At 43.4% G+C, this 72,089-nt stretch overlaps 1 protein-coding gene across 1 annotated transcript; it reads right to left on the reverse strand.

Moving 5' to 3' along the window:
* Window positions 1-3,072: 3,072 nt before the first annotated feature.
* On the reverse strand, window positions 3,073-58,771 carry Mreg (melanoregulin). Its single transcript, XM_047547836.1, has 5 exons — window positions 58,346-58,771; window positions 41,680-41,839; window positions 6,767-6,857; window positions 5,385-5,548; window positions 3,073-4,827 (listed from the first exon to the last, which is right to left on the reverse strand). Exons 1-5 carry the CDS (start codon window positions 58,438-58,440, stop codon window positions 4,693-4,695), a joined length of 645 nt encoding a protein of 214 aa, XP_047403792.1. The 5' UTR covers window positions 58,441-58,771; the 3' UTR covers window positions 3,073-4,692.
* Window positions 58,772-72,089: the final 13,318 nt, after the last annotated feature.

Here is a 72,089-nt window from a genome sequence, read left to right on the forward strand (position 1 = left end):
TGCACCCTCTGTGCCACTCAGAGTCACTTGATTTTTTGTAGCTTTTCTTGTGCCAGGCTAGCTCATACGCAGGGTAAAGGCACAGAGTCAAGACCCAGACTCCGGGAGTTGGTTGGAAGCAAGCTTGTGGTGAGCAGCTTGCAAATTCGTTCATTGCGGAAACAGCTATACATTTTACAGGTTTCTTGCCCAATCACAATGTGCCACGGGGGATCAGACCACCAGGTTCCTATATGGGTTCCCTTGGTAACACTGAGTCAATTTCGGGGAGTTGTATCCTTTCCTAGGTGGCCAGAGCAGAACGCTCCTCCCCGCAGGTTTTCCTGTCGGGTCTGAATGTGTGAAGGTTTCCCTTACACACTTGAGATGTTCACTGCTGCCAGCCAAGAACTAGGATTTCTCCCAACAGTTTTTGTTAACCAAATCTAAGGAAGACTCCACCAGGATTCTGGTGTGTTTACTCTTCCAAAAAAAAAAAAAAAATGGCATGAAGCAAGCTAGTAGGACAACCTACAGTCAAGGTTTGTCTCATCTCTCTCTTCTAGATTCCTGGCAGTACTCTTCAAAACTGTCACGGTCACTGAAAGCAAGGAGAGCCTAAGAAACTTATAGCCAAGAGACGTCTAAGGGAACGAAACAACTAAATGCAATACAGTGTCCTAGATGGGATCCTGAAACAAACACAAAAAATGTTAGATAAAAACTAAGTATGCCTGAATAATACGGACTTTACTTGGCCGCCATCTCCCTGGGATGGAATATTGCTTTTCGTTTACTGTCTCTACCAGGGAGTGGTGTTATGATTTAGATGTGGTGTCCACCGTGTCACATGTGATACAATGCAAGAAGGTTCAGAGAAAAAATGATTGGGTTATGAGAGTCTTAACCCAATCAGTGGTTTAATCCCCTGACAGGGATTAACTGAGTGGTAACTGAAGAGGTAGGGTGTGGCTGGAGGAGGTGGGAAGTGAGGCATGGCTTTGGGTATATGTTTGTATCTGGTGAGTGGACTCTCTCTGCTTCCTGGTCACAATGTGAGCTATTCCCTTTGCCACACTCTTCGGCCATGATGTTCAGCCTCACCTCAAGCTCCAAGGAATGGAGCCTGCTATCTATGGATGGAGACCTCTGAAACCATGAGCCCCTGAATATACCTTTTCTCCTCTACAATTGTGCTGGTCAGGTCTTTTAGTCCCAGCAGTGGAAAAAGTTGACTAAAACAAGTGGACAAGGTTCCACTGGCTTTCCCAGTGAGACAGTTTTTAACCCACAAGACAGGAATGGAGCTTCTGCCAACATCCAAGTATGTTCAGTGCAATTATTTACCTGGAAGTGGGGAGATGACCACTGGGTAGATCTGTGAATCCGGTGGACCTACTGTGAGTAAGACCTGGGAGAAAAGTTCATATATTACCTGAATCCCATTGCCTCCACTCTGAAAGGCAGACTACAGTAATACCCTGAGCAGCAACCTCAAGTTGGACCTTGTGCCTCATGGACCTCTGTGTGCCACCTTCCCTAGGGTACAGCTAGCTGAGTAATTAACCATACTGTCATACACCCTTGCAATGGACTCACAAGTCCTTTTACTGAGTAGTTTCTGGATTTGAAAAATAGCCAAAATCTGAAAACTCGGCAAGAGATCATGTTTTATTGAGGTCCTTGTGTCCTACCTCCTGGTCATCCATCTTTGAGGCCTTTCAGTGGCAAGGCCTAAAAAATATTTTTATTGTTCAGCCATCTAATTTGCCATGTTCTATTAACCATCTCTAAAGCTCTCTGTGGGCCACTCATGAGTATTGTGTCCACGGTGCTCTGACAAGACCCCCATTCTGTCATGCCAGTAGGCCCCCTGCTGTCAGCATCTGGCCCACAGAGCTGCTGTGGAGCTTCTTAGTAACACCGGTGCCCCTCACCAATAGCTTCTTTGGAAAATGTGCCTTCTGGGGCTGGGGTTGTAGCTCAGTGGTGGAGTCCTTGCCTCACCTTGGTGGGGCGGGGGTTCCATCCTCAGTACCACATAAAAATAAATAAATAAAATAAAGGTGTTGTGTCCATCTACAACTAAAAACATTTTTAAAAAGAAAGAGTCAGATTGTGGAACCAACCTAGATGCCCTTCAGTTGATGAATGGATAAAGAAACTGTGGCATATATATACAATGGAATATTACTCCGCAATGAAGAATGATAAAATTATGGCATTTGCAGGCAAATGGATGAAATTGGAGAATATCATGCTAAGTGAGATAAGCCAATCTCAAAAAACTAAAGGACAATGATCTCGCTGATAAGCGGATGAGGACATATAATGGGGGGTGGGAGGGGTTAAGCGTTAGGGTTAGGGTTAGGTTTAGGGTTAGGGATAAGGAGGGTGGTAAGAATGGAGGAAAGAAGGACTGTATAGAGGGAAAAGAGGGGTGGGAGGGGTGGGGGAGAAGGGAGAAAAAATAATGAATCAAACATCATTGCCCTATATAAATTTATGATTACACAAATGGTATGCCTTGACTCCATGTACAAACAGAGAAACAACATGTATCCCATTTGTATACAATAATAAAAAAAAGAAAGAAAGAAAACGTGCCTTCCTTTATTGCGCTGCGCAATTACATTCATGAAATACGCTACCAGGTATTTGATCTGCTGGTTACAGAGATTTTCCCCTGGCATACACTAAAATAAATAGCAATGAATATAAACACTTCCATCCATCTACACTTGAAATCATCCTGCATATACAGATGAACCTCTGACAAACACTAAAGTACTCAACAAGGAGATGATTAAACAGTAGGAAAGCCCTCTAGGCCCTGCACATCTGTGGCCCCTGGTCCTGCTGAGCACACTGTGACTTCTGAAGTGGCCACCTCAGGCACCCCTGAGCCCTTCAACCACATGGCCCTTTCCACTCATTACAGCACAGATCCACCTCTTGACTGGGATTAGAATGACAGGCGGTTCTTAAACCCATCTGCCTCTCAGCTTCTCTGCCCTTTAATTGAAAGAGATTATGGAAAGAATATCTGTTCTTTTTATTTTTCAGAAAAATAACACACATCCAACTTGGAAGTAAACACAGAAGCTTTTTAATTCCTTGAAAAAATTTTCCTGGATAATTTCATGTATTTTAGTAATATAGAGACAATCTTATTCTTATTGGTTTATTACCAAAAATAAAAACTATGATAACAATTTATAACTCCATAGATGCAAATAATCTCATCTATTTTGACATGAAAAAAGGAAGAAAGACAAAACACAAATTCTGATGCAGAGATTAAAACAATACAACATTCTAAGGTCTTTTATTTTATTGCTTCTTTTGCTATCTTCCAGGAGCCTACAGAAGTGAGGAAAATATCTGCAGGCTAATTTTAAACAACATGAGACAGAGTTTAAGTACTAAATTTTTTTTTAAATAAAACATTTAGCTTACTTATTAAACTAGGGAGAATTTTCCTGAAACACATCAGCTAAATTGTCCTATTAACGCATTAATAAATGGAGAACATGAATCCTCTAGGAAATACTTTAAACATAGTGAACACTACCCAAAATGTTAATCAGGATATGAAAAATTTCAAGTCACAATTTCCTGGACTAATACAAGTTAGTTTTTAACCTGAAGTCAGAAGTGCAAAATCTGTAAAAAATAAAAATATTGCCATTGTTCTCAGCAATCTACTGATAAATCCTGTATGTCCCTAAAGGTTTTTCAAAAAATGAACCACAGTCTCTTGGCAAGCTCCTTGCTTAAGTGGCAAGTAACTTTTGAAGCTGTGGACAGAAGCAAGTTCTATTGATAGCACTGCTCCAATCTGAAAATCATCTGCGAAGAAAGCCCAGCAGAGGCCTTGTTCAGGGCATTGCTACCTGCCCACCTGCAGGTCTACCTGGGTGCTCCCTGGGCAGGTGACACTCTTGGCTGACAAGTTGGAAACAGTAAAAACAAAAGAAGGAAGTGAAGGTCACATGCTTCAGTTTACAGGGGCTATCCTGGTTAAATGCCAGGGACAATATGCAATAATGAAGTCACCAGATAACAAAGTTGAGGGTTTTAAGATGCATGTACCTCACGTGAAGACAGAACTCTTTCTTCATCTGTAGCAGCAGGAAGTTCTCTTCAAGGCCATTCTAGTTGAAACCCACCTCTGAGCAGCTGTCCTTGGACTTTCTACCCTCTGATTCATCTATACTTCTGAATAATCAAAACTGATATCCAGAATGATGCCTCGGACACCCTCCAAGGTTCTGCAAGCTTTTCCAAATTGAAGAGAGGTCACATAACGCCTACTATTTGGTGGGCAGGGGGTTAGCCTATGTTTTATTATTGACTATTGAGGGCTCAATGATAGCTCTATTAATCATATTGCTTTATTAACTGGAATATCTCACTCCCTGAATAGGGACTGATGATAAGAGCTTATTGTACAACCAAAACCAAGACTGGGACAAAGGGCTCTTAGAATCTGATTACCAAAATGAACTCTCCCACTGACCAACTCTTCAACTTCCTTTCTAGATGCAAGGTCACCAGGGTGCTTCAATAAAACTGGAACATTTCTTAGAAGTTCTCACAAAAACCTGACATCATTGTAGGGCTCTCTACTTGATGGCAATCTTACACGTGCAAATATCCGACTTTGGTTAGCTGTTGAGTCTCAGCAGAAGGATTCCCATTGAGTCTCCTTTAGGGACTTGGAAATGGAAGGTAGTGTGGTTCTTTCTGGCCATCAGCCAGGCAAGGGACCCCAGGCATTTTGGGGTAAGTTCGACTAGCAATTTTAAAGAACTCTTCTGCAGCATCAAGAGCAATAAGACGGTCCTGCAAAATAAATAAATAAATGAGAGAAAAAAAAAAATGGTTGCCAAGCTGGAAATCAAGCCATGTAAATAGGAAAATCAATCTAACAAAAACAAAACCTGCCCTAGAAATAATAATGAGCACGTAAAACATTTATTCAATTTTTCTCAACAACTTAGAAACACACCTTAACACTTTATTTACATTACCTAAGAAATAATCCACCAAAGTTCTTCCACGTGACTTTTCAATCTTAAATTATTCAATCTCACATCTCTTTGACCTACAAATCATTCAAAAATCTGACTGCACAGCAAGATCAACTGAGAAACAGACTCTTGAACCACACTCAAGCCTCAAGAGCTTTAGGTGTGATCCAGAGAAAACTGAATTTTTAAAGCTGTTCAGGTGACTCTGGTGCCACTGGCCACTGGAAGCCAGTGCATAGGAGGGCAGCATGAGCTCCCACCCCTTCCTGCAGTGGTGGCTGGTGGCGTCAGAATGAAGAGTACATGGAATTCTAGAAAAGGCAAAAATCAAAGCAAGATCAGGGCAGATGCAAAAAGACATCCACTTACCACAACAAACAGGTATCTCTCTGAAAGCTCCCAGCTTCTTGGAAAAATACTGGTCTCTTCAGCCAGTTTCAGCAACATCTCTCGAGCTTTCCTTGTGTTTTTAGAATCACTCATGGTGCTGAGTTTAGTCACTGACAACAAAGAGTCCGCTTCCTTTTGAAAACCTGAGGTAGGAAAATTGACCCTTCAGGTAAAGAAGTCACTAGGAAATGCCTGCCTTGCAATAAGGTCCCTGCACTACAGCAGATAAAAAGGGACCCGAATGCAGACTGTACACAAACATCAGGCAACTGAGCCAGAGGCACTACTCCGTGTGGGCTCCCCAGCTCTGTGTGACTGGCAGAGTCTTTAATTAAAATGCTTTTGCTGTTTCTCCCTATTGGCTTTTCTGTGCTAACTTCTCCCTCAGAGTTAAACTCATCCATCACCCACCGACTGCTTTCTGCCCTCTGTGTAGTTTGAACCCTCGTCCCTGTCCTTTCTACTCCTTGCCTCCGCCCCTGTTCTCTCCTTCTGGTCCCCCTTGCCCTGCCTCACCTCCATACCCCTACTTCTCCGAGCCCAGATTTTCTTCCTCAGGGCAATATGGAGGGCTGGTGAAAATCACTTACCCAAAGGTAGAAAAGGCCCAAAGACTTAAACCTTCAGAGAACAGCTTAATTGCAAAAAGAAGACTATTAATTCAAGACTATTAATGCCTCAACCCAAGGCATTCCCCTAAAGAAACAAGGGCTGTCAGCATAGCATCCCACTTTTGAAAAGTGAAGACATCATGCACCCTCAAAGCAGAAGGTTCGAGGACTTCAAAACTGATGAATTTATTTTGTTAACATTAAAACAGGTTGATTGTATGATGTAGGAGCCATGTTTATTATATCACAACCTGACAGAATACACAAAAACTATTACCTGATATTTACTCTAAAGCCCCAGGGGTTTTTTCCAACCTTGAAACTTTTCTTCCTTCCACTTGTTCTGAAATTCTGTACCAAGTCTTGCTGCCTCTCTTACAAACAGATGTGTCCCAACCTGCCTCATCTGTAAAGCCATTACTAACTGGCCAATCATCTCCACCTAAGTCAATGTACAGTGGGAAAACAGTGGAAAGTACTGTCCATGTGACTCCACTGTCCTGTGCTACCCTGTATGGGGACAGATGGAGTAACACATGGCAGACTATGTCCTCAAGACATGGGCTGCTGAAAACAGAAACATCAGAGGATTAGGCTTGAGGATATGAGAGCAGGATTGGGAAAATAATTAGTATATGGTAGTTTTCATTAGTCAATTACTGGCATTCCTTTTGTAAAATGATGGAAAAACTGAAGAGTAATGATCACAACTGGTTATTTTTACCATTTCACAATTTCTTTCAGACTTACCCAAATCTTCTAAAATGCGTTTCCATCTGTTTCTCACTTCCCTTCGAATCTGCCGCAGGGTATAGATATCATAGTTGAGTTTTTGCCACTCCTGTAAGAAAATTAAAATTCGGTGTTATTTATACCCTCTGGCCTAAACCTCTACCTCATTCCTGAATGTCATGTTGCTGTAACAAATGATCTCCCTCTTGACTAATCTTCAAAGCATGCCTACAAGAAGAGAAAAGGATGGATGAGACAGAGCCAGCAGGAATACCATCAGCTACCATTTCTGCAGAATCTGCTCAGAACAAGGTGATGGGGCACTTCACATAAATATATTACTCTTCACTTTATCTATTCTCTCAGTTTCAGTGATCTCGCCTGCAAAATGGGGTTAACAATGGCAAATATTCCATCTAAGATTGTTGTAACAATTAAAGATATACAAGGCACATTATCTGCATTTGGTAAATGACTAATACAATCCCTGTATTTAAGTCAATTGATAGATGAAGAAATAGAAGCTCAAAGAGTTTAACTAATTCGATGTCATCCTGCTTACAGGTATTAGGATTGGTATTTGAACCCAAGTCTCACTGCAAAGTTCACGAGAAAGCTGACTCTCCCAGAAGCCCCCTTTGTTACCAGAAATGCCTGAACCTGGTAATCCCAAGCATCTTGATTCCTAGTCAATGCTTTCTACATTAAAGCTCAGCACCACTCTTATTTATTTTCCCTTGATAGTATGAATCTTTCAAGAACTCAGTGAGTCATTAACAGGCTATTGTTCTGAAAAGTTCTTTATCAGTCTTGTGTGTTAAGCCTTCACACTGGTCCCAATACAGAGGTTAAATCTTTTAGGAGCATTAGAATCTTCACTGAGCTAAGTATACCTTTAAAATGTCATGGAAATGGAGATTTATTTAAAAAGAACAGTCCTTTTATAGAGTATACCTTTTCCTCTTTCCAATTCCCCACAGACTGGAAAAACATGAGTAATCTCCTCTTCATTAGATGGACCTTTTACATACTTCACTGACCACTCAGCAGAGCGTATTGGAAAAGACCCAGACTTTTGGATGGCAGTTCACTATTTATTTACACTAGGTGGCTTCACTAACTCATCATTAAAGGTCTCTATTGTTTTTCTTGGTTCCTTGGGCCGATGCCTCGGGCCTTGGTCTAAGTGTAGACAAATCTCTATTTTTCAGAGCTGACCACAGGGAAATTCTTAGCAGACTGCCTCTCCGTTGCCTCATCTGCTATACAGCAATCCTGCTACCTGTGCCCTAAGGCTTACTGTGAGGCTTAACTCGTTAATATCAGCCCTTCAAATAAAGAGCAGGGCAAATTCTTCTCCAAATCAGGAGAGATGCAATTTAAAAACAGAAAAAAATCCCCCAAGATCCAGAATGATTTCTACGTAAGAGGAGAATGTCATACGATCCATTATACTTAGCTCATTCCTTGGGATGTTCATAAGAAAAATGTCTCTGCTCTCAGCATCAAGTGGAGTTTTACTTTTCCTAAAAACTGCTTCAACCTTCTGGACATTAAATTTTATAACTGATCCATTTCTACTTTTAGTCAGAAATTTAAAGTCCTTTCATTAAAAAAGATGTAGGATTTAAGAAGCATTTTTTTTTTTAATGACTACTATTTGGGGGCTGCTTTGTATGTCTTTATTATTACCTTTTCCGCTTTTGTTCTCATGTTCCAGTTTGTGCTATGTTCCTATACTTTCATGTAAGTTGCCTTGAATCCTTTTTGATAAAAAGACTATAAAGAAAGCATCATGCTTATCCTCAATAAAACTGACCCTATTTTCTGGACTTAGTGAAAAGTGATCAGAACCTTAGTTACACTTGATTAGAGACCCTCAATCAATCCACAGAGCAGTTTCATGTCCACACACCTTAACACAAGTAACCAGCCACTAGGTGGCTTCACTAACTCGTCATTAAAGGTCTCTATTAGTTTTCCTTGGTTCCTTGGGCCGATGCCTCGGGCCTTGTTCTAAGTGTAGACAAATCTATTTTTCAGAGATCCATTTATCCTTGGATCATCCAGATGCTTCCTTCTGGTTGTTCATCTACCAATTATTTTGCTATTCCTAAATACCCACGCTGAATGCTATACAAATTCATTCAGTGTTAGTGTCTGTTACTCTGACAGATGCAACATATACCTAATTAACAGTACAAGATTTTAAAATCTACTAAGAATGGACCTGTACCTGGTGCATCACTGTATCCCACTCCCCCTCCTGTGGCTCACAGGTGACTTGCACATGATCGGTACTTGTTAAGATCAGTGGAATGAAACTAGGCATTTCATATATGCATACCATTATAGTCTTCTTTTGACAGAATAAATATGAATAAACATATACAGTATCTAGAAGTTCTGAGCAACATATAAAGCCCTAAAATCAGTGGAAGCTTTGGAAGTGTTTTACCTAAGAATTGGCATTTGATAAAATAAATCATAAGAAAAGAATGTGACTTCCTCTTAAACATATGACCCCAACAAATCTAAGAATAGCAAATGAGGAATGGGGATGTACAAAATCTTGCCCAACTATGTTTCTCCATATGTTTTAAAAAAAACAAAACAACAATAAATATAACCTAATTCACCTACTTCCTGGTAGTAGAGAACAAGTCTTTTTTTGTTGAACCAAGGGGGCACTCAATTATTAAGCCACATCCCCAGCCTTTTTTATATTTTATTTAGAGACAGGGTCTCACTAAGTTGCTTGGGGTCTGGCTAAGTTGCTGAGGCTGGCTTTGAACTTGTGATCCTCCTGTCTCAGTCTCCTGAGTTGCTAGGATTACAGGTGGGCACCACCGTGCCTGGCAGAGCAAGTCTTTGGATGTACAATTTTTATATTGTAATGGTTCATCTTTAAAGCTTGGGATAATTTGAAAATAACAATTAAAGATCAGTTAACCATTCTTCATAAGTGAATTCAATTTAATTCCACCAGACAATGAAAGTTAACGTCTTACTTTCTAAAATAATTTGTTTTGCCATAATTTCTGAAATAATATATTACAGTCAATGTGGTCCTGTGGCCCTTGATTTTAACGACTAAATTAACAAAGGTGTAGCAAAAGAAATGATACAGAGTTAACTGCACAAAAGACCTGGGAACCAAGTCAAATTGAAAAACATGTCATTAAAGATTAATAACTGAAGACCTTTATAGCTGAATTCTTGGGGTTTTTCTCCTCTCTTGTTTCGGCCAAATCAGATTAGAGCTGCTAGATAACAAGGTTGAGGCAACAACATGAAAGGCAGCGCAACCTCGATCTCATGCCACCATCAACAGCTAGTTCTCCTCTAGCTCGGATCCCCAGGAGCCCTGACCTTGAGCCCTGCTGGAAGTTCCTCAAATCGATTTCTTGAGCACAAAATTAAAATGCTTGATCTCTCTATTTCCCCCACCCCCAGGCCCTGGTAATTCCCATTCTACTCTCTGCTTCTATGACTTGACCTTTCCGATTCCATATATAAGTGAGACCATGCTGTGTTTGTCTGTCTGTGTCTGGCTAATTTCACCTAGTCCAGCAACTTCTAAGTCCATCCATATGACAGGATTTTCTTCTTTTTAAGATGGAGTAACATTTCAGTTGTGTGCATGTATTCATCCGTTGATGAATACTGACTGCTTGTGTATCCTGGCTATTGTGTGTTACATTGCAATGATATTGTGCTGATACACAGCCTGGAGACAACAGTTAATAACACTGTTTTGTTTACTTGAAATTTGAAACAATAGCAGATTTTACATGCTCTCACCCCCCCACACACACACAATAACAATTATGGTTAGTGATGGATATGCTAATTAATGTGACTGTGGTAATCATTATACAAGGTATAAAGACAGCAAATCATCACACTGCACTTCCTGAATACATACAATTTTCACTTGTCAACTAAGTATTTTAAGAAACAACATTTGATTCTTAAATATACTATCTTACTGTGAGGTTGTAGATAACTGGGACAATTAACAAATGATTTTTATTTCCTGTTAAAAAGGTGATCTAATGATAACTATGTGAAGTAATAAAAATGTTAATTAGCTTGATTGGGCCATTCCACAATGTACACATATTTCAAAACATCATGTTGTGTGTAATAAACATCCAATTTTTATTTATCAATTAAAGATAACTTTAAAAATATGATTTATACATTTTTAAAATGTGCTTTAATAATAAGTTATATATTTTAAATCATCTTAAACTCTTAGGACCAACTTCAAAAGAGAACAATTTATTTTTAGGTATAAAAATAATGTAAGCACATAGAAATAAATATTCAGAGAAAAGACTGACATAAAATAAAAGTGCAAGTTTCCTTTCGCATTCTCTTTTTCTAATCTTATTCCTTAGAGGTAGTTATGTTTGAACATTTTGTCTTTTTTTGGTGGTGGTCTATTCTACAGTTTCAAATAATAGGCTTACACTTCCAATTTCTTTTTTCTTTTTCTTTTTTTTTTTTGGAACTAGGGATTGAACTCAGGGTACTCTACCACTGAGCCACATCCCCAGCCCTTTTTTGTATTTTATTTAGGGACAGGGTCTCACTGAGTTGCTTAGTGCCCTGCCATTGCTGGGGCTGGGCTGGCTTTGAACTCTCAATCCTCCTGCCTCAGCCTCCCAAGCCGCTGGAATTTTAGGCACATGCTACCATGCCTGGTTACACTTCCAATTTCTTGTATATTATCCTTTAAACTTCTTTGGTGAGACTGTCCCATATGACCAAAGAGTAATTTGCTCTTCCTTTGCTTCAGTTCATTCTCCCTCTCTCTCTTTCTCTCTCTTTCTGTGTGTGTGTGTGTGTGTGTGTGTGTGTGTGTGTGTGGTTTCCGTCTCTGTCTCTGTCTCTCTCAACAGCAGTTTAGACCAATCAGGATTCACCCCACAAAAGCTGGGTCCCAGTAGGAAGGAAGAAGGAGGGTATATATACTGGGGATGCTGATGTGTCTGTCAGAGTAGAAATATGATGTTTGCTTCCCCAACATCTATTTTCTCCTTCATTCCGATTTTTCTCTGGAGAGCAATTGTGTCTGCACCTCTAAGTAAACTCTGATGGATTGATGTCAATAAATTCAGCTTTAGCTATATGTGAGTGTTGGCTTAAACACTAATCAGTGCTTAGGAAAGCTTGCAGTGAGATAAGGAGGTCACCAAAAGAATGTGGTAATGAAGGAAATGGAGAGAGAGCTGTCATTTCTCTTACCTCCAATCTTTTTCATTTTTTTATTCTTTTTTTTTTTTTTTTTTTTTTTTTTTTGGTACTGGGGATTGGCACAGGGGTGCTTAACCCCTGAGCATACCCCAGCCCTTTTTATTCTTTACTTTGAGACAGGATCTCATTAAGTTGCTGCTGCTGACCTCATACTTGTGATCCTCCTGCCTCAGCCTCCCCAGGCACTGAAATTACAGGCATGCACCACCATGTCCGACCTTAACTCCAATCTTTACATGAGGATCTAAACAGAGTGACCCTGGTGGTAAAGTAACAGATGTACTCATAAGACATCTGAGCAAATCCACCTGTGCAATGGGCATGCACCTATCCAATATATTCCCTGTTTATAGGCACGGTGTGGCCCTTCATTGTATATTGGTCCCTGCTGTCACTGAGGAGTGAATGGCTAATAAAATATCCGAAACCTCTCTGTTGAGTCCTCCAAGTTCTTCCTTTCTACTCGGGGTGTTTGCAGCCCTGGGGTTGAACAACTAACATAATTGGCAGGATCCCAAAGAGAAAGGTGCTGAGTTGACTCCGGAGTTGGGAAAGTCCATGGAATCTGCAGAGGGAATCCTGGGCTGGTCTCAATGTGGCTGGAGGTGGCTTCCCTATTGGAGGGATGAGCGGGGGTTGGGGGGGGATGCAAGTATTGGAAGCAGCACCCGAAGAAGTAATTGTGGGAAAGCAAAAGGAAACAAAGAATGCCAGGTCGTGGTGGCAAGACTCCTGCTGTGTGCACTAAAGTCGGTCACAGACAGGAGCTAGCTACTCAGCTTAGGAAGAGTTAAAACTAGAAGAGGCGCCTTGGAGCAGGGTGACTGTAAGGATCTGCTGTTGAAGCACTGAGAACTTGCAGATGCGTGCCTGCAGGTCACAGCATGCTGTTATGCTACACTCAGGAGACATTATGGGCCCAGAACCTGAATCAGGGCAGATGTGGGAGCCACTTGGGGAATCCACTGGTTCCAGGACTCAGAAGCTGAGGTGGAACATGAAGATATTACAGAGGCGAACCCAAAGTTCAAGACCCAGAAGCAGTGGCCTGTGGGGGCTGATTCAGATGTTTCTGGCTCCAGACAGATGTCTACATATCACCACGAGAACCTACACCCCTGCTGAACTGGGATCCAAGCTCAAGCAGAAAACAAAAGAAAGTGTGCCTGCGTCGCTGCTCCACTTGTGGGACACTGGAGCAGACTGGATAACGGTAAACCGTGTAGAATTGTCTGAAGTGGCTTCAGTAACTGCTCACCCTACTTTACCTCAGCAGCTTCAGGCCAGTACCACTGATGCAAGTGTGGGGTCATTACTAGCTTGTCTGCTTCTCACCACTAGACAATATCTGGCCAGAGTCAGGAGACATTCCTATGCCCAGAAGCCCCCCGGACTCTATGGAAGAACTACAGAGCTATTTGCGGGAACTGGGAATGAAACATGTTATCATGTGCAGCCTTGCCAGGACAGGACAGCATGGCTTACTAGTAGAATGAGGGATGTAGTGTTGCACACAGCCCCTCCGTCCACTTGCAGAGCCCTGGTGTCAATATTATCCCCGTTAGTAGGGCAGCCCCTCCAGCAAGCAGCAGATGGGGGGAGACAGATTGCAGCAGAAAACAGGAGTCTGTAAAACCCCGCCAAAGCCAGAAGAACCTCTCTGAGTGTCCCGTAAACAGATGCACACGGACCATAAACAGATGCACACGGACTTAATGGCTGTAGGAGGAGGTGAAAAGAAAACAGAGAAATAACCTAATGCCTCCCTGGTACTGTTACGGAAGCAATTGCCAAGGGACAAGAGGTTTCAGCCATTGGTACTCGTTAGGAAAGAAAATGGGAGGTGATCAGAAAGGTGGAATGGACTCCTACTCCAAAAAGGGACCAAGAAGGGCTGGGGAGATAGCTCAGTTAGTAGAGTGCTTGCCTTGCAAGCATAAGGCCCTGGGTTCAATCCCCAGCACTGCAAAAAGGGACCAAGATAAGCCTCTCCTACTAGGAGATATAAGGAAAGCAGAGCCTCAGCTTCCCCAGGGAACTTTGAGTCCTGGTGAGGGATGACTAGGGAAAAGGTCAAAGTTCAGGGGTTGGAGCCATGTCTCTGGATGGGAGGTCAAGTAAGGAATTGGCAATATACTGGTCTTCAAAAAGTGTTCAGAGAACCAGCACTGGCGGACACAGGAGCCGAGCACACACTAGGACATGTACAATACTGACAAATTCTCAGGCAGATGAATGGCTTCTGATGGATACAGAGGAAAAACAGTGAAAAATCCAACTGCAACATTGACATTGCAGCTTGGACACCTGCCAGCTCTTCCCTGACCCAGTGTTCATAGCTCCTGTTCCTAAATACATAATCAATGTTGACATCTTGTGGGGTAAATGTCTACAAATTACCATAAGGGAGCTCTGGATGCCAGGAGATTGAACATGTCACCTGCGAAGCCAATATTAAGAGGACATGCTAAGCACCCCCTGTTGACTTCCCTGTGCCCAGAAGAATTGTTGCCGCCAAACAGTATCAGCTCCTGGAGGGCTGTCAAGAGATAATGGAGATGATATGCAGATTGGCTAAAGTAAACCTAATTTGTTCAATCCAGAGTCCTTTTCTCCTGTGGCCCATGAGAAAGCAGGATGGAACGTGGTAGACTGACAGTGGATTACAGGGAATTAAAGAAGTGACCCTTCCACTTTATACAGCCCCTCCCAGTATTGCCACAAGGCCAGAGGAACTCAGCACTCCACTGGGAACGTGTCACTGTGTCCTCGGGCTTTATTGTAGATGGAGTCCTGGAGAGTCAAATCCCCCTTGCCTTCACGTGAGATGTTCATGTTACCTCCAGGTTTCTCCATCACCCCATCGTGTGTCACAGGATGGTAACAAACCTGGTGGACCTCTGCTTGTACACTTGTTTACAGAATGATCAGATCCAGTTCTCTCTCAATCTCACCAAGGCTCCCCAGCTCTTCCGACTCGTTTGCAAGGGAGAGGGTGGGTTGTAAACCCTGACAAAGTGCAGGGCCCTGGCTTATGGGTGAAATTCCTGGGTGCTGTTTGGTCAGACAGGACAAAGGTTTTAGACCTCAGGTGAGACAAAGTTCAGCTGTTTCCACTTCCCAACACAGCAAAGCAAATACATCAATTTATGGGCTAAGGGGTTACTGAAGGGCTTTCATCCCTCATCTGGCTCAGTTATTATGACCCCTATGTAATCTGTATAGGAGGGGTTCAACCTGGGACTGGACTGACCTTTTAATCAGCACAAATGAACAATAAAACAGGCACAAGCCCTTTAAATATTAGATGTATTGAAAACTGCTGAGCTTACCATCCATGTCACTCCAGATGGCTTTGGATGGGGCTTATGGCAGTGAATTAAGAGACATAAGACTGCCACTGAATTTGGGCCACAATTATGGAAGGGGGCGGAGGAATGTTCTAGCCTGTTGGCAAGACAACTGGGTGCCACGTACGCTGTTCTTCTCACTTTGAAGCCCATCCCCAAGGAAGCACCAGTCAAGGCCACACAACTAGTGAAGATAAGATGGCTGGAGAAGACCCAGCAGAGCAAACTGCCACTTGGCTACAGCCCAGATTAAAGTGTGCAGGACAAAAGACTCCGTGGGCAGCTGTGGCACACGGGACTGCCCATAAAGAGGTCTGGTGTGCTGCCTGCTCTCAGCGCTACCCACAACAACCTGATGCCACTGAGAGGCGTATCGAGTGAGGTGACGTCCCTCTTCAGCGATGGTGGCTGGACTACATGAGCCCTCCCCCATTATCAGAAGGGGCCAACTATGCATTGGCTTGTGTGGACACGGGTACAGGCTGATGCAAGCCTCCCCCAGCAGAAGAGCCAATCAGGGACCAATCCGAGTGCCATGGATGGCACACGGCAGGTGACTGAGAGTGACCAAGGAACCCATTTCACAAGCAGTGTCATACAGCAGTGGACTCAAGACCACTGCAGTGGACACATTATGGATTTTCCACCTGCCATTTGATCCAACAGGAGCTGGACTACTTGAAAGACTGAACGGCCTGCTGGAACAGGCCTCCCGGACGCAGGGGTGGGCTGCTCATCAGCCTGCCGCACTGAGGACACTAAATGAGAAACCCAGACGTCAGCCTCCTGCAGCACCCTGCAGCTGCTAACACCGAAGGCCACCAGCGTTGAGGTTACAGATAAAAGACACTTCTACTGAACATTTTTTTAAACCAGCCTGGGACACAAGTAACAATTTATGCTGCCGGCTCCTCAAGACGTCACATCAGAGATGAAGAGCATTAGTAGGTCATGGACTGTACAAGTAAGACCCTGGTGGTCTGCCTTACTGACCCCTTGGGGAGGGAGAATGCCTCAGTTTACAAGTAAGCCTACTGTGTTAGGAACCTGACCCTCACAAGTACACGTGATATGACCCTCAGGTGTTGTCATCCAAAAACACTGTGTATCAGTTTATGGCAGCGATACATTCCCAAGGTGACTTATTCTTCTGTACCCCTGAAGTACACAGGAATGGCATGATACACTTGCCCAGGGAGGCCGACTGCACAGGCGACTATGACAAGAAAGCATAGCCTGTATACCGCCTCATGGAGCCAATTAGCCTTATTGGTGCCTATTAAACACTTGTCTCATTTGCCACAGGTTAGCGACAAGTAGCCTATTTCTGGACTGGGAAATGGAAGTTGCACATCATACCAAACTGTTGGATCTGCTCAGAATTCCCCGTGACTGCAGCACAAAAACTTCCTGGGTAGTCCGCCCTGCAGATGAGATGGACTGGACTTGGATAAAACAACTGGGCTAAAACACAGAAGCTCTTAGGCTTTAACCCAAGTGTCTAAACAAATTAATGCTATCTTAATTACCTTAACAGGCTCGCTGATAAGATTCTTGCTCTTTGTACTGCTGTCGTAAGACATGGACGCAGTGTGATTCCCAGAGTCCTGTCCTGAGGGCTTCGAGAGACATGGGTGGTTTGAGATTGAGAGGGACAGAAAGGTGTTGGGTTAAATACTAACTGACTAGGAAATACTAGGAAAGCTTGCAGTGAGATAAGAAAGTCTCTAAAGAACATGAGAAGAAAGAAATGGAGGGGAAGTTGGCCACTTCCCTCATCTCCAAACTTTAGGTGAAGATCTAAACAGCGTGACCCTGGTTGTAAGGTAAAAGATGTACTCAAAAGACATCTGAGGACATCCACCTGTACAGTGGGCGAGCAGCCTACCTCATATATTCCCCTCAACCCCGAAGAGTAAGTGAATAATGCAATGTCCCAAATCTCTCCACTGAGTTCTCCTTTGCATTGGGTCGTTTGCAGCCCTGGGTTTGAACAATGAGAATCATCCAGGGAGCATCTTAAAATACCATGCACAGGTTACACCTCCAAGACCAATGACATCAGAATTTCTTGAAGTTAAAGCAGGTTTGAAATTCGATGACAAGCCAATAGGCATATCCTATTGGTTCAGGGAGGGGCACATCACCACCCAACTCAAGCCCAGGAGATGCAGGGAAATCCACAAAGCCTCTGGAGCAATCGGGAACAGTGTTCCCTCTGCCCCTGGATGCCACGGGCACAAAATCTGGAACTGCTCCAACACTTCAACTACCCTGAGAAGGAAGGAACTAACACTTAGAGGAAGACAGAGTGAAAGACAGGATAGAGCTGACGGATGTCCTGAAGTCTGAATCAAATCTCCCCTGAAGTCAGTCCTACTTCTGGATTCTGGAACTCTCTCTAATATGAGCCAATTCCCTTTAGAGTTGGACAACTGAAACTCTTTTTCTGGTCATTGCATCTGAAAAGAATCATGTTACAAAGCCCACTCACTGAGTGTACAAACAAAAAAAGAAAACATAGATACTACGAAAAAGATTGATCCCATATTTTGCCAGCTCTCGCCCTTGGCAAAAAAGAACTTACAGCATGCAGACCTACTTGGCTGGGGACTGATAGGGCTTACAGAGGACGCAGTAGCAAGGGTTCTGCTTCCTGCATCCCAATCCTTCTGTCCTGCAGCGCCTCCTCCACCAACGACACAGATACAATAGCAGCCCTGGTCTGTGTCCAGGAATGTCTTTCAGTCCTCCCCTAAACTTTGTCCAGCGAAGGAGAGCCCCTCCCTTCTTGCAAACGGTTGTTATAACAGGGGAGAGAGCTGGCTGGTTTCTAACTGTCGTTTCTTCTCAAGATCCGGGGGACAGGGGCCCAACCACTCCTGGCTTAACCACTCAGCACCCTTCTGAAGACATGCTGACACTTTATGAATAGACCACCTATTTCCAGAGCCCATCTGCCTTAAAAGAAAAGGATGATTATGAAATACTGCTTCCTCAAATTTTACCTTATGCATTTATTTTACCTAATGCATTTATTCTTTCTTTATGCTAAATAATACTATCATCCAATTCACAATTCAAAAAGTACTAAAGGCTCTGTCCCCCAGTCACCAGCACCCTCTCTTCAGGTAATTATCAATTTCTCCATCATTTTTTTTTCCTCATAAATGGTAGGATATGCTAGGCTTGGTGGTGCACTCCTATACTCCCAGAAGCTCAGGAGGCCGAGGCAGAAGGACTGGGAGTTCAAACCAGCCTCAGCAACTTAGCGAGGCCCTAAGCAACTTGGTGAGACTCTGTCTCTAAATAAAATATAAAAAAAGGTTGGGGATGTGGCTCAGTGGTTAAGCACCCCTGGGTTCACTCTCTGGTGCCAAAATATATAAATAAATAAATAAATAAATGGGGTACTATACTCTGCACTTTTCACTTAACAAAATATTACAGTTATTATTCTGCATCAGAATACAAGATTTTGGTTTCTCTTTTAACTAGACCATCAGGCATAGAAAGAAAACAGAATTATAGTAAACACACTTGTTTTATAGACAATAGATCCCTCTCAGATTTCAATATTTTTCAAAATGTGCCTTGAATCTAAAATTGTTCTTGAAGAATTAATGCTTCCTACTCATTCTTGTCAACATCACCATCAACGAGAATTAAATTTCCACAGGTACCATGCACTATACACAAACGACCCTTTTGGAATTTCCACTGCAACTCAAACACCACCAACATGAAAGGAACTCACCACATAAATGTGACTGTAACGCCAAACTACGAAATTAAGCACATCTAAATCAAGGAGGTATGTGTCATATAGGACCCAAATACTGTCACTGGCAAGTGGCAGCTTCATGGTAAAATGAATTATTTGAACAAGATGACTATTATCTGTTTCTTTGTGGTTTTCGCCAGTTCCCGTCATCTTATGCTACTGTCTACTTCTAATGAGGCAGGACTGACTCTTCAAAAGATGGAGAAATCATATTGACTGCTTCTCCAATTTAGGTTCCTTTCATCTTTTAGGTAGTGGGAGACATCAGAGGAGCAGGAGAAAGACATGTAATATGTGGTCAGTATCTGGATTTCAACAAGCATTTAATAAATTCTCTCACGTTCACCTTTCACAGAGAAATATGAAACGGATAATGGAGACTAGCGTCATCTTGCAGACGCTGAGGAGTACTCTAAAGTGTTGAGGTCGGTCTAAAGAAGTGCTTCTAGTATGCACCGTGGGGTTCAGTTTCAGAGCCAGGTCATCATTTTGCAATGAAGTGGTAAGGTCAAAGATCACAAAAGTAGAAAGGACTCCTAATGCATGGAATAAAGAATCACAACTTAAAAGCAAACAAGGAGGGCTTTTCAAAATTTATTAGGAATCAACAAAAATACACCCTATTCCTCAGTGGAAAAAACTCAGCACAGAAAGTGCCAGAGGCAGGGACAAGCCTACACAGCATTTTGTGTGAAAGAAAGCCAAGGGTCTGAATAAACCAGAAGCTCCAATCCACCCAAAGGTGGTGTTCAGTCTGTATTTATTAGGCACCTTTTCTGTGCCAAGAGCAGCCCTGGGCTTACCAAAAAATGAGTAGCACATAGAGACTTCCCTAAGGAAGAAAATGTAGCCAAAAATGAATGGAACATTCTAGTGTATTTATAGAAGCATTGCTCTGAAAGTAAGTAGCAATCCATGTCCTCAACAGAGAACTCCGGGGGAGCCACCTGGAGAGGGAGGCTGCCCAACGGTCCTGTGGCCAGGAGGAAACAACCAAGAGGGCCAACTGCTGGGAAACTGTGTCTCAGTGGCTTCCCTGACAGACCTGGGACCTAGAGAGCTTTGGGGACATGGTAAACGTCCTTCAGACTTAAACAGTTTCTATGTGGAAGAAGGATTCCTTTTCTTCTTTCTGAATAGCTTCAAAATGCAGAACGCCACGCCACGGTTTCACTCCCTCACATGACAGGCGTGAGCCCCTCAGCAGGCACATCGGAACAATCGCCCCAATGCCAAGTCCAAGAGAAAAAGGATTTGTGAGGAACCAGTTCACTTCTCTTAACATGCCAGCAGGCTTCCCCGACGCCAGCAGCCACAGCGCCCTTCCCGTATCCCTTGGCTTCCTCTTCCAGTCCATTTTCCACCCGCAACCCACACACACTGCTAAACAGCTGCAAGGGAAACCTGGGCCTGCCGTTCTCACTGCCTCCACTTCCCCTCATCCTAGCACTCCGCTGCCTGCCTTCTTCAGGACCTGCTCCCCACCCTGCCCACCTGCTGGTGACCGAATCTGATGTCTCATGGTCCTTTACAAAGGACCATGCCTTCCCTAAAGCACGGGAAGGTCGTTCTCTTCGTAGCATGCCTCTCTAGGATTCTATGGGGAAGAGGAGTGAGCATGCATGGTAGACCCCCCTTATCTGTCATTTCGGTTTCAGTTATCCATGGTCAACTGCAATCCAAAAATATTGAAGAGAACATTCCAGAAATAAACACTTTATAAGGTTTACCTTGTGTGCCATTCCAAGTAGGGTGTTGAAATCTCTCAGTGTCTCATTCCATCCCATCTGGGACACACATCATCCCTTCATCCAGTGCATTACCCATGCTGTATACATCACCTGCCTCTTAGTCACTCGGGAGCTATCTTACTTATCACAACGACTATAGAGGTACTGATTGTGTGTTCAAGTAACCCTTATTTTACTTAGTAAGGGGCCAAGAGTAGTGATGCTGACCATACAAATGTGCCAAAGAGAAGCCATAAAGTGCTTTCTTTAACATGAAAAGGCAAAAGTTAATAGGGAAAGAAAAAAAAGTTTTATTCATTTTTAAATTTTGCAGTGCTGGGAATAAAACCCAGGGTGTTGTGCATGCTAGGCAAGGGCCCTACTTGTGAGCTACACGCCCAACCCTGGGAAAAAATCATAAACTGAAGTTGCTGAGATTACTTGTTGGAGTAAAATACAAAAAGAGGTCCATGCTATTTGTAGTTTCAGGTATCCACTGGGGATCTTGGATTGCCTCCTGCAGGAAGGGGAACAACTATACTAAACGCCATTCAGGGTTGTAGACACTGGATCCTCCACCACCCCCTTAGATGGCTACTTTTATCTCTATTCTAGAGGAAAGGTTCAGTGTCTTGCCTAGGGTTGAAGTCGGGAGTAGTAGGTTTGGGATATGTTGCCTCTAAAGTACATCCTCCATACTCTTTGTCCTCTCTTCCCTTTGCTGGTTCCTCTTTCTTTGTCCCTTTCTTCATGTGGTTCTTGCCCAACGTTCTGTCTTAGGCCTCTTCTTATCTCTATCTCCCTGGATAAAGTCCCTAGTGCCTCAACTTCCATCATCACTACTTCTGTCTGTGGCTTCCAGGTCTTTTCAGTGTTGACTCAAGCCTCAACTTCAGGTCTCAATTTCCACCTCTGTGCTGGACTTTGGAGTGTGGACAGACTGCTGACATGTGGATAAGCCCAATGAGACTCCTCTACCATTCGATCCCAAGAAAGCACCTCCCCTCTGTTCTAGACTTTCAAACTTCTGCTCACTCCCTCTACTCCCACCTTCCCACTCCAAAGCAGTCTCCTAAGCTTGCTGATTCCCCCTGTTACAAGATTCCTCTCTTTTCATTTCCATTGCGTTAGCCTTACTTGGCCTGAATGGCTTCAAAAACCAGTCCCTCTGCTTCCAGAAACTAAATTCTTCAATCTCCTCCCAAACACACAAGTCATTTCTCTTTCCAAAGACTTCAGAGGTTCTCCACTACTTAATGAATAAAATTTTAAATCCAAACAGGCTGTCCATGATTTTCCCTGTCCAGCCTTGTTCCTGATGACACCCCGCCCCCCCCCAGTATGCCCCTGACCTTGGGGACCACCACTCTGTTCTACAGTGCACCTTGGACCCCCATGCCTTCAACCAGGTGCCCTTCATATTCTCATTCCGCTGCATCTAAATTCTATTCACCCTTCAAGGCTCAGCTCAAATGCTACCTCTTTCAACTTCCAGTTGAAACTAACTGCTTCTTCCACTGAATTTCCTCAGCCCCTTTATGAACAGTTGCAGACTCACTGTCGAGACAGTGTGTCACTTAGGAGTTTGTAATGTCTCCTTCGCTGTTCGACACTAGAACCTGGATTCACTCATGTCCTACTCAGTGCTGAAACACAGTGGGTCCTCCAGTGGGTTTGCTGAATCTGCCTGCACATGAAGAGGCATCAAAAAGCCAAGTTCTGCGGGTCAATGAATCCACAAAACAGAGCTAAATCTTACCACAAAAAGCCATGCGGGCTACAATCCCTGCCTATTCTGACGTGGCTGGTTTATATAATAAGGTATTTTTGATTCCCATACTTTTGGAAAACAATAAATTCAAGAAAGGTGAAGTCAAACAAAATGATCCATTAATCTCTTCACTTTGTACCTGATCAGGTGTTTGACAGTTGGTAAGTACTTCTCAGACAAGTCTCCTTCAACAAACTAATACTGAAGCTGTGCCACGCAGCAGGCCCTGTCCCAGGCTACACACATCATAAGATCTCAGGAGATGGGTTTGTGGATCCCTTTTCGTGCCCTGCTAAGTGAAACTAAATGAGGTTACATAATTCACCTAAGATCCTACAACTACCATTATGTGGGGAAACAAAAATTTAAATTCACATCTGTCTGACTCCAAAACCCATGGTGCTGGCAGTACAGTAAGATGCCACTCAATTAGGTCCAAATTCAGCACTATATTGTCCTTCTCTGACACCAATGTGAAAACAGAGATGCGAAGAGACAAATGGAACATACCGTGCAGATATTTTCCCAAAATAGTCTCTGGGGTGGCCACTCAGGTCCAGGAGACAGATGGGCATCCCTCCTCTATTCTCATTGCCCGGCAGCAGGAGAAAGGTCAATGAAACCAGATCCCAAGCAACCTAGTGCAAGGGACAGGCTTGGGAGACCTGGTGGGGAAGCAGGCTTGAGAGCTGATTTTTGCAGAGGAAGCTCAGAGTTTCCTTTAAACACACCAGGGCCTGGGCAGGAGGGGCATCATCTTTCTGTACTGTAAAAGCCTGTTCTCTCCATCCATCAGACATGGTGTGCAAATGAGAAAGATAGGATTATATTTCACTATTCCTAGACAGCAGGTCTACTCAGTAGCTATCTGCTCCACCCAAATGGCACAAACTCAAATGACAGAGGAGAGGAACCTAGGGTATTAGAGGATAAGCTTGAGACCTGATGAACCTTAGAGGAGGGGGCGACAGGGAGTGGAGGCCGGGAGGGGCCCATGCCCAGGGACCTGGTAATAGGTCTGTGGGGACTCCAGGACTTGGCCCCCAAGAAGTTCCCGACATTCAGCTTTATTGCTTCAACCTGGATCTCACGGCCCTGGGGCACTCACTGGAAGAAAGGAAGCTGTATCTCTTGGTAACCAGAGCTGACAGAAATGAGCCTTTTCAGTTGTTTAGGGTCAAATTCTGATGTGGGTTTTAGAGAATGGGCAAGAGATAGCCCTGGAAGATCATGAAGGGTTGTTAGGAAATGAGACCCATTATTCCTGCCACACAGTATGCCCATCACTGAAATGTTGAGTTATGTAAAAGGGAGAAATATTATTCAGGAGGTGTCCAAGTCTCATCAGACCCACCTTCAGTGAAATGAGAACCAGCTTCTGGATGATAGAATTGCATCTGGCGAAATCGAGGGAAAACCTGGATAAGCCTCTAGCTTCGCTTGCTTTCGGTTACTGGCTTTATCACCAATTTTAGAGGTTACCTATAACAAACACCTCTGACATAAGGGTCATGATGATAACAACTGCCAGAGTTGTTTTTCAGGAATCTGGAGGTAGCTTAAACCACCTGAAACCGGTTAGGCCTACACAAAGGTCCAAGGGGTGACCTTTCAAAGTCAGAAGGCCAAAACTCCATCTTTAGAAGGGGTTCATGTCAACATTTTCTGAACATGAAGAGCCACAAAGTCTGATTACACATGCATAGACCACCAATTATTTCACTACTCAGACCACCCTGCTTCTTTAATCCCATAAATACCCCTAAACCATATATATCCTTGGGGAGGTTGGTTTGAAGCTCACTCTCCTGACTCCACAAGATTATACACCTCCTGAATAATATTTTTCCCTTTTACATAACTCAACATTTCAGTGATGGGCATACTGTGTGGCAGGAATAATGGGTCTCATTTCCTAACAACCCTTCATGATCTTCCAGGGCTATCTCTTGCCCATTCTCTAAAACCCAGTAAAGCAACATCTCAGTGAAGTTCACAAGGTCCCTAGGTCTGGGATGCTGCTCTAACCACCAGGCTCTGAGGCCCACCCAGATGTTCTAATATTTCCAAGATTAATAAAGTGAAACTTTGGGGCAGTTCATTTCTACATGCCAGGCAGAGCCTCAAACCCCAAATATCGTTCTGAAGTTACTGCTTGGACACCTTAGCACAGCCCATCCCTGTCCCGGGTGCTAACACAGTCTACTGCCCACTTGAGGGCTCACCTGTTTCCAGCCAAAATTAAAGTGAGAGCTTTGACCTAGAACAGGTCAACTGCTCCTGCTGAGTAATGCTTTCCCGCCCTTCTTGTTTATTTTTATTCCACAGCTCTGCTGGAGTTCTGGAAACAGAAGGCAGTCAGAGGCCTCTGACCTAATTCTTTATCTGGTTTTAATCAGATTAAGCCACAGGATAGCTTGCAGCTTGGGCTGCTACCACCAGCAAAGCCATGGGAAGGGGCTGCTAAGCATGAGAGCTGGTAAGTGTGGTCTACTTTGGGGAGTTGCAGACTTCTGCAGGGTTACAAGGGCCAAGCTCAGGAAGTGATTTGACTGACGCTGCCAGTCAGGAGAACTGGAGCCTGGGGTTTTCCATGTGATGCTATTATTACCAACCCACTCTTTGGAACCATCTCAGAGTTCTGGAGCTCCAGTCACTGCAGGGAAAAAGGACAATGAGTTGCTGTCAGCAAAGGCAAAGGATAATATGACTGAATTCCTGCTCATGGTGAGGTAAAGAGGTCTGAAATTTCTAGCAAGGTAGAAACAGCTAATTCGTACAATTACCTTAAATTAGCACCAACAAGAAAGGCTGCTTCTTCGAAAAACAGACCTAAGTTTAGATTTATCAATGGATCATATGAATCCATTGTCAAACATCTGGCTACCCCTCAGTGTCTAGACCTGTGCTATCCAATACACTGGTCACGTGCAGCTTTACCTGCACATTCCACACAGTGGCAACAGAGCTAAGGCTAGTCTGAACTGACATGCTATCAACATAAAATACACAATGGACTTCTGAAGGCAAATAAGAAGAATGCAAATCTCCCATTAAGAGTTTTTATATTGATTGCATGCTGGATATCATGGGTTCAATAATATATATTATTAAATTTAATTTCAGGCTACATTTTTACAGTTGGCCCTCCCTATCTGCATGTTCTGCATCCAAGGGTTCAACTTTTAAGTATGGTTCAAAAATATCCACCCCCCAAGTGGGAGGGGTGGAGGGGATGTAAAAAATAACATAATGAATCAAACATCATTACCCTATGTAAATGTATGATTACGCAAATGGTATGCCTTTACTCCATGTACAAACAGAAACAACATGTATCCCATTTGTTTACAATTAAAATAAATTAGAATTAAAAAAGAAGAAGAAAAAAATATCCCCCCCCCAAAAAAAAGAAAGAAAAAGAAAACTACATTTCTTGTCATTATTCCCTAAATAGTACAGTAGAGCAACCACTTACATAGCATTTACATTGCATTGCCTTGCAAGAGATCCAGAAATGATCTTAAGTATACAGGAGAAGAAGCTTGGGCTATATGCTTGGTATCTGCAGATATCAAACTCTGAAGATACTCAAGTGCCTTACATTAAATTGTGCAGTGTTTGCAAATAATCTTGAGTATTTGGGGATTCCTCTTACAAAGCCTAAAGTACAATGTGACATCACATGCCTGAAGCCAAAATAACCTTTTAAACTGAAACTGTCCTGGAATTTTCTGGAAATTCACTGGTTAACATCTGTTGGTCATTATCCCACTCTTTCTTGGCTCTTACAGACTCCTGAATGACTCCTGGCCAAACCAATTAGCAAGTTGCTTGTGAGTTCCACAGCCATGTCTAGCTTTCCAGATCTTGGACAAGAGTCAGTCATAGGCCTGCTTCTCCTCATCAACATGGTAGGCTTCAATTAATTCAAACAAAGTCCTTAAAACGATTCCTGTGGATTTAAATTCCCAGAATGTGGAGGGAAGAGTGGTATGGCTATCATCAAAGACAAGTTACATTTTAATGTAAATTACAATTTATGTTTTTAACTTAAACAAATCTTACAATAATAGATCATTGTATAGTCACTGTTTTTTTAAAAGAAAAAAATCCTGAGTAAATAAAAAATGTTTCACACCCATAAATGAAAATGTTAGAAGATTCTCAGTTTCTAAAGATCTCTTCTTCCAACATATCAGTGGACATAGGAAGTCCTCCTCAAAGAAGCTGCCTGTGTATTTTTTGCATGAAAAATTAAATCCACACAATCATTTAGGTTAAGTCTACCAAGTACCAAACAAAAGACAAAGCTCGAGTGTCCTTAAGTAGAGGTCAGCAAACCACTTCTGTAAAGAGCCAGGTAATAAATATTTTCAGTGGCTGTCACAGCTACTCAACTCTGTCACCAAAGCCCAAACACCTCACAGACAATATGTAAACAAATGGGCATGACCATATGCCAATAAAACTTTATTTATAAAAACAGTTGGCCAACAGGATTTGGTCAGTTTGTCGTGAATGTGAAGGGAGCTGCAGTATGCAGGAAATCAAATCCACCTGTTTTACTCTAAAAATGCCTCCAACTTCCATTCCAGGCCCAAGGCATGCATCTTGCTCAAAGGGCATGAACTAATCAGTGCTGACCGACTAATAACTGGCAAATTAATTTTTTTTTTTACTAAAACATAATTTGATGTAGCTGACAGATATCTGATATTCTTCCCAGATTTTACCACGTCAGATAAAAAGTTCACATAAAACAAAGGTGAAAATGCCCGGGGTGGGGGGCAGAAAAAGGAGAAAAGGATGAATGGACCAGGCAGAGGCTCCACTTGCTTCCCTTCCTGGGGGTTTTAATAGCCCTACCCTCCACTTTCAGTAGTTAGAAAAAGAGTCAAAAGGGATTGGAAGCAGCTGAAACAAGAGAACAAGAAAAGACCTTTTGAAACTAGGGCAGAGGAGCAGGTAGAGTGAGCGGGATGAAGGAGAGTCAGTGTTCCAAAGATCTGCCAGCCACAAGGACATCAATTCCCAAAGGCCCTGCCTTACCTAACCTTCTGACAGGAAATAGTTCAGGGCATGTCCAGCCCCTTGGCCACACTTCATGTCTACTCAAAGAGGTGTCAGATGCCGACAGCCAACTCATGCCATGCTTCACCCCTCTAGTCAATCCAGTCCATGAGCCACAATAATTCATTTGGGACAAGAAAAAATCTGGCTTGTCCAATGCCTCGGCCTCCACCTTCAAGACCCTGTCTCCATCCCAGGATCCCAAGTCACTGACATTATTTCCAAGGCAATGAATCTGCTCCAACTCCAATTCAGGAAAGCAAAAACCTCAGCAATATTCTCCATAGATGTATCTGGAATTCCAGCAACAAGTACTGGCTTCTGCTCATAAAATCTCTGCTCCCACTTGTATTTCACCAATTATTATGAATTTGGGTTCAGTTTCCTCTTTGAAAATTGCAAAGCAGGTTAAATTCATCAGCCATTCACACCCTCACAGGATTCTGGTCTTCTCCTAAAGTATGCTTTTCTTTTTTAAAATTCTCAGTTGAATTGAGCCTAACAGAAAAAATACCCATTTAACGAGGTGGAAGGATGGGAGAAAAAGATTTTTAGGGTGGAGATCTTGTGGAAAGAACCAGGCTTGGTAAGGAGCCCACCCAAGCGGGAGAGCCTGATGGTAACAAGACAAGAGCCCTGGAGGCTGCACAATCAGGAGAGGACCCCCTCCAGAGTTAAGAGTGGGTCCGGAATGGCAGGGGGATGGCTGTGCATGCAAAGGACACCCCTTTTTTGTTGTTTTTATTTTTTATTCTTTTTAGATACGCATGGCAGTAGAGTGTGTTTTGACATATTATACACACAGGGAGTATAACTTATTCTACTTAGGATTCCATTCTTGTGGTCGTACATGATGTGGAGTTTCACTGGTTGCATATTCCTATATGAAATAGGAAAGTTAGGACGCCCCCTTTGCTGGTGCACAAATACAACTTAGGGTAGCTCAGTCCTACTCCTACTCAGCCTATTTCATTCCAACGTGTCTCCCATTCCCTCTAAACTGCTGTCTAGAGAGTGCAAAGAAGTGATGGCTCATGAGTGTGTGCCGCACTGGCCCTCCTTCAAAAAAACTCTGAATGCTCACCAACGTTAGACAGGTAACAGTGTATGCAGTGCGAGAGGACAAAGTCATTTTTGAACTTATTTTTGCAGACTGCCAAGGCTGGATTGAAAAAGGACACCTTGACCATTCCCTGGTGGCAGCCATCTCTCCTTCTGACAAGCTGCTCCCATCCTCACTCCTTAGCTTGCCTCAGAGTCCCCCAAATTTTAAGTGATTGCTAGGAAAGAGACCAGAGGCAATGAATAGAAGGCCATGTCCCTGAAGCAGGACCGGGCTTATCCACAAACCAAACTGCAGTGGATCTGTATCTCTACCACTTCGGCCTGTTTACAGAACTTTCGATAAACCCCCAAGGCTGGTGAATATAATGTTAATAATAATAATAATTATTATTATTATTTTAAACAGGCTAGGACAGATAGAAGTATATTCTTTGTAAAACTGAACAGAAATGTTTTTGTTATGCTGTGAAAGACTAACTCCTGACACACACCCCTCAGATGACTTGCCCGGTATCTAGGCCTGGTTGATTGCCAAGGAACCTGGATCTTCTGGTTCTAGGTCAAAAAATGAGATTGCACAGCTGGTAACCTGTGGCCCAGCGTGGTTCCCGCATGCCATGCAGCCTCCCACAGCACAACACATTATTTAGGGAAGAAGGAACTAAGTTCATTTTGACAGGTCCAAGAAAAATTGCGCCAAGATGAGTGCTTTAATAACAATAATGACAACAGCAAACTGGTAAAGGAGCTTGGGTGTGACTTTACCTCACCTAATTTGTAATTAAACACGACAATTAGTTCAAGAGGGTGTGCTCCAGTTGGCATTCATTAGCTGTGTGGCCTGCCTCTTGAATTGCAAAACCATAAAATGCCACAACTCACCTGTGGGCTGTGAATGGCATGCTCAGGTGTAACAATTACAGACGAATAGGTATGCAGGAGCCTGGCACCCAAATGGAAGGGTTGTTTCATGTCAAGAGAAATAAGATTGTATTCTCCTTCCAGAACACTCTGGGAATTTCAGTCTGTGAAGCTGCAGATCTGGGCCCCATTAGGAGAGGGAAGGTGCTCCCGTTTCCCCCACAGGCTCAATCAAAGCCAGGGAGCAAGGTGAGCTGTTCTTATGGAGTACTCCACAGAACCCTCCTGCCACCCACAGGTGAGCCTTGCTGGAAACAGGAAGTCCCAGTGCACCAGCAGCAATAGCTCTCCAGGGCTCCGTGCAGTTAAGCGCCATTTTCATTTATTCTAAGAGGGGCAAGACCAACCAAAGGAAGGCATGGGGGCGGGGACTCTGTAAGGGTGGAGTGGTGAAGAATCCAACAAAGCTCTGCTGCAGGGCAAGAGAGCTCCAGAGTCGAACCCTGACATACAGGAAGACCCTTCGAACACTGAGAAGACAAATGCTGACCCAAGGCAGCACTTTCTGCCTCAGTCTCTGGCAGGATTCCTCAAAGCCTGTTCCAGCTCCTCCTAAACCCACAGTTCTCCCCCTACCCTCACCCCTTGGGCCAGCACCCCACAGAAAAACAAAACAATTTAGAAAGACCCAGGGACAAAGCCACAAGCTGTGAAATACTAGGGAGAGAATTTTATTTTAAATAAAATATATATGTATGCAAAATAATGTAGCTGAATTGTTTTCAAACGTACAGCAAGCTATAAAGTTACAGGAATGTAAAAGTGTCCTTCTGTCCATCAACTTCTCAAAAGTTTATAGGTAAGTTTCCCCAAGTCTTATTTATCCTGTATATTAGCATCTTTATGTTTTCCCATGAGTGGGATTAGAGTACGCATATCCACCTAGCGACAGATCATAAGCACCTTTCCAGGTTGGTACCTGTAAGTCCTGTCTCATTACTTGTCAAGCTTTAAAGCATTCATTAGGCTAACTATTTATTATATATTTAACCAGACTTTCATCAGATAGGTTTATTTCCAGATTTTTACTTTTCAAAACAATACTGCAAAGAAAATGTAACTTTATTTAACAGCATACAAATATCCACAGAATAGACTGATAACAGCAAAACCGCTGGATGAGCTGACTTAATTTAGATCCAATGTTCAAGCTACTCTACCTTCCACTGGTGAATCAGTCTCAATGACTGATGTGGAAACAAAGGAGCTATTCTGATCACAAGGTATACCATTCTGGGTTAACCACTGCCCATGAGCTCAGCCAAGAGGAAAATGTAGATCTTTACTCCATGCTGCCACAGCCCATTCCAGCAGAGATTCCTCAAAGCTTAACAGTCTCACACGTTTCTGTGTCCTCAGTCAGCTTTATATATTAAATAACTAATCAAGAGAATGAATGAGCCTTCGACTGGAAAAATGTAACTCTCTATGACCAAGTTATTTGGGGAGAGAGTTAAAAGTTCCCATAGAAAACCTGGGATGTCAGAACCTCATTTCCTTGCTGAGACTTGGTAGTGCATGAGGTTTAATTTGCAGCAATCCCTGTTATTTCACTAGAACTACAATTTCGAAAGGTACCATCTATTCTGTCTCATGCCTACTGCCTTCCATTCCTGATCTGATGGGAATCTGCCTCCCCTCTTCAGGTTGAGCTTTGACTTGAAATACCCCCATTGCTCTCAGCCCAAATTCATCCCATATGACAATAATCTGAATTTTCCTTGATCCTATCTTCTGCTGTCTGTCTTCTCAAATCCCTGCTGGTGTCCAGAGTCAAAGGTTCTGTTCATCGGGAGATGATGTTCAGAAATCGCCATCAACCACCATCAAGGGACAGGAAGTCCTAACCAAATGATGGCAACTCCTCTGCCCTAGAGATGGAAGCACCAGGCCACACCATCTTAAGGACAAGGGTAGTAGCTATAGTATTCACAAAGCACTTAGAGCAGCACCTGGAATGCAGTAAGTGCTCCATAAATGCATTCTTCTTATCAGAGTCCTTCTCACCAAGCTACCTTCTTGTATGGTCCCTGGCTTCCCTCACAGATTTTATTATAGAGAGAGGTGGCACTGACCTGTTAAGTCCTTGGCTCCCTGGGTGATTATATGGACTTGGGTTTACATGGCAGTCTCTTGAGAATTTGGGTAGTGTTAGTAAAACCCACTGTGATGGTTAGTTTTACATGTCAACTTGGCTAGGCCATAATATTCAAATATTTGGGTCAAATAACCTAGATGTTTCAGTGAAGGTGTGTTTCGAACGAGATTGACATGCAAATCAGAGGACTATAAGTAAAGCAAATAATCTTCCATGAAGTGGATGGGCCTCATCCAGTCAGCTGAAGGCCTTAGTAGGACAAGAACTGGCCTCTCCCAAACAAGAAGGAATTCTGCCAGCGCACCACCTTTGGACTCAAACCGCAGCTCTTCCTTGAGTGTCCAGCCTGACAGCCTACCCTATCAGAATTAAATTTACCAAAACTCCACAGTCAAGTGAGTCATTTCTCCACTTGTGTATCTACGTATGTACGTATTTACCCATGTACGTGTGTGTGTTTTCTACACCATGTATGTATCTATATCAATCTACCTATGCTGTTGGTTCCATTTGTCCAGAAAACCCTGACTAAGACACCAAGTTAAAAAAAACTCCAGTCCTGGAAAAATCCAGTTCACAGACCTGCAAAGCTGATCACCAGATGTCAGGCTGAAGGCACACCATCCATGGTACTACAAGCCTGTGAGCGTGGCATGAACGACCACCCTGTCTCCCTCACCAACACGTCTATCATATCCACCTAAGAATAGTCACAAAACTAGAAACAGGTCCCCACCAGGATGAAAGGAGACACTCTAACTTAAGCAATGTCAATCAACTAGTTCTCCTATCAAGTTGAGGTGAGGGATATACAAAAAAAAAAAAAAAAAAAAAATACAGAAAAAAATTTCCTAACTCATTAACACAAAATTAGCATAAAATCTAAAACATACTAGACTTTGGGATGTATGAGGAAGTGACAACACTCTAATTCCAAATCGTACTTGCCTGATTTAACAATAGACACATAATTTTTAACAAAAGGAACTGATTGATAGACACATCAGAAAGAATTTGAGCTTCTGTCCTATATTTGAGAATAACTGAGATATCTTTCAAATAGCAATCTCATGCTGGCATTCTCTTAAAGGAAGAGGGAAATAAATTGAATGGTGTCTTACATTTTTTCTATAAAGTTCTATTGCCTATAAGCATATCAGGAACATATTGATTGTTCCTGCTCATGTTTAAAATAAAGGACAAAAGAAATTATTCATTCTTGTCGCTGCCCGCAGCAACAATTGCGTGGGTATTTATTGGAGGTGGACTGGAAATAAACTACTTCTATTCCTGGGCTGCTTCCTGGCTTGCTTGTTTGTTCCCTAGCTTACTGAGGAAGAGAAGCTTGCTTGATTTTAGAGAAAGAGAGGCTTTGAGAGAAAGATAGGCTTTGCTTATAGAGAAAGTTTTAGAGAAAGAGAGGCTTCTACGCTTATCAGAGATCTGTTTCTTCTTAGAGTTCTGCTGCTTCTTCTTAGAGGTGTGTCCTGCATCCTATGAACTAAAGGGTGCAACCTAGAGGTGTGTTCTCAGTTTTCCGATCTACGATCTGCCTTCTGCCGCTGCCTACTGCTTCTTACTGCTGCTTCTGCTTACTGCTGCTCCTGCTTCTTCTCTCTGCTAGCTGCTGCTTTTCGCCTTCTGCCTACTGCCCACTTATATTTCCTCCAGGAGACGGAGGGCAGGGCCACGCTAGTTGAGATCAGGTGAGGAGCCAGCTGCCCTATCACGGCAAAGGTTAAAACGAGCAGGCCCGAGCAGGAGCACTCGGGAACACCTGTGCATGCGTTGGGTGCGTGGACTTAATTGAATACGGCCAATGATAAATCACCTGGGTGTGCTTATGTTAATCAACCTCCTCACTGCCCATGTGATCAAAACAACCTCCGGCTGGCCGCCAGGCGCCATCCCAGTGCAGTCCACATGGCACAGCCCCCAACACATTCTCAGTTTAAGTCAACAGAACCTCATAATTTTATTTCTCTACTAAATAGTCACAATACTGAATCCAAGTAAAAAGCTCATTTCTGCTTGGACACCATTAAGAAAGATCATTTAGACTCTCTGGGTCTCTTTCTCTCTCTCTCTCTCTCTCTCTCTCTCTCTCTCTCTCTCTCTCTCTCTCTCTCTATGTCCGCTGTGAGAAGCCACACGTGATGTATGCAGGAGGCATCCTGACACACGACAGGCAGGTTCCTCTGATGGTTCAGACATTAGGGAAAACCAAAGCCAACACTTAACAGGTGACTAGGGTTCACCTTGCTATTAATCCCTAGTGTTTCAAATTTATAAGTAGTCAACTGCAAATTTTTAAAAACTAGAACTTGAGAGGCAGTTTCATGATTTCAATTTCTTCACAGGCCCAGTTGGTTTATGCATTATAAAAAAAAATAATTGAAAGAGCTAAATCCCATCAGAATATTCTCCTGTGCTGCCTGCCAATACACAGGTGGCCTCCCTTCTGGAAATGTCGACCACTGCAAGCACAGTGACAGAGGTGTGGGGATCTGTTACAGGAACTGCGAAGTACAGGTCTGCAGAAGGCCGGCCAGCTTCCTGCCCTTTCCCACAGGCAGTTCTAGAGGATTCCAACCTGTCCAAGCTATTTCCCTGACCTGTCAGTACTCACAAGTACGCCTTCTACTAGCTTTCACATATTCTTAGGGGGCATCTTAGAAGGAGGTCAATGAAGACATTCTCAAGAACAGTAAAAGGGGGCTTGGTCACCACATCCTGATATAAATGCCCAACACAATGGAATTCAGGTACAGAATGCTCCCAGTTTTCTGTCCTTTCCACGTCTTTTCTCTGGCCAAGCAGATTGAGGGAGGTTCTGCTAGACAGCGTCCTTGTTGTGGATTTACATCCCTAACACGGACATTGAGTGACTGTGACTGGCTTACAGTTTCAACTCTACCCACCCTACACAGATGTAAAAACTGGAGCCATCAGTTGTTTCACTGATCAATTTTTAAGAAAGATGATTGAAATAAAAGTTGGTGAGAGAACAGAGAAACTGGAAAGTAAAATGGTGCAGCCACTGTGCAAAATAGCATGGCGGCCCTCAAAACATTAAAGACAGAATTACCACATGAATCCTCTTCAAGGTATATGCCCCAAAAAACTGGAAGAACAGACTCAGACATATGTACACCTGTGTTCACGACAGCATGACTAATAAAGTCAAAAGGCAGGAGCAACCAAGATGCCCACCAGTGGATGAACAAACAAACAAAATGAGTATCATTCAGCTTTTCGAAGGAAGGAAATTCTGACACTTGCCACAGCAAGTGAATCTTGGATGAATCTCGAAGACATCATGCTAAGTGAAGTGAGTTGGTTGCAAAAAGACAAATGTTGTATGACCCCACTTATATAATACAATCAAATTCACAGAAATATAAAGTAGAAAAGGTAGTTGCCAGTGGCCAGAGAGAGAAGTTATCAAACTTACTATTGTTTAATAAATATGGAGAAAGATGGGAAAGATGATAGATTAAATGATGAAGCTGGAAAAGATTAAAAAAAATTCTGGAGATAGAGGGACAGTTGACAATTTGATAAACTACTTAATGCCACTGTGAATAAAAATACTTACTACAACTACACTGTACATGTAAAATGGATAAAATGGGAAATTTCATGTTATGTACATTTCACCACAGTATAAAAAAGAAATGTGCTCTTATGACCCAGCTTGTCCTAATTTAAATTTTTGACCTAGCACAGTTGATAACAGCACCACCCCTTTTCTCCTCATTGAAGCTGTACAACTTTGTCCCAAACTGGACAATAGATAGTATATTCACCCTAGGGTTAACTAATGATCCAGTGTCATCTAGCTAGAATGTGACAAAGTACAACTCTTACCCCCAAATCTGTCTGATCCCAAAACCCATGTTCTTTACCACTGCATATCCTACTAATGATACCCCCCTGCAAACATCAAGTTTGCCAAAATTTGTCATCTCAACTCTGTTGGTTTACATGGAGTACTGACATGCTACCTACTTCATAAGAAATAATATATATTTTAAAGAGGTCTGGGTGAGCAAACAATAGAAAGAAACATCAGAGACAGATAAACAGAATGTTTTCTGGTGAAATGCAATGGATTTTACTATCCAGAATGGTGCCACAGCACGGAGGCATGGAACATGCAGAGCCCACACAGGCTGACACTAAACATCACAGTCAGTGACTCCGTGATTTGGTAGGTACAGAGTAATGGTCAACAACACACAGACTCAAGCGTCTACTTGAAGCAGGAAGTTAACATCCACTTGGTGACCTTGGTTTTGATCAAAAAAGTAACTTTTTGATCAAAGCTTTTTCTAAACACACTAGAAATGACCAGAGTAATGTTTCTGGTCCTACAGGTTTTGTGGTCAGACAAACCTGATCTGGGATCCCAATTTTCCCACTTGCTTCCTCCAACGACATTGTACAGATGACTCAGTCTCTCATTTTACCTGCTGAAATGCCTCCTTGCTAGAGCTTCCATGAGGACTCAGTACTTGCCTATAGAGCATGCAGCATAATACCCAATGAACATCATAACCTAGAAGACAAAGGGCGAGATCCCTAGACTCTCTAATCTTAAGAAGCTCTTTTATCCTTCCCATCACAATGCCCTAAACCCAAATAATCACTAACAAAATAAAGAATAGGTGCATTCAATAATCTAGATAACTTGGACTCCAAAGAAAGAGGTCCTTGGAGGAACCCTGAATTATCTAGAGAACTCCTTCGATATTTCATTGCTATTTTGCTCCTCCATGTTTAGTGTGAACTTACAGCCCTGTCTCCAAAGGTAGCCAATGTCTGCACATTCGTAGAGAACTCAGGTGGCCTGAAAGAGTGGATCTAGTCCCGTTCTGGAGACCTGCTGAGACAGAGCAATGCACAGTTGACCCAAAATATCCTAGTCCCTGAGTGCTTCGGAGTTCCGTGGCTTCATGATCAGTTCAGCCCTTTCTCCCCATTTCTCACATTCTCCCTCCAAATATCCCAACCAACTCTGCTTAGTGGCTTCTTTTCATTAGGAATATGAAAGGTCGAGTGTATCATTCGGGCACTGGAAACAGCCTCTGGGAAAGCTCAGTGCTATTTTAAAGATGCTAGAGGAACAGTTTACATTGCCTGGGAACACAGTGGCCATCAGGCTGATGACAGGAAGATCACACACACTGTAAACCAGCAGGGTTTTCTTTTGCAATGTAAAAAACAAACAAGCACACACAAAAATGATTATTTAGCTGTTCACCCAGCAGATGTGGTTTCCATGGGATCACTCCAGCCATCAAGCATCTGGTGATCATTGACTCTGCTGCTGTGTAAACACTGCCTCACTCAGTGACAAGGAGACAGGCACTCCTCATGAGAACTACATTCATCTTCGAATGCAGAATTACTTAAAAGCTTTAAAAATGACCACAGAATTTCTATCACCCATTATGCCTAATAAATGAACCCAAACAGCACTTTAAAGAATGATCTGATGGCAGGTATTTTCTTCATCAAAGGTATAAAAGCTAGACTGAATGGTATAAAAGCACTCAGTGGTAGAGTGCCTGCCTGGCATGTACCAGGCTCTGTGTTCCAGACTGAGCACTAAAAACAAAACAAAACAAAAAAGGTTAAAAGCAGTTGTGTACAAAAGCCTAAGGGAACTGTTACCAAACTATGCACAGGGACACAAATGGCACAGAACCAAAGCACAGAAAGCAGGGACATTAGCAGAAAGAAACACCCACCCTGGAGCCAACCATGCAGGACACTCAAGGAATAGGTCTTAACCAGCTGCAATTGACACGGAAAAGCAGAACCCAGGAAATGGGTGGTAGACAAGACCACCTCCTAAAACGTTCACCAGCCTCAAGTCAACCATGGGAAATGCCTCAACAAGTTAGACTGAGGCTTCAGGAAGACTTCGTTAATGAATTTTGAAGTCTATTATTACTTCATTACAGATTGTATCTGTCCTCTCACGATTTCCATCATTATAGTCATTATATATTTTGTCTCTGGATTCACCAAGCCCAGGTTCAAATCCTGGTTTCAAACTTAGCAGCCATGTGGATCTGGATAAAGTGCCCCAAATGGAAATCATGATGGTACCTACTTCACCAAGCTGTCATCAAGGGGCATTGCTAGCCTCTGCAAACAACCAAGAACAGTGCCTGGCACTGTGTTCATTATCATTAATATCTTGAGGACAGGATCAGTGAGTATACAAATAGATAAATCAGGGGTATTGATAGATCACTGGCAATTATTGACATCCCTAGAACAGTGTGCTATGTAAAGTACAACTAGTTTAATGAGAAAGAACATAAGGATAATGATTTAGTAACATGATTTTGAGACTGTTTAGTATTTCTTAGTCAAACACAAAGTATTTTATGGTATCATTCAAAAACCAGAGCAACAATCTCCCACTACTTGGAGGGCTGCCAATGCATCATTTCTTCTGCTGAAAGTCTGTTTTCCATCAGCTCTTGAAGGCTTGTGTAAATGGAAGTGGAGTCTAGATTTACATGTTACTTTTTTACATTTTTTGACACTGCAAGTTACTTTAAGTTCATGCCTTTTCTTCATCATTTGCTTTCCTATATATGTTCTCTTCTGACTATTTTTCAATTTGGAACACTGTAAATTCCACCTTAAGTATTCTCTATCCACTTCAGACTTGATGGGGGGAATGTAAATAGCACACACACTGGTGTATAATCATTTTTTATTACTCAGAAAACTGCAAATATGAACCTTCCTAGGTCTTTCATGCTGTTGCCACTCAAGGAAAAATATTTTGTCAGTTTCCTTAATACCTTGCTTGAGGCTTCTAAACTATAATATGCAAAAAATATGTAGGGTTACTTGTTTCTTCAGAGATATAATTTTACTTTCTTTCAAAACCCAAATCCTCTGCTTTATTAAAATCTAAACCTATGCTATCATGTGTGAAAAAGAAAATAAGCAATGATTAAAAAAATATGGAACTTATTCAAACTTAACCCCCCCGCCCCACAAGCTTCCTCCTTCATTTGCTAAATCAATTTCAATTATACTGGATAAAAAAAGTAAGTGGTAATAGTCCTCACTTTACATGTGCTTATGTATCAGTAGTCCATTAACAAATTTTGTTAAGTTGACATTTTTTTAATAGAAATCATTTTAAAATCTGACCATTTTATATGAACATTTGGATTTTTCAGCTTCTCTTCGAAAAAAAAATTTTCCCCAGAACCCAGGGCCTTATGCATGCTACGCAAGAGCTCTACCACTGAGCTACATCCCCAGCTCTCAACTTCTCTTTAAAAATCAAACATTGCAACATTTGTGGGTCCGCAATCCCAGCATGGCACATAGCTCTCTAGAGTTTGGCAACTACTCCCCATTATTGCAATGTAGTTTCCAAAGTCATTCAATATGGTGGGCCAGGGGTGGGAGGGTGCTCACTTCACTCACTGTACTACCTCTCTCTGGAAGGATCTGATGTTGCAAACTCTGTTCTACACTGTGAAGTGTTTTTCCTGGTTTCCTCCAAGAAGGAAGTACTCTAACATTTTAATGCATGCTGTGGCCCAGCAATCTATTCCTGAAAAAAACTATGGAAGATGATCCAAATTTCTATGGATGTCCTCAGCAGCATGCTTCAATCACAAAAAACAAAAACAAAAACAAAAAACTGAATTAACCTAACTATCAATAGGGACTGTTTGAATAAAGATGATAAATCCTTGCAAAAGATACCAGAGTCCCCAAAAGCAGTAGGTAAATCTAAGCTACTAAAATAGAAATGAGTCCAAAATATATGAAGTAGAAAAAAGCAAAGTACAGAATGGTATATAATAAATGATTCAATCAGTAAGGAAAATGAATAGATATATTAATATATGCTTGCATTTTAAACTTTTAGAAGAAAATATAAATAACTTTTTATTAACTGTATTATTTTATACTTAAAAAAGCAGATGTACTCTGAACAGGGATACTTCATATCATATTATGTATAATTGTCATCATATCTTTATGTTATTTGATTGCTTATCTTGGCAACAGAGTCCCTCTAGAGCCAAGTTTGACTTCATTTCTTCAGCAGGAAGGAAGTCTCCTGGATGACCCTTCACACCAGGTCCCAGAGCCAGCATGGAAAACACACATGGGGCCATTTTGGAATCTGTGCTTACTGAGAGCCCTCTGTGGTTCATGCAGTCTCCTCTCCTATCTTTTCAAAAGTGGAGACAAATAGAGCCGAGGGACTAGAGCTCCTCCACGGAGAGCTGTCAGGCTCGCTCCAAGCATACCTTGTAGTCTGCTTCACACTTGCATGGGACCCTGTGTGTGCGTGCCTGGGTGTCATGCACTATTTCCCTAATGCCATTACTACTTTAGGTAGGATCAAAGAAGAAGAGGAAGAGAGGAGAACCCGTCCCCTACTCAATAGCAAAACCCCTAACTGGCAGACCCAGTAGACTAGGATTTGCTCTTTCCATTAAGGGGAAACAAGTTCACGTGTTTCCTTCACATGCTCAGGAACAGTAGCCAGCGCAGACTGTTCTTGGCAGCAGCAGCCTCTGTGACCTGCTTTCAGTGTTACCAGCCAAGAAGGAGAATCTGCTGGGGACGGGAAGCCAGAAACAGCACCGTGCTGGGCCACTAATGGATATTACACATCAACAGCCACTGCAGGGCTCTCCAGCCCACCCTTCCCTAGCCCTCCAGAACCAGAGGCAACTGTCAGCCTTCCCCCATCCCACCCATGACCTCTAAAGGCATCCAAGGCACACCAGAATAAAGGACCAGAACACATGGCATTTCCAAAAGTTATGATCTCCTGCTAAAATAAATTTTTTGAGAAATAAAATAGCAATAATTAGCAAAAATAAAGAAACCTAGATAAAGAACAGAAGACTCCCACAGGCCCTACCACCACTACACACCCAGAGTTTTTCTTCAAAGCCAGACCCTGGGTGCTAATTCATGCACTAGCATGCATTTAACACCGGTGTCCACTCACAGCTGACAGACCCAGAAGTCAGAAAACAGGTTGCTCTATTTGGAAAATGAGTTTATATAATAGTCCACATAGTACTCAAATGGCACTTTTGAAAGAAAGGAGAAAAAGACCATAAACAGCCTTGCTGTTTTACCCTAGAGTCCCTCCTTGAACACCCTGTAGCTACCATACCAGTAACTGTGATTCAGAGTCCTCAGGGGTAGTTTCAAGCCTTATCACAAAAACCATTCTAAATATGGCACATTCACTGCTGTCAAAGAAACACGAACAATTTAAGAAGCTTTAAACAGAAAAAGAAAAAAACATTCATTCAAGCCCCACTAATTCAGAATTAGTTATAATGCAAAGCACCTTTCAAATTTCAGTCTCAATCATCTACCTTGTTAAACAACCGGAAAGATTATGGACTATTTAAGATATTTAAGACAATCTATCTCCCTGCTCTTCAGCAGCACTTTCCTGCATGTAATTTGTACCGTTAAGGTAATAATTAGAAAAGAGTCTTATCTGTGGTATCAAGCAGGTTTATCAAGACCGGCTATAATTAGCAACTAGTGGTAACGTATGACACTAAAATACCTGCCCTTCATTTCAAATAGCTCATTGGTAAGGTGAGCTTGATGATATGTACCTGTAGTCCCATCTAGCTGGGAGGCTGAGGCAGGAGGATCATTTTAGCCTAGGCATTTGAGACCAGCAAGGGCAACACAGCAAGACTTCATCTCACAAACAAAAACAAAAACATAACAAAACTCATCCTTTGTTCTTTATTTCCAAGTGGGTATTCTTGTAATTTTCCATTTGTGGTCGTCTGGAGTCATCTGCACACAGTGAGATGTCAACGGTGCTTACCTCTGAGTCTTTGGCCTGCTGATTACGAATGACTATCAAATTGTACAGGATTCTGTCGTCATCTGCCTCTGTGTGGGACACATCATGAGGCAGGCTCCACAAATTCTTCTCGTCATCCCTCGCCAGAGTTGCTCCAAATGAAGAATATGGATTATTACCACTGTGGTATAAAAAAAAGAGGGGGATGTAAATTTCGTTTTATGTATATAAAATATAGTATATGTCACATGCATGTAACATGCAATACAAATAAAAATACATATTATATAACATGGAGTGTAATACGTAAATGTGTAACAAAAATGTCTAAATTAGCTCTAATAATTAAGCACAACACCATCCAAAGAAACAAAAAAAAAAAAATCACTTTAAAAAAAGTGGAGGATGGGGCTGGGTTATAGCTCAGTGATAGAGTGCTTGTCTACCATGTGCAAGGACCTGGGTTTGAACCCCAGTAGCACAAAGAGAAAATGTGAAAGCAATTAACTAAGAGATGAACTTTCTCCTGGCTCTGAGTCCAAGGAAGCATAATAAACTTAGAGCTCAAGTTATATATAATAACCAACCAAATCCTTACATGAGAACAGTATGCAAAAGTATGTATATTCAAATGCTCTCAATAAGCAATGCAAAATGCAGACTAGGAATTTCAACAGCCCCATTTGGTACATTTGTTTCATGATTTTTCCCTTATAAGGTGGCGTGTGTGTTTGAGATTGGAGATGGAACATGATATCTAAGGCATGCCCATTCATAGCTCCAGTTAACTTCCGTGGGACAGGACAGGTAGGGTCACCCTGGGGTCATTCACTTCAACTAATAATATGCATGACACACTGATTACAGGTTAATCACTGGGCTGAATGAAATTGTGAGCAAACAGACAAGTGTCCTGTGCGTAGGCCTCACTAGAGTCAAGTATGGGAAATACATTAATAAATGATTACAACTATATAATTAAAAACTGTGATAAGTTCTTGGAACTATTCAGGGAGCCATGAGGGCACATGTCAGATGCTCACAGGAGACCCTGGGGGAGGTGGGCATCAGGTAGGCACTGTGAAGAGGGGATGCTTGAGTTGTAAGGTGACAGATAAGAAGAGAGGGAAAGCAAAGGTGTTCAAAGGTTCAGGGTGGAAATTGTGGGGTATGTGTTAGAAGAAAGGGGGCATGGGCCAGAGAATGAACAGGAAGCTGGGGCAGGCGCCAGGCAGACATGGCATTGAAGGTCACGTTTCCAACATTCTTCCATTGTGGTCTTCATTCCTAAGGCCTGGAAGAGGTTTAAACAGGACTGTGGTGTGACTAAACAGTCACAGATCTTTAAGAGATCTTTCCAGGTAAAGTGTGGGGAATGTTTGCAGGGCCTCAGGAGAGGATTAGGCAAATTCATCAAGATGCAGTTGAGGTAACGCAGGTGAGAGGAGCCAGGTACTGGGATCAGAAAGAAGGGTGCATGTGCACTACTCAGGACTGTGAAGGTGGGATTCAGGGGACTTGGAGGACTGCTCGGAGGGGTGGGGACGAGTCAGTGGCCACGCCAAGCTCTGGCTTATCCCCTGGAGGGCGAGTGACTCCGTGCTCTGAGGCAGACCCTAGAATGCCCCTGGCCAGGGACTGGTAAGCACACCTGCAGGGTGACACAAGGGAATGACAAATGAGGACAGGAGATACCCAGGTAAGCAGGTAGGACGGGGATGAAGGCTAAAGTTAAGATGTGATGTGCTCAGAAGTTAGCATGAAGGAAATTCTCAATAGAAAGAAGCACCAATCACCAGACTGGGGCTCAGCAGCAGGAACCGCCCAGAAGGGAGCAGCTCCCGGGCTAGTGATGGATGCAAATTAGGCTGCCCAGAGTTGGGGAAGACAACCAGCGCACTCGAGGGAAAACTAAAGCAAAAGACCAGGACAGGATGTTGGAGCCAAGGCCAGTCGGAAGCCTTGAACCTGAGCTAGCACAGAGCGTAGGGCCTGGGTGCCACGCAGTGCTCCTGAAATCCCTCTGGCAGTTGGTCAGAAGTTTAGAATCTGAGACTGGACAGAGTGATCAGCATTATGGGGCAAGGAGCAGTTTATGAGGAGTCAGACACAGTTCAACCACACTGTTCTCAGACTGCTCCCTTCTCACTTAGGCTGACAAGCGGCCCTCAGACAAACACAGAGCCACAGCTCACCTCTTAAGAAGGATGAGCCAAGGCAAACGAAGGCAAGGGTGGCTTGTGCTTGTACATATGAGTTTTAATGAGCATGTTGAGTCCATCTGCTTGGTTATTCATTTGTTCAAAAACAAAGAACAGATACCTGCTTGGTACCAGGCACTGGGCTGGGAACTTTGTGCACTCAAAAATAAATAGGACACTGATTCTGCCCTTAATGTGACAGTGCTGATCTAGGCTTTGTTCTGTGATCTGTGACAAGTTATCAAAGGAAGGTTGAGCCTCACTGGGACTGGCCTGTGATCACTTTGGCCGAAGCAGGAATAAGGAGATGGCTGAACTGGCTGTCACAACTGACTGTCACAGGATGGTAGGTGGAGTTTTCAGACCATGTGCTCTGAGGTCTTCGTGGGGTCCCTCGGGATCACCACAAGGCAAGAGCACAGGAAGAGTTGGGCAGGGACAGAAAGAAGCCCACAAGCCAACCACAACCAGAGTGGCCACTCTCTTGGCATCTTCTTCATTACAAGGAAGATCCTGGAGGTGTAAGAAAGGTGGTGTTTTATTGCTCAACAAATAAATACATGATTTAAATGTTCTGAAATGATTTAAATGTTCTGAAATTGTGGTTGAGATGCAAATAAACGTGGAGAGAGGGGAAATGAGGCTGAAGGTTGCAGCCCGGGGGCAGCACAGAGGTTAGGTGAGACGAGGTCTTCAGCTGGAACTCATGGGCGGAAGCCAACTCTGATCCTGTCGAGATCTGGGTGCAGAGGGAGCTGGACACAGACCTAACTGTGCTCACCACAGACGCCACAGAATCAGAGGAGGGGTGGGAATGAGGAAAGACCACAAGGGAAGGGGTGTCCAGAGGGAATGTGGAGAGCCAAAGGTGACAGATGGTGGGGCACAGGAGGGGTAGCAGCACCATGGGGGTCCCAAGTCCAATTTCCTTTGCCTAACCAACTCTTGCAGCAGATGATGTACCACACGGCATTACCCCTAAAGCCCCTGCCCTGGGGTTCCGCACTCCATTCCCACGACATGCAACCATCTGAGGCAGGAGAGGTGGGAGGCATTATCTCAGTTGTTTGACTTCTCCAGAAGCAGGTGACGGTCCTCCCTGCATGAGCTCCCCAAAGGGGGTCACCTAGCAACCAGCTGTACCACTCCATATCCAAAAGTTATGACTGGGATGCACCCACAAGGAAGGAGCTTCCATGACAACCCCACATGTGGATGCTCCGGGTACAAACCAGCAAATTCCCCAGGGGCTTCTCCCAGGGCAGCGCTAATCTCAAGTCATGCAGGCCTGGTGGGCAGCTTCCAACCCGGGCTGCACTCACAGCCATGAACACACCTGTGGGCAAAGAAACCCTAGTTTCCTAGTCTTCCACTTTTACTCCACATTGGTTTCATTTCAAAAATCCTCGTCTCCACACAAGGTGATGAGGTCCTCAAGGGCAGGGACTGTGTTCACTGCTTCCGTGCCACACATCACCTGCAGAGTGGTTGCTTTAAAAAGTACTTGTTGAATGGAACCAGCTGCACCAGAATCCCAGGCTGCTGAAGGGAACCTTGGACTTAACTCATTGTTATCACCTTTTTAAACATCCCTAAAGGGGGAGGTGAGAAATTAGCATACCCTGGAACAATCAGTAAAGGTAACAGTTGACTGTGAATAATCAAGTCGCCTTTTGCTTTAGGAAGCCATGATTTCTTTTCCTGTTTTGGGGTGGTTGAGGGTGCCTCATTGGCCAGTACCCCCTCGTCATGATCAACTTCCCACCCCGTCTCTTTTTCTCCTCTCTCTAGCTGCCTCTGTCTTTCCTCTCTCTTCTTTCCTGCTCTTTCTTCTGTTTCTCTTTCCTCTCTAGCTGTCTTTGTCTCTCCTCTGGCTGTCTCTAATCTCTCTCTCTCTCTCTCTCTCTCTCTCTCTCTCTCTCTCTCACACACACACATACACACACACACACACACACTGGCTGTCTCTAATCTCTCTCTCTCCCTCTCTTTCTTTCTCTCTCTCTCTCTCTCTCTCTCTCTCTCTCTCTCTCTCTCACACACACACACACACACACACACACACACACACGAGACTCCACTCATCCTTGATCTATGGCTGTCTCTAATCTCCCCCCCTTTCTTTCTCTCTCTCTCTCTCTCTTACACACACACACACACACACACACTAGCTGTCTCTAATCTCTCTCTCTCTCTCTCTCTTACACACACACACACACACACACACACACACACACACACACGGGACTCCACTCATCCTTGATCTATGAGGCGCTGGGGCTCTAAAGGAAGGTCAACAGAGATCTCCTGAGAAGTGCTCACGTCTCCAGCAGGCAAAGACCTCCTGGGTTGTCCTCACATCTAGCCCTGCCCTAAGCAGAAGCAGTGCTCCCCTGGTTCCCCTGAGGAGCCTCTGACTCTGCCTAGTCACTGATACTCAGGGGACAGGCAGAACAGGAAAGAGACCCAGCAGCTGCTGCCCTGCTTGAGCGGTGCCTCTGCAGTGCTGCCCATCCCCAGCTCCGACGCCCTCCTGAGCCTGCTGGTCCTGCAGAGCCACCTCTTCTGCTCTGCCTGCCCTGCTGGTTCCTCTATCCCACTTTCTGCCACCTTCTTCAGTAGTGACAAGCTAGGCTTCTTTCAAAGGTCCTGAGGTCTGCACCCGAGCAGCCCCGGGAGGCCACAGGGCAGGGCGGGAGGGGGCTTCAGTCCCAGGCTTGGCTTTCTCTCCCTCCACAATATCGTGATTTCTAAAAGCTTCTGAAAGAAGGGACAGCACTGCCTGCCCCTGGCCACCATCTGCTGATGATGAATATTTTATAACTTCAGATCATTTCAGAGGCTGCTCTGATGTCACATCCGAAACAGAAACTGCCTTCACTCCCAAAAGGCAGGACGAGGAAAGTCTCGGATTTCACCCTGATCCCACCCAAGGGCATGAGACCCAACCCTTCTGGAGCCTTCTGTCAATGGGGTCTAGGGTAAAAAGGAGGGAGAATTAGAAGGGCTCGGTTCTGTCCCAGGGGACAAGTACTAAAGGCCAGGTCAGTTATGGACCAAGCAAGTCTGGGATTCCTCACCAGTCCGGGGCTCACAGCCCGGTCGCCCACACCAGCAGCACAGCAGCAGGAAGGCCTTACTGCTCTTCCCAAGGGCTGTGTGTCAGCCACCACTGGTGTAAGACCAGAGCTGGAAAAGGTGCAGAGGTCCAAGCTCCAGTGTCCAGGAAGACAGATCTCAAGGGGCTCCACCCCCTTCTCCACTGAGTCCTGGTCCCATTCCCTCTAGAAATGGGGTCCTGGCTTCCAACCTTCCCTATCCACACCTCCCTGAGAAGGGGGAGCAACTGACAAGATTCTTTCCCTCCTCCTCCTCTTCCTTCCTTCTACCTGCCCCCCCACCACCAACCACATCATGCCTGTCCCTGCCTCTCTCTCTCTCTTCCTCTTCCTATTCCCACCTTTCCCATTCATTCTTTTATCTTTTCTTTACTGTTTCCAGGACAGGGATTTTGGCTCTTTTTTTTTTCTTTTTTTTACCCACTTGATTCAATGCTTAAACATCCTTTAATGCCAAGTTTAAACTCGCTACAGTTATCTGGCTCCTGGCACCCCTCTGAGGAGCTCCCCACCCCGGGCTTCCCACCCTCACGGCTGCAGCAGAGCTGTGACTGTGTTCCTACACGTGCACCCTGATTTCAAAGCCAACAAGAACGTTGTGAGCAGGCAGGGCAAATGCTGCTTCTCTTTCCTCCAGCTAAGGAAGTGCTGGGGCTCAGGAAGATGAGCTCCAGGCGAGGCCAGCATCCGCACAAGGAAGATTCTGGAATCCAAGCCTGAACCTCCAGCTCAGACCTCTCTCCCAAATTTCACACTTCCCTAGTCCAGATGGAGGCTTAGCAGACGGCACAAGCCCGAGGAGGTGTGAACAGAGCACCCTATCTTCCCACCAGACCTGACCACTTCCCACTGGCATGGCAACTCCATCCTAACCACTGATCAGGCCAAGACCCATGCAGTCATCCTGACCCCTCATCCCTACATCCAATCCATCAGAAAAGCCTATTCGCTCCTCCTTCACTAAGTGTCCACCTCTAGTAGGACGCCCCGAGCCAAGGCTTCTCAAGGCAGGCATGGGAATTTCCACAGTAGTTTTTTAGTTTTTTTCACATGGACATCTACTTCTTTCTATCATTGCCTCCCACCTGCTCTATTCGTTGGCCAAAGTGATCCCTTTTACATAATTCAGATCATGTCATCCCTCTGCTCAAAACCTCCCAGAGGCTTCCATTTAACTTACAGTATAAGCCCAAATCCTATAATGGTCCACAGACTTGACCAGATTCCAAGCACTCTGACCTCTTTGCTGTTCCCTGAAGCCATAGGTCACACGCCTACCTCAGGGCCCTTGCACTGGTGGATCCATCTGCCCACACCATTTTCTTCAAGATGCTTCCATACCTCCTTTCTTCCCACGTGAAACATCTCCTCCATGAGGCAGGCCCTGATTAATCTACTTCAACCTGCAAACATGTTTCCCTTCCCGTCTGCACCTTTTCTTTTTCCTACACCCTCATCTCCTAGTTTACTTATTATGCTTATTGTTTATTGTGCTCCTTCCCTACCACCACTAGAATAAAGCCCCATGAGGACAGGAATTTTTTTTTTTTTTTTTTTTTTTTTTTGCTCAGCGATATATTTCAAGTGCTTAAAACAGCACCTGGTACAAAGGAGGCCCTCAACAAATATTTGCAGAGTGAGTAAACTTGTTTCCTGAGTTCACAGGACTCTAACGATACGGCTAGATCTGTGAGTTCTAGCTGGCAGACAAACTCTTCGCATTGTTGACTGATTACATTTATGAAAGTCAGGCTTGTAGTCTTGTGGGAGGAAGCAGATGATACGCGCATATGTTGGTGTCAGATGATGGCCAGGACTATGAAGAAATACACGATGAATAAGGTTCAGATACCGGGGATGGGCACTGTTTTAAAGGGGATGGTCAAGGAAGAACTTTCTGATAAAATGACTTTAAGAAGAGATCTGAATAAAGGGAGAGAGTTGTCCACGCAGGTAACCAGAAGAATATTCTCGGCAGAGAGGGTCAAGAGCCCTGTCCCAGGGCTATGTTTGGTATATCTAAAGAACTAGGAGGAGTCCAGCACGGCTGAGGGAGGAACAATTTCACTGTATGTTCTGATTTTAAAATCTAAACCACACTTAAGAACCCCAACAGGAAACCACCCCCGAAGTCCACAAATAGAAAAAGTGAACTTAATGGAATATACTAGAAAGCCAGAACTATGAAGTAAGCTCTCCACAACAGCTCTGATGAATTGCACAAAGTTGAGCACCCAAGGTCAGGTGTACGGGCACATACATGGTTCCATCCATTTATGCAAAGTTTAAAAGCAGACCACACTAAAGTTCCTCTCTAAGGTGCAAACTGAGGTGGTAAAACTGCAAAGAAAAGTAAGGAAACGACTGTCACAAAAGTCTAGATCTGATCAGGGAAGAGATACGGGGCTGGAAAGGGCTATCTCTTGCCCTGGGTGGTGGGCACAGAAGCAGGCACTTTATAGTTGTGCTTTGCACATTGTACATAATTTTGTGTGTCTTTTTCACTTTTGTTTTGTCTGTGACACATACACACAAACATAAATTTTTTAAAAAGCCTAAATTAAAACTAAGTAAGAGGCAATTCAGGACACCGTCAACTAATGCAAGGCATACACTCTCTTTGGACACACAGTCTCACCAAAATTATTTGCTAAAAGGGCATTCTGAAAGAATAATAAAGTACACAGCATATAACTGTCACAAAACAAATATTTATTAGGCAAACTAAAAAAGACTTCAGTCTCCAACAGAGTAAACTATTTTAAGCATGAATTACTTTTTAAACAAAGGTGTGCTGATACATTCACTTCAAGGTATCTAGAAACTTCCAAGAAACCTAGATCACATGACATATAAAAGAAAGGTCATCTTCAGGGAACTTCCAATGACACTAAGACTGACTAAGGCAAGGCAGAAAAGGAGAAGAGGGAACCTGTGGGTTGCCAGGGGAAAAACCTTTACAAGTCATCTTATGGATGGAGAGCGGCTGACTTACCATACAGCTCTGCCCTCCCACTTACAGGGCTGAGCCACCCTATGACTCGCCCCAGCCCTCCCCTATCTTTCAAGGAGGAAAAAGTGGCAGGCTTGGAATGGGAGTCCCGGTGCCTAGAGTCCTTTGTGTCTTTGCAGGCACTTCCTGTGAATCACGTCTGGCCCAGGGCTGCACGTTGCAGGTTTCTGCAGGAAGCTGGGCATGAGATGCATTGAATCTTCTCAATCTGCTCAGGCCTGGCTTTGAGAAACCATGGCATGGCGGGGGAGGGGGAGGATCAGGCCATCTGGGCTGATCCTGAGAGACCTCACTGGGCACTTATACACCTGCCAACACTTTTCCTTCCGAGGTTGGAAGACAATTTGATCACTCAAGGTGGGTCCACACTGTACAAGAAAAGCTCTCCCCATATCAGATTGCTGTACTTCTACAGTTGGTGGTAACTCTTTTTTAAATGCTGCCAGCCTTCCCCTTCCCCCACAATGCCCTTGCACTGGCACCTGGTCTCTGGCCTCAAAACAGGAAAAGAGCCTGCCTGGGGTTCTGGACAGCAGGCTGTCATAATCCAGGGAAAGTGTCGTACTCCAAACAGTCGCTAGCAAAACCAGCACAGTGACACACCTCCCCGCATAGGGCCCTGCTCCTTCTATGACACCAAACTATAAAAGGATATAAATCCCAATTCAGCCATGTGTGCCTCTGAGCAAGTTACTGAAGCTCTGTGCCTCAGTTTCTTCAATGTCAAGTGGAAATCACAGACGTAATTACAGTCAATCCTCATGATCCACAGATTCCACATTCGCCAATTCTCCCATTCACTAAAATTTACCTGTCACCCTAAAACCAGCACCAACGAGGGTTCCAAGGTCATTCGTGGACACGTGCAGTGAAAAACAAAGCTGGGCATTCACTGAGGGTAACGTTCCGCCTTCTTGTTTCAGCTCTCGTGCCAGAAACATGTGTCCTTTTGTGATAATCAGTGGTACATTTTGCATTTTTGTACCTTTTGTTGATTTCACTGTTTATAGAGTTTTCCCCACGTGCTAAAATACCTGTGTTAGATAAGCTTCAATCAGACATACCGTGGCTGGGCATGAGTTCAGTTTTAACGAACTGACAATATATATTAACTACAATGACCTTGAGAAGAAACATCAAACAAGACTGTGTTAGGACGGGTCGGTGAATCGGCTCACAGGTACCCAGCTCTCTCTGGACTTCACCGAGGAGCTGCCGTTCAGGATTCACACATTCAGCGTCAAGGTGGCTTCACAGAGCAGAACCACCACAAGTAACAAGACCCAGCAGCACCTCACTGTCAAGCACTCAGGACAGTGTCTCCTATACCGTGAGCACACTGTGCAGGACCAGAGGAGCCAGGACAGGGAAGGTGAAGCTCAGGTCGCCTCTTCCTCCACCTGCCCGCTCCCTCCCCTGCATCCTGCAGCAGGGTGACTCACACTGTGCCATTCAGGAAAATTCAATTCCTTCTTAGAGCAACCCCTTCTGTGGACACAAAATCATCATCTAGCTCGAGCTGAGACTGTCTACTGCTTTTCCCTAATGGGAATTCTGGCCCTGCAGAAAAATAAAACCCTGGCCTCTGTTCTCGGTTCATTGAGCACAGATGTGTGCATCGTGGGCATTGACGGGGGCAGGGAGTGAAATATTTGGAAGCTCAGAGCCACCAATGGTTAAAAACTCAACCATCACTGTTAATCCTTTCTATTTCCATTTCGTCTTTTGATTTTGAACAACCAGATAGTGATGATGACACTTGTAGTTACGGACAGTCAATAAATATAAGAGAATAAGCATTATACACTCCCCACCCCCACAAGTTCAAAGTAACCCTTGTGCAGATGCTTTGGTCCATGCTGCGGGCACTGCGGCAGCTCCCTTACATTCCCTTCCAGCTTCCTCAGGCCTCCCGTGCCTGTACTGAATGCTGTGTGACGGCTAGGCCTATGGCATCAGGGGACATGGGCTTCCTTCTGCTTAAAGTTGTCTGAAGCTGAGCCTCCAGGGCCTAGTTCAAGTAGACTTTTCTATGATGAGGGCATGCCTTCATCACGGATGGAAGAAAGCCAGGCCACAAAAGTGAAATAAAAACAATGCTTTGAGCCCACACATTTTCCCCAAAGTAGTTAGTAATGGGTTGAAGAGTGTTCCCCAAAAGGATATGACCAAGTGCTAATTCCAAGAACCTGTGAACACGACCTTATTTGGATATGGGCTTTGGAGAGGTAATTAAGGATCTTGGGATGAGATCATCCTGAATTTTAGGGTGGAGGCTCAATCCACTGATTGGTATCCTCAAACGTGAAAAGAGAGGGAGATCTGAGACTCAGGAGGAGCACGTGGAGGAAGAGGTCAAGATCGCAGTGATGCTGCCACAAGCCAAGCGCCAGCAGGAGCCCCCAGAAGCTGGAGTCGGCAAGAAACATTCACAACACGTACAGCCTTCCGAGGGATGGCGGCCCCGTCCACGCCTTGACTTGTGACTCACTGACTTGCAGAACTGTGAAAGGATGTTTCCGCTGTTTTGAGCTACCGAGTTTGAGGTGATTTACTGTGGCAGCACCAGGAAACTGATAATCCATACCCCACATTCCTCTTCATTGGTAACATGAAATCTTGAACCAGAAGACATTTTACAGACACATGATCCCTGAGGCAGCCATTCCAGAACAACCAACTGGTATGATCACCCCTATGCTCACAGCAAACTGGTTTGCCATCGTCACTGTTTTGATCACATTTACCCTACTTCAGAAATGTGGTCAGTGCAGGGAAGAGTGGCATAGTGGCATACAGGACCTCGAGCCTTATGATGGTTGATAAGACGAATCTCCCAGGATTCAGGTCTTTCATGACTGCAATCTCACTGAAGGCGAGAAAACGGCAGGTGTGTGACACACAGGTGGATGGGACCTTTGGTTTTCTTGGGTCAGGGTCAGGCCATGAGTCCTTTCTCCAGGCCTGGATGTGTTCTTAAGTTTCCTTGCATTAGAAAAAATGTCCACTAAGGGGCTGCAGGCATAGTTCAGTGGCACAGCACTTGCTTAACATGTGCAAGGCCCTGGGTTCGATCCCCAGTACCATGAAAAATAAAAACGATAAATTTTGGTTTTGAAAATATAAAGAAATGCCTACTCAACTATCCACTGGTAAGGCAGCCCTGGGCAGCTAGAAAACGGACACATGATCAGGCTGAACTCTTCAGGGACTTCAGGTTCCTTCCCAGTTCCACAGACACAGTCTGAATGGGTCCTGAGAATGTCAGTTAACACAAGTCCACAGAAGAAGGATCAAGCCTGGAAGGGCCCTTCCAGATCAAAATTAAAGATAGATCTCCCCATTTTTATGGAAGAAATGAAGGTTCAAGGAATTTAAGAGCTGGTTAGTAGCTCGGACTAGGGCTCTAGTGTCCCACCCCACACGTGACTTGCTTCACAGGATCAGGCTACTCCGACATCTAAACAGTAATGAAGAATGTAGAAAAATGGAAGGAGGAAGGAGCCAAAGTGGACAGGGGCTAAGGCAGTTATATTCAATAAGTTCTAGGAAATAAATTTTATGCTACTTTTGGAAAATATGTGGTAGTTTTCTGAATTTTCTCTACTGCCGCAGCATGGGCTTTGAAGCCAGAGAGACATGGATTCAACCACCAGCTCTCTAACTAATTAATGTTGACTTTGAACTTATTACTTAAATTCTCTGAGCCCTGGTTTCCTCATTTATAAGTGGAGATAACAAACAACCAACTCATTTGATCCAAGTGACGGTTAAATGACAATGTATGCAAAAAAAACTCACTCACGCCAGAACCTGCATGCAGTATGCACCACATACATAAAGTTTAAGAATGGTAACAAGTTCAGTTCAGAGGCCACCTCTGGAGGTAGGAGGAAGATGAAGTTATGGGGGATCCTGGTGGGGACAGGGACTTCAACTCCCCCATATCAATATTTTCTTTTCTAAGGTGGGTGACGGGTTTATGGGTTTCTTTCACTATTATTCCTAACATTTTGTTTTTAATAATTATTTTAAATGTACACACAGCAAGCAATCAATAAATGAACATTATTATTATTATTATTATTATTATTAATCAAAAAGTACTTTCTCAGTTCTTGCTTCACGATGGCACGCTGTGCTGGGCATAACAGGAGATACTAAGGTGAGTAAGATTCAGCCTCTAGCTGGGCACGGTGGCGCACGCCTGTAATTCCAGCAGCTCAGGAGGCTAAGACAGGAGGATCCTAAATTCAAAGCCAGCCTCAGCAATGACGAGGCATTAAGCAACTCAGTAAGACCCTGTCTCTAAATAAAATTAAAAAATAGGGCTGGAGATGTGGCTCAGTAGCTGAGTGCTCCTGATTTCCATCCCTGGTACCTCCCCAATCCCCCCAAAAAATATTCAGCCTCTAATTTGGGTGAAGGCCTTCAGTCTCACCAGGTGACAGTACCCACCTTATGACTGTGATACCTAGCAGAACACAATAAGGGACCCAAGGGGCTAAAAGAAAGAAAAGAGACAGCAGAACTTCTTAAGAGACTTTCTGAGTTTTCATCAGAAAGTTAGCAATGAAAATAGGCCTCAAGCAGCAAGGCAGAGTGATAAGAAATAGAAGAAAACAAAAAGTGTTCCCAACACCAACAACTACTGCCCTGGGAAAAGCACCAGGTGGGACACCAGCTAGAATAGGCTGATCGCAGTCAAAGAGACAGAGACCGCCAAATCAGAGAAGCTGAGGAGGAAGAAATGTGAAAGAAGAGATGAGAGGTCAGCACAGAGCTATTCCACATCACTGAGAAAAGAACACCCACTTCCTTTCTTTTAGCATTCAAGGGAGTCATGTTCATGTAATACAGGAGAGAAACCAGACAGACTTCAGGGGCTGGAGATACAGCTCAGCTGGTAGAGCGCGCTAGCCTAGCAGGCACAAGGCCCTGGGTTCAATCGCCAACACCACCAAAAACAAACAAACAAAAAAAACGAAATCAGAGAAACCAGATTTCAAGAGTACAATAACTACTCAAATAAATGGATTCTACCTAAATAGGCTTACCCCACAAAGGCCAGCAGCCCCTTAATCCATCTCAAGCATAGACTTTTAGGGCTGTGTTTCTTGAAGGCTGTCCCCAGACCACGTACTGCCAACCCACTGGGTATGCTTACTAAAATGCAGAATCCCAGGTCCCACCCCAGACCTGTAAGTCACAATGTAAAGGATGGATCCCAGAAGCTACATCTTTAGCAAGTTTACCATGAAATTCTAGAAAAAGAAAAAGAATAACAGTGGTGAAGAAGGAGTTAGGGGGTACAGTTGACTACTCTTGAAAGACCCCTGTGTGTGATACAAAGGAGGGCCAAGAACGGCAGTGGAAGGTCATGGTGATATCAAGATGTGCTGTTAGGGGAGCCCTCAAAGTATTTCTAGAGAAAGGGAGAAAAAAACAAGCCAGTGGGTGAGAGAAACAGATGCACTTCAGAGAAGGTACAAACTTCCTCCATAGCTGCAAGGTTCCAGAAAAAGCAAAAGGATGGAGGTAAAAAACGCAAGTGGCAGAGTCAGACAGGCAAAGGAACCTAGTCTAAGAGCTGTTGTTCCTGAACAAACAAGAGTCCCTGGTGTGTTCTGAGAAGGACTGGAGGTGACTGTGCATGCAGATGACAAACACTGTCTCCCCTGAGAGCACCTCTTCCAGGCACTGCTGCCCAGGGGAGTAAAATCAAACCTGAAGCCATTCTTGTAGACAGTGAAAGATTGAGTTAGGGAGGAAAAGATGTCTTTACAAACCTTCTTTTTATAAATGAAAAAAAAAAGTCATAAAGAATGAAGTTCTCAATAAAATAATAATTCAGACCATCTGGCCACATGACTTCACCACATCAATATTTCAAAGCAGTCTCTTTGGGAAACAATATGAGAGTTCCTCAAAAATTAAACATACATTTACCATATGACGCAGCAATTCCACTCTTAGGGCTTTACCCCAGGGAATTGAAACCACGTCTACACAGAACCTATACATGAATGTTCACAGCAGCATTATCCATAACTGCCAAAAAGTGGAAACTGTCCATCAACAGATGATCAGATAAACAATATGTGATATATTCAAACAATGGAATATTATTCAGCAGTAAAAAGAAATGAAGAGCTGATATGTGCTACAAAGGGATCAACCCTGAAACCACTCTACTACATAAAAGCCAGGCACAGATGGCCACATGTTGGATGATTCCAAGAAATGTCCAAAATAGGCAAATCCAGAGTGCCAGAAAGCAGATGAATGGTTGCTAGGTGAGGTGCAGGAGGAGGGGAAGTGACTGTTAAAAGATCCAGGGGTTCTTCTGTGAGTAATGAAAATGCACCGGAATTAGACAGAGGTGACGTTTGCACAATTTTGTGTATGTACTAAAAATATACACTGAGTTGAACACTTAAAAGAGATTAAACACAAACTAAAAAAAAAAAAAAAAAGGAATCTGAAAGCAGACCTTCAGATGACTTGTGTAGAAAGAACGTGAGCCACCCATCCATACACACATACCACTGTTCCACTCGACCACTGACAAGCAGCTCTTCTGAAATCGTGCCAGAAGGACCCGAAACCACATGAGACCAGTCCACTCATATTCACGTGCTCAGAATAACAATAATAATTAATAATAACTAAAATTTATTGAGAGTTTATGATGTGTCAGACACTATATTAAGCATTCGACATGTATTATCCTCTTTCATTGCTCACTGCAATCCTTTGAGGTATGTACTATTATCATCCCATTTTACAGATGAGGAAATTGAGGCACAATGGGTTTAACCTATGCCAACTCGTCCAGTTGGGTGACTCATCCTGAGCAATCTGATTCATTATGACCATGCTATGCTGCTTCATCTGACACTGTCTTCTTAAAAATCACCTGCAAAATTCACTGACTGACATCGCTGGATGTAAGCCAAGACAGGAGATCTAGATTTTTTAAATGACCAAAACTATTAACCAAAATAGCAATCCTACAGGGAACATCAGAAATACCCAAGGCTCTGACAATGACACTCAGGTGAAAGCTATATTTCATATTAACTAAGAGCACTGACAATATAATCCAAGCATGAAATTCTAGATTGTTACCCGCTACCTTTTAAACTAGGAGTAGATGACATAGTTTCTCCCTGGAAGTAACAGCAACAAAAGTAATAAAAAATACCTCGCATTGTACACATGGCTGTGTGTGTATATAATACACATGACATATATGTGGGCTCACTAGTCAGGGAGGAGCAGATGACAGATTCTAAGTTGTAAATCACAGGAAAGGAAGATGAATGTAATGTAATCAGAGGCGACAGCTTGAGGAGGCCTTGAAAAATCACATCTAGAAAGGGGCAGCAAGGCAAAAGGTCACCACTTGGGGCAAGCTTGGAGGGAACAAGAGTGGACTGTTCTTATAGTGGCAAGAAGTACAGTGTGTTTAATGTACTGGAAAATAAGAGCAGACAGGCAGGAAGGGGTTATGTAAGATCTTCAAAGTCCAGGGAAGTGTTTTGACTTGATTGAGTAAAAGAAGGTAAGTCATGCTTTAGAAAGAGTTGTGAAAGCATTATTATATTATCTGCATACTTCATATGAAATAAACTCTGACTTGAGTGTTTGCTCACCCAACCCTTATAAACTGTTTCCTAATTTCATTTTAAACATTCTCTTTCTGTCGTATCTACCCCAGAGGCATGACCTAGTGGAAGCTTAATTTCAGTCAACTCAAGACACAAAATCAAGGCTTAAAAATCACAGCCCTGAACAAAACTATTTTGTAGGGTTTCTTCACAGAGCCTCTTAAAACATAACTAATGGCCATTAAATTTCTTCACATTTCATAGCTTAATCTATAATGAATTAACATCCCAGTGAATACGGTGTCCCTGACACAACATGCATTTTTTTTTTCATGTGAAAAACATTTCCTGGGGCTCGGTCACTAAAATGGTGACACAGAAATCCATAGTTGCATACTGCACTGTAATAGACCTATCAAAGGCCCCATCGCATATTTTACAGGACTTTATGGAAACTTCTCCCGTACCGTCCTGCCCAAGCACTACATCTGAATTCTTGGCACTTTCCTCAAGTATCCACTTGGTCTCAGTTGCCTCCAAGGATTTGGGTTTCCTGGTCAAAAAAACAAAAATTGTACCCAAAGAACCCGTGAGTCTAAACAAGGGGCTGAGTTTGTGCCTCAGGGCGACCTTGCAGCAAGCCCCTTCCCACCCCAGTTGAGTGCCGCACACAGGTATCCACAGCCCGGGTGCCCGGCGGCGGCCAGGTGAGTCCGGAACCCGGGCAAGCGGCGCACCCACCTGACCAGGGGCTCCTTCTCGGGCAGGTTGGGCTCCTCCAGACACTTGCATGGGCAGCAGCAGCACGCAGTCCGCAGCCAGTCCCTCAGCCCCATGGAGAGCGAGGGTCCCCTCTGGCGCCAGAGTCTCGGAACAAGTCGCCGCAGCGAGCGATCGCGGCCGGGGCGCACGCCACCCGGCCGGCGTCCAGGTGCGGGGACAGTGGCGGCCGGAGCGTGCGCATCACGCCGCGGCCGGGACGCGCACGAGGGCGGAGGTGCCCCACCGACCAGAGACTGCCGGCCGCGCGCCTCTCGCCGCTGGCGTCTTGTTGGGGGCGTGTGTTGGGTCGAGCTTTTTAACCCCCCTTTACTTTTAATTCCCCGGGTGCAAATTGGGGCGCATGCGTCCCCGAGGCGCCCCGCTGCTGCCCTCTAAGGAGGCAGCCGGGACTCCAGCCAGCCGGCGGAATCCGAGCTCAGCCACAGGCTGGCAGCAGGTGGGAGGAGGGCAGCGAGGGGAAAGCCCTGGAGCCACCGCGCACGAGGTCCGTGGAACCTATTCATACTTTTTATTGGCTTCACTGCGGGAGGAAATGCAAGTCTCCACCCTCCCGCTTCAAAGCAGAGTTGAAGGCATATTTGAACATGTCAGCCCCACACAGCACGAGGTAGCCAAAGACTGGAAGGATGCAGTAGGGAGGTGTTTTGTTTTTCAAGTGATATATTGACAACATAGGATTTTTTACATGTTTTCAAAACTCCAGTCCTTCAACAGCCCCTGAAGAAAAGTGCGGGAGGGGTTCCTTTATACCTTAAGTTATGTACAGATGCATCCTTTATGCTTGTATAAACTTGTTTATATGTACACATATTCTTTTTTATCCAGTTACATATTCCACATATTTCTGTCCCTGACTTCACTCGGGATGTCATGGGGACTTATCAGCGGGTGTGTATCTTTATGTCAATTTAACAGTTGCATGTAATACAGTCTTATTGTAATATAGTCTGAATGCCTATATGTTATTTAAATAGACCCCTACTCATGGACATTTGGATTAATTCCAGCGTTTTGCTATAAAGATAAAACTGCAGTGAACATCCTTGAACTAATGCATTTGGACACATTCTTAAAAATATCTATTGAATACATGTTTGGCAGTTGAATTGCTGGGTCCTAAGTAAGATGCCTTTGTAATTTTGATGAATCTTGCCAAACTGCTCTCCAATTAATAATCCCAGTTTACACTCTGACACACAAAAGAATTTCCCTATATTCCCTGCTCCCTCCAATACAAGGCACAAGCTTACTTTTGTCTTTGCCATTTTGAACAAATCTTTAGTGAGCATCTGTTATGTGCCAGGGGTATGTTTTAGAAGGTGGGGATACAGCAATGTACAAAGTAAACAAAAAGCCCTACTCTCATGGAGTAAACATTTTAGAGGGAGTTATACAAATGAAACAAGTAAATTATTTAGTATGGAATAAGATGGTATGCACTGTGGATTAAAATAAAGCAGGAAGGGGTAAGAAGTGCTGAGCAGAGGGTGTGTGTGTGTGTGTGTGTGTGTGTGTGTGTGTGTGCGCGCGCGCGCGCGCGCACGCGCCCGGGCTGAAGGCAGGAAGTGAGGGAGGGACTGGTGCCTGCAATTTTAAATGGAGCGGTCAGAGAAGGCCTCCTTGAGGCTGTGATAGTGGCTTAGACCAGGGTAGTAGCAGTATTGATGGTAAGAGATGGTTGAATTCTGAATGGAATGTGAAGGTAAAACCAAAAAGATTTGCTAACAGACATTAAGTAGACTGTGCAAAAGAGATAGGAGTCCAAGGTTTAGGGTTTACAAACCCTGAAGGGTGAATTGCCATCATCTGAGACAGGAGTATGGGAGGAGCAAAGTTGGAGAGCAAAGGAGGAGGGGTGAGAGTTCATTTTCAACAGTGTCAATGCTTATGGCTGGTGTATTATTTTTAAAAGTGCATTGCCACACATAGGTTTGTCTTGTTCTGGTGACAGTATGAACCTGTAAGGACTTGCCAAGTGCATATTCATTGAGAGGCTCCTGAAGGATTAGAAAAATATAGAAGGTCCTTATTGTTTCTGACTGGGTTGCAGAGACAGGATAAGAACCCATCATGAAATGTTAGTAGAATGTAACAGAGTATCCACTGTCACCAGACTGCACCAGACTCAGGTATTAAGCCCAGCACCAAATCATTCATCACTTGTAATGTGATTAGGGTCTGAGAATTGTTCTAGAAAACAAACGTCCTACTGCCTGGATAATCCCCTTGGCAGAAACAACTGTGTTCTGAAATTGGATTTTGGATTTCAAGTCAATCTTCCTAGGTTCAAGTAGACAGTGGTTAAAGGGTACTGCTGAAGTGTGAATTCAACTAGGAAGAAGATAGACTCCAGGGTCTGACAGATGCTATTAATTGGTAAAGTTGGATTTGTTCAGAATGGAGAAATTAGAGAAGCATTCACCTCCTTTTACTAACTTTGATTTTTAGATAAGTCAATTTTTCTAAACCTCAATTTTCTACTCTGTGAAAATGGAGAGGACAGAACTGGCTCTCTTAGACACAGTTATGAGACTCAAATGAGATCTTTTAAAATCCCTAAAGCCTGTAGAAATATCAGAATTCAACAGAACTGATCGAACTAAATCAACTAGGACTGTCGGGGAAAATGGTCCCACACTAGTTGGATTGCATATGCTGATATTTCCTTTCATATTTGACCTCAGCCATGTGTGGACATCTTTTATGTGGTCTGTTTCTGATAGGCTATTCCCAGAAAGCCATATCGTCAGGTCTATTTAATGAACTTGATCAAGCGGTTAATGCCCTACTATGAATCAGGTCCAGTGTGTGCCTCCTCTAACAATTATTAATATTTTTCTTTCTAAATCAGTTTGACTTTTAAAACTTATTAATGAAACATTTCTCCAGAATAGTGAAATATTACAGTTCATGTTCCCTTTGACCACTATCTACAATCTTGATCTCCTTTCCGCCCTCCCCAGGGAAACTCTTATTGACAGTATGCTACACCCCTTTTTCTGGACACACATTTACATATGTGCCCAACATGGTGCACTCCATTGTGTGTGCTGTTATTATTAGCAATGTGCTTTTTTGTTTTGCTTTGTTTGGGTTTGGTTTTAATACAAATGGTATGTATGCCTCTCTCTCCAAGCCTTTTTTGCTTAATTAAATGTCTTAGAGATCTGTTCTTGTTAGTGTACATTACCCTACCCGGTTCTTTTTTAACTTGTGTGCATATTTATTAGTTTTTTTTTAAGTATTATAGTATCAGTGTTATTCATAGTATTCATCTTCCCAAAAGTATTTAACTTTTTTTTCCTTTTTTGAAAAATTAGGCTATGGATAGGAATATCAGGGCTGCCAAACTCTCCAGCTTCAGCTGTAGGTAACTGAGACCATGCCTTGGCAACCCCGCTCTCTGCTTCAGACATCATTCATAGGGGAACACTGAGCTTCCCTTTTTTCAGAGTGCTACTAGTTTGTTGCTTCTGCCCAAGTTGACACCAACACCACCGATCATACACAGCAGCATCTGACATTTACCAAGAGCCCTTGGCACCTGATGTTGGGGGAGTGGGCAGTCCCCTGGGGCAACCAGTGACTCACAGAAACCATCAGCTGCTTGTTTTCAAGGCAGAACTAGGAAATAGGCAGGTCCCAATTTTCAGATTTCTCTATGGCAGAGAAAATTCTAGAGTCTGTTTTGAGAACAACTAGTGTACTTTGGTGCCCCCCCAACCCACCCACTTTAAAGAATTTATCGACAACTTCTAAGAGTTGGAGAGAAATGCATATGCAAGGAGGAAAAAATTAGAAAACAAAACTATTTAAGCTCCATTGTCACACCATAGATATATTCCACCAAAAAGCTCTGTTTGGAGCAACAGAGCATAGCAGATGTCATTCAGTTATTCATCCAACAAATGTTTATTGAGGCAGGTACTGGGGATACAATGGCCTGTAGGTTCCATTCATGAAAGTGGGGATTTTGTTTTGTTTTTCTCAATAACCCCACCACCTAGAAAAGTGCAGAGCCACAGTAGACACTCAGGAAGGAGAAAGAGATGCCAGAGGGCAACATCCAGAACAGTGCAGGTGCTTAATAAATGTGTCTCATAAATGTAAGGAAATAGAAAAAGACTTACTCAGTGTTTACATGGAAAGTTATACTTAATTTCCTAAGTGTTCATATCCAAATCCAGCAAAGAAAAGATAAAGAGCACTTTCCCACAGAAAACAAATTCTTCTAAACAAGTCAGAATTCTGAATCAACCTCAGCAGCATCACTCACCCCAAATCACCCCAAACCAACATGGCTCACTTCCGAAAAGTCACACTGGGGAGTGTGGCAGGACTGGATGTCACCAAAGTACAAGCCAATGAAGGATCCCCATAGGGTGTCTGGTTTCTGCTTCTACAAATCCCTCACCTCTCCTTTTGGTAACAGCACTTTGCTTTCCTTTGAAAAACACTTCCCAATTCCACGAGTTGGGCGTGACAATGACAATGACGATACTCCACCCCATCGCTTCCCCACTACAAGGGCTGGGCTGTGACCACATAGGCCAAACCCTCCTTCCACAATTTGTATCTTAAAGTCCAGGACCCAAAGATGAGAAATGGCTGGAGTCGAGACATGAATTATTATAGGGATAGTACCCTGACAAGCAGGCCCAAGGCCATTGCTGTGTAGATGCCTGGCGTATTCCTTTCACGTTTTCCAGCATCAAGTCTTTCTAACTGCTAGTTTTCCCATTATGCTATGGGTTACTCCCTAACTGTCAATCAATATTTTTGATGTTGTCATTTTACTTAAGTTAACCAAGGACAAATTTGTTGCTTTCAGGACTAACCCCACATACAAAGTGGGTGCAGAGGCAGGAGAAAGGTCACTGGGACAGAGAGTTAATTCTGAAAGACCAGTTTTCCTGTTTAGGTGTTGTCCAGCACACTGCAATTGGGTTTAGTTCAGTGAGACTTTTATTTCTGTTTCTCTCCTTGGCTTCTCCACTCTGAAGAGAAATAGGCAATATCCACCATCTGAACATCCTCAGTGCCCATGTTAGGCAGCAGTTAGATTTGAGCAATAGAACGGTAAGTGTTAACTTGCAGGGGATAAGGAAATGTTCTACTTGCTGGACTGATTGATAACTAACTTCCTATACTACACAGAACATACGGCTCTTGTGCCATGGGAGATAGGCAACTTCAAATGCAATATCCAGACAGAGAAACTATATATCAGGAAGAAATATGAATGAATACAGTAAAAAAAAAAAAAAAAAAAAAAAAAAAAAAAAAAAAATCTCCCCGAGGTCAATAAAGATGACCACCTTTTACCCGTCTGAGTGACCAATAGTTGCCTTTGCCTTATTATAATATCAAATACATGTCACTTTAATGGCAGTTTTGCTATCCCCACCAGGTTTCTATTGGATACCTATGGGTAACAAGCATGTACTCACACTGTACTCTAGTTGTATAACTAGAGTAGCTATAAATCAAGGAAGTAGGTGAGAAATAAATTACTTAGTAGGTGAGGTATATTCATCATTCCCATTTAAAATCAGATATTTTGTAGACAACAAATGAACATAATTTCAGTCCTTTCTCAAGGGATAGTCCTCTTTTACTTTCACTTCTCTTGGCTTATGTGAGAGCATACTTTCCCTTCCCTTTTTTCACTATGTGTTAGTCAACAGTTCATTGCTGTGACCAAAAGACTAGACAAGAACAACTTAAGAGGAGGAAAAGTTTACTTTGGCTCACAGTTTCAGAGATTCAGTCCATGGTGGGCCAACTCTACTGCTCTCGGCCCAAGATAAGGCAGAATGTCATGGTGGAAAAATGTAGGGCAGGAAAGCAGCTCAGGACAAGACAACCAGGAACTTGAGTGCAAGGAGCCAGAGATAATATAATCCCCCAGGGGACACCCCCAGTGACCTACTTCCTCCAGCCATATCCTCCCTGCCTATGGTTACCACCCATTCATCCATTTAAATTATTCATCCATCAAAGGACTAATCCACTGATTGGGTTACAACTCTCATAATCTAATCATTTCACCTCTGGACATTCTTGTATTGTTTCACACATGTACTTTCCAGATCTGCAGTACATCCAAACATAATGCACTCTCACTTTGCCTAATAAAACTGTCTTCTTCTAAACCTCTGCCTCTTGCCTGAATTTTTCCCATGTGAAGAACACAAGGACAAAGGAAATTTCCATTTGTAATTCCAGTAACACTGTCACTCTGTGGTTTCCTATAATGCAAAATACTATCTAAAATTTCAAACCATTTTTATTCAGTGCTATCTGCAGGTCAATTTCACTTCCCTCATTCCCCCAAACATGTACTCTGAAGAAACTTCAATAATCATAGTCTTTCCTTATTCTTCAGTTTCAAGTAACAAACATTTCTGTTCTCTATAAAATCCAGTAGTCTTTTCCTAGACAAATTTATACTCAGATATAATTTGGCTTTTAGAAGGATGCCTTTGGAAAGAACAAAGCACATGAGAGGTAGGCTGGGGGCAGAGGCCCTGGAGCAAACCAGGAGGTTTCTCATCAAGAAAGCTTGATTCTTCTGCTACCACTAAGGGAAACTAATCCTGTTGTGTGTTGCTCTATCTGATACCCTTTTGTCTAGACTTTTATGACCTTTATCCTCTGGGTCTTAAACAGCTGCTAATGTGAATGATAAAAACATCACTTAGTTTAAATGTAAAGGGAAATTTACTTTCTCAAGGAACTGGAAAATCCAGAAGCAATGCCGACATAAAACATAATTGGATCTAGGCCTTTCAAAGATAAAGGGTTGGTCTCCCTTCACCTGGGCTCTGAGTTGGTGGCACTCTCAGGTTTCCAGGAGCCTTACACATCTTCTCTATTAGTAATTGCAGCACAAAGAAAACACCTCCTTCCAATCAGTAAATAATTGTCCTGAAATGGAACAGACTGCTCTTTTCCAAGGGAGAGAATGCATCCACCTCACAGACTCTCGCACACCTTGGCAGTCCTCAAGTGAGGAGGAACTGGAGAGACAGGAAAAGTAAGCTTCTTGGACTCATACCAGGAAAAGGATAGTTTCCTAAGGGAAATCAACTGTAGGCACAAAAATGGGAATGGGAATGGCAAGGCAAAAGCAGCATGAAGCCACTATGTTCTTTACCTTGTCTAACTGTGTACTCTGTCTACTATCCTCCTTCTCTAACCAAGGCTACAAATGCTCCCATAGCTTCTGGTGCATGGTTCAGACATGACTATGTGTGTCCAGGGAGCTCCTGCCAACTGGAGTGGACACAAAGAACCCCACGAGGAATAGCCAGACATAGTCCTGTCAAGCTAAAAACCCTGCAACACAGATTGCAGGAGCTTTCCACAGGAGCCCTCAGGATCCACTGCATCCCCTATAAAGTCAGATAGTTAATCAATGAGTTCAGCAACTTCCATTCCCAAAACCAAAGAGAAGGAGAGAATTATTTCACTGAATAGGAGCAACTCTCCAAGGAGGCTGTTGGCAGAAGCAGTTTCTCAGAGGTGATGATCCTAAACGCCTGCATTAGAATCCCTAATGTTGACTGGATGCTCACTGAAATCGATTCCTCCATTCTTCTTAAAATCTCCTGAATTGTCAGCTCTGGAGAATGGGCCCCAGAATCTGCAATTTTCAGACTCCCAAGCAGGGCCAGAAGGAGGGTGAAATAGATGAGAGGACTAGTGCAACATTTAAGGAGGCACTCACACAAGGCACCCCTGGAAGTATGTGCCCCCTTAAATGTCGCTCAAGGTCCCTCACTCCCCTCCCCTTCCTCCATCCTGATGTTGCTCCAGGAGCTTGAGAACTGTAAAGTACATCAGGTTTGACAGCCAGGTAAGAATATAGACTTTGGCATTACAGTGCCTCCAGGAGGCTATAGTCAGCACTTGGGACAGTTTCATAAGAAATGGGAAGCTCTCCACAACTATACTAATGAACTACTCATATTTTAGTCAGATCCCACCCCATCCCCTACATAGCCTACTGTAGCCATCTGAAACAATTCAACTCAAATGTGTGCTGAGTGTCAACTTTGTAAGCCTGGCACTATGCCCAACCTCTTGTGGAATGCAAGATAAAAAATAAAATACTCATCTTCAGAAAAAAACTACCCTGAGTAAAAATAGGAAAATTATGAAACTCAAATATTCTCTATTTGTGCCTGAAGGCACCCATCCTTTTAATCCCTCAGTGTGCCCTCCCTTACCTAACCCCTGTCTTTTCCATCTTTCACTTTACGGCCACATCCAGCTCTACTCCCATGGCTAACTACACTGCTACATCCAACACTCTTCCCACTGGAATCATATCTCATAACCAACTATACTCTTTATGTCTAACTCTGCTGTGTAGCTAACCACCAGCTATAACCAACACTGCAGATTCTCAGAACAGTCTCAATAATCAGCCCAAGATCTGGATTCAGAGATATTGCCACCTCTGTAAGACCAGCTCCTTAGAACACCCTGTATTCCATGCTCTGGAAGGTCTGGCCACATTACAGCTGACTAAAATGGAGCATAAGCCTGAATCTACCTATCATGGCATACCTTTTCCTAATCAATTAAACTCTGATAATTAAACATTTATTAAGCACCTTCTGGTTGAAAGATGACATGAAGTTACAACAGAGGAGAAAACACACCTCAAGAATTATAACAGAGCATCAATCACATTTACTCAGAGAGACCCCCCCCCCCAGACTGACTTTGACATTAAAGCCAGGATCCTACCAATTTGACTACTGAGAGATGACCACATGCATGCCTGTGGATTTTTAGTTTCCTGTTCCTTTATATTAATTATTTCCCCATAACACCTGCAGAATTACAAAAATAGGCCAGAACCCTGCCTTTCTTTTGTGCACCTTCTATATAAGTGAAGGTAGCAGGTCCCTCCCATCAAGTTATAAAAACCATTGGCTGATTCTCCGTGCTGCCACCTGGTGGCCTTTAGTTATAAATAAATTGCAGTTTTCTGGGAGATGGGGCTAAGAATCTGAAATGGGTTTATTTTATTCAGTTTTTAAAATTTCTTTTTAGTTTTAGATGGACACAGTATCTCCACTTTATTTATTCATTTTTATGTGGTGCTGAGACTCAAACCCAGTGCCTCTTGCGTATGCTAGGTAAGCACTCTACCACAGAGTCACAACCCCAGCCCTATTTTATTCATTTTTATTCACTCCACAGATGCAAAGTTGCTGAGGCTCAATGCTTATGTGGACTCCAATCTTAAAGGGACACAATAATATTTAGGTGGCAGGCTTAAACTGACTCTATGCTAAACTCTAAGCCTTCAGGACCCTGCTAAGTGGAACAAAGTCCTTTTTTTCTTTTAGCTACCATGTACCAACCATCATTGATGTATTACTATTTCATTTGATCTGATTAAGCATAAGTATTTGACTTGTTATCCTGAAAACCATGTGAAAGTGCTTAGACTATCACATATATTCCTTAAATTATGTGAAGGAAAGAATTTCAAGAAACAAAATTGGTGAACTTTGTTTTAAAATTTGTTTATTTATTCTGCTTTTTACCTATTTAAAAAAATGTCTTGCCAACAGCTTGATAACATTGTGGGACACAGTTCCCCAGAGAAAAGACTCTTTTGTTTGGTGAAATGTGCTGACAAGTCATTTGGGCCACCTAAAAAAATTCCCTCCAGGGAGGGCCAGGAGAGAGAAAAAGAACACTGTGGTCATGCACTGCAGAATGCAGGTTGACCATACATGACAGTGGTGCCATAAGATCAGGTCGCCTAGTGCTGTTGTACCCACTTGTTTCTATAATGATGTTCACACAATGACATTTATCAAAAATATATCCTCATTGTCAAGTGATGCGTGAAGGCGTACTGACCTGCACAGTAGAGGAAACACCTGAGCTTCCCTGAGAAATGGTATGAGGAGCAGGGGCTGGTGCAAAAGAGGAGACAGCAGAAGATGAGGCAGGAAGGACAGAGGCTGATTCCCGAAGGGCATCCTCAGCATCCCTGGGGAAGGCAACAGTCAGCCCCTCACAACAGGACAGTACTGCCTACCAGGACTTAGATGGAAAAAGTCTCATTTGCAACAAATTTACACATATTAATGTTTTACTTGACCAAGTAAAGTACCCTCTTCACTGACTTTGCAAAAATCAGTAACATATTTCTAACATCTCTGCATCCCTTCACATGCAGAGCCTCACCAGGCTCTTCTCTCCGTGAGCTCTGTCTCTGAGCTGCCCTCAGTCTTAAAAGGCCTTGCTTCTCAGGCAGGGATTTTAAATGGAGCCACGCACCTTAGCCCCCATGTCTTTCCTAAGGTCTCCCCATAAGAAGACTGGCCCCCTGGTTTTTGTTCCTAGGCTACTTTTACACCACGAATATTCACTCCTCAGTTCGAGGGAGACACATCCCTGTGCAATTCATGCCAAACAAATACAGATTCTTGCCTTTAGAAAATGCACTGTAAAAATGAGGAACTGGAATAGCAGTTTGGCCCAAAATTTGAGGATATTCCTTTTATGCTGGCACCTTGAAAAGGCAAAAGAATCCTTGCAAATGCACTTCTTGATCAGATGGAAGATGGTTTCTGTAGGAAAGTGAGACTTAAAAATAAAAATCTTTAGTTGCCACCCCACAGATATGCAAACAAGGCTGCTATAAAAACTTGGTGGGAAACATTTGAAACTGGGGGAGGAGACCTCTAGTACCCATAGAAAGCCTCCAGTAGCAAAGGAGGGAGGCTCGTAAGCTTAGAGGAGATTCAGGTCTTCATTCCTTTGCTGGAACGGTTCACCATGTACACAATCTATCCATACACACAATCTGGTATCAGGCTGGGGTGGCAGGGAAGTTGATGCCAAGAGAGAGTGCGTGGAATCAACACCCCTGGAAGAGAGGGGTGAAGAGGAAGCAGGACTGGCTTCAGCCAGCCCAATGGGAGATCTGAAGATAGAATGACACTTTAACGCTGTTCTGAGTTGGTGCAAGACAATTGGGCCTTCATAGCCCCATGATAATTGAGCTCTAGATGAGGGCCACCTGGAAAGTAACAATGGGTGTGAGCAGCTACCTGTCCTTGGCTCCGGTTCCGAAGGGGCTGACAGCTAAGGGGTGCCTACGGGCAGACTCCTTCCTTCCTGTGTGGTGCATCCTGGCATTCCCTCCTTGCGACTCCTGGGCCTGGACTCATTCCTGTGGGGGGTTCCAAAAGGTCAGGATTTCCTTCCTCTGGAAATTCCAGGAAGTTTTAATCAGGTTGCTCCAATATGTGATTGAATCCTCCAGGTAATATCACTAAAACTCTCTGCTCTTAGGAAGGTAACATTCTAGAAATAAGGTTCAGGATATTCTGCCCACCAGCAGAGGCAATCTCACCCATATAACAGTAATTAAAAATCTTTCCTCCAAGTACTGATATGTGGTACTATGTGGATGGACTTCAAAAACCTGAGAGTGAGAAAAGACGGACATGAAAGGTTACCAATTGTATGATTCGAGTTATGTGAAATATCTAAAATAGGTAAGTCCAGAGATGATGGAGGGGGAGGGAATGGGGAGCATGGGATTGACGTACATGGGGTTTGGAACTAGATAGAGATGGTGGTGGTACACCACTGTGAATGTACCAACTGCCGCAGGATCGTTCATTTAAACATGGTTAATATTGGGGCTGTGACTGTAGCTCAGTGGTAGAGCGCTTGCCTAGCATGTGTGAGCCACTGGGTTCCATCTTCAGCACCACATAAAAATAAATAAATAAAGTAAAAATGTTGTGTTCATCTACAACTAAAAATTTTTAGAAAAAGAATTTAAAATAAATAAAAATGGTTCGTTTTATGTTATGACAATTTCACCTCAAATAAAATGATGTAAAGCACCCACCCCCAACCTGGGAGCAATCCATTAAAGTAAAATTAACCCTTTATTCTAGATGCCTTAATTTTTGAGTAAAAATTTTGAGTGTGGGAGGCTGACCAGGAGCACATTAGTTATTTGCAGTTCCTGTAGAGCAGAGTCCAGGTCAAGAAGCAATGATTTTACCACCAAATCTATATTCCATTTGCAACCTGGGCCTCATGCCACACTCATGTACCCCCATAGGCTCCTGGATTCTCAGGGTAAACTCTTTGTTCCTTTCTTTTTTTTTTTTTTAATTTATTTATTTATTTTTATTATTATTGTATACAAATGGGATACATGTTGTTTTTCTATTTGTACATGGAGTCAAGGCATACCATTTGTGTAATCATACATTTACATAGGGCAATGATGTTTGATTCATTATTTTTTTTCCCTTTCCCCCCACCCTTCCCACCCCTCTTTTCCCTCTATACAGTCCTTCTTTCCTTCATTCTTACCACATTCCTTATCCCTAACCCTAAACCTAACCCTAACCCTAATGCTAACCCCTCCCACCCCCCATTATATGTCCTCATCCGCTTATCAGCGAGATCATTCGTCCTTTAGTTTTTTGAGATTGGCTTATCTCACTTAGCATGATATTCTCCAATTTCATCCATTTGCCTGCAAATGCCATAGTTTTATCATACTTCATTGCGGAGTAATATTCCATTGTATATATATGCCTCAGTTTCTTTATCCATTCATCAACTGAAGGGCATCTAGGTTGGTTCCACAATCTGGCTATGGTGAATTGAGCAGCAATGAACATTGATGTGGCTGTATCTCTGTAGTATGCTGATTTCTAATAACACATATATAATCAGCTAACTCTTTCCCATGCTGCCCCAACTAAATGACCATTTTTATTTCATAATATTTTTAATTTTGAGAATTTTCAAGCTTGCACAAAGATGGATATAATAGAATTAACCATATAACATAATGTATCTGTCATCTAGCCTAAACAGTTATTACCATGCTGCCAATCTTGTTTCAACTACCCCCTCTTTCTCTGCCATTTTTTGAAAACTGGAGTATTTCAAAGCAAATCCCAGGCATCAGTACTCCTTCTCTAATGAGGAAGGACATTTGCCATGACATTATTATGTCTAACCAAATGAACAATAATTCATTAATACTATCTAAGAATAACCAGTCTGTATTCAAATTCCTTGTCTCAAATAAGTAGTAGGAGCTGGGACTTGAACCCAAGCAGTTGGACACCAGTGAACTTGAAAATCTGTAACTCATAGAAAGAAGAAGATCCATACAGAGCTCTACAGAAACTGATAGAAAAAGGCAAAATAAGGAAGAACAGAATGCAAAGAAATGGTAAACAGAAAGGTTGTTAGTAACTCAGCAAGTGGTAGTCTCAACCAGAAGGGGATTCAAGATGTTTTCTTGTAGGGAATTAACATTCTCCAGGAGGACAAGTTTGGAGGCTGCAGAAGGAAATGGGGCAAATCCTATTAGGTCAAGGAGTAAGGAGACCCCCGGGAATGCAGCACAAACACGGATAGCAATGGGACCTGGTGTGTCCTGACAATCTGACTGCCATCAGGACAAAGTGGAAGAATGTATTCACTTGGCTCAGCCAAGCTCTTCAAAAGTTGGCAGAAACCCATAACTGGCAGGAGGCCTTGGTTACCGTACAAGGTAAATAGTTTTGGTCACATAAGATTCAAATTATCCTTGTAGGTAACTGGAGATTTGGGCTGTCTGAGAACAAGGAACATAGTTACTACCAGTTGATGTAATATGCCTATCTTGGCTACAGTT

The sequence above is a fragment of the Sciurus carolinensis genome, chromosome 3 (assembly GCF_902686445.1).
Source record: "Sciurus carolinensis chromosome 3, mSciCar1.2, whole genome shotgun sequence".
NCBI classification, from domain to species: domain Eukaryota; kingdom Metazoa; phylum Chordata; class Mammalia; order Rodentia; family Sciuridae; genus Sciurus; species Sciurus carolinensis.

Coding starts and splice junctions, on each gene's coding strand:
- Mreg (XM_047547836.1), bottom strand. CDS start 58,440: ATGGGGCTGAGGGACTGGCTGCGGACTGCGTGCTGCTGCTGCCCATGC. Junction 5,549..6,766: donor ACGCATTTTAGAAGATTTGG/GTAAGTCTGAAA, acceptor TTCCTACCTCAG/GTTTTCAAAAGGAAGCGGAC. Junction 4,828..5,384: donor AGAGATACCTGTTTGTTGTG/GTAAGTGGATGT, acceptor TTTATTTTGCAG/GACCGTCTTATTGCTCTTGA.